The following is a 71557-nucleotide window of genomic DNA, read 5'->3' on the forward strand; positions in this document are numbered from 1 at the left end:
AAGTGACACAGGCAGAAAGGTGCCAGGTTCTGTGTTACCATACGCTTGCCATGATTCATTTTATACGTGAATTAACAGGATTTTAATACCATCATCAAAACTGACGCAAGCTGTTTTTCAGCTCACCTTGAACAATACAGGCAATGGAAACGTTGTGCAATCAGCAGCAAAAGCTCTCCAGAATTTCTCTTAGGTGCTCCAGCAGCTGGGGACACGCACGCTCCCAGTTACCCGGATGGCAGTGGGGAAGGACCGGACTTACTCCAGATTTACAAAAGGTATTCTAGCAAAGCATATGCTCTGAAGTTACCAGGTTAGGATTCATGACTAAAATGTATGAGACATATTCCTAATGTAGGTTTAATCACTTCAAAATCAGACTGAGTTTAAAAAAATAAGTATTTCCCATTTTCTATCCTTTTATTTATTTTTTAACTGACATTTAATAAATTATAAAACTGGTGTATGGTGAAATATATATATATATATCAGCCAGATATGTATGAAATACACATGCATGGGAAAAACTATTTAACTCACTTTTAACTCACACACACAGATCTATAAATACATATATACACACACATATACATATAAACACAAACATTTGTTTTCAAAATTCAAGTCAACTATTTAGTGGCAGAGGGATGCTGTAAAAACACTAAAAACAATTTTGATGCCACATAATCATGTGAACCTTTCAAATAACCATACAACTGATCATACAGCAATACCTAATGCTACTTGGATTAAAGTTTTTTTCTTTTTTTTTTTTCTTTTTTTTCTTTTTTTTTCTTTTTTAAGTAATGCAAGATTTTGAGACAACTTCATAGGCAAAAGGTGGCCCTTGTCAATGCTCAAAGCAACTAGCTGCAGTTTTGGACATTAAAAATTCAGACAACAATCTGCTATTTTTAGTATTCCTTACTCTCTTTCCTGATAAACTTGTTACCTGCACTTTCAACCAGTTAAAAAAATATTTTTCACACCAGAGGAAATATTCTCTCTCTCTGACGTGGACTTTGGGACGCAAGAGAATCACCTCCTTCCCTCCCCCCACTCTTACTTTAAAGAATCTCCTGAAAAACTGCATTCCAGCTATTTACACGTTTCTCTCTGTAACAAGAATGGATCAGCCCAAATGATCCACCAGTTCTTAAAAAAAGATTTTCCTATGTCATGCACAACCTAAAAAAAAAAAAAAAAAAAAACAGAAAAGAAACCAGGAAGTAAGTGTGGCTCAAAAAGTTCAACATAAACATACTGAAAAACTGGGAAATCAGTAATTGCAAGTCCAAAAAGAGAAAACTGAATATGAAACCCGCTACCCTAAGAGACTTCGATAGGCAGAAATTCATTTAAGTGCAGGGTAGGGCATTTGGGATTAGTTTTTGGTTTAGCAGACTCGCATTGGACATGTAATATCAACGTAATTTTGATGAATGTGAAATCAAGAGACAGTGTACCAAAACCATTACCAGCTGCACAAACCATGCAATAGCGCGTTGGTATTTGTAGTTTCTTCCTTTTTGTTGAAAAGTTCGCTTTTAAGCAGGAATTTGATCTACGGCAGCTAAAAGTAGGTTTTCCCAGACAGAAGGAGATAGGCCTCGCTTCAGTAGGCCGCTGATACACGCATGGCTAACTGGAAAGCACAAGCAGTTCCACAAAGTTAAAACTGACACATGCTGAATATTTTGATTAGGATTTTCAGTTATTTTAAAAGGATTTCATAGCAAGTTATTAGAAACAAAAACCTACAGTCAAATATCTCGATGCTTTTATTCGGGGCTAGATTCTATAAAAAAATTCTGTCTTGTCCCACATAAGCACAGCCAAGTAGTTTCTCAGCCTAAGATTTTATTGAGTCTGGCCCTCAAGAATAATTGGTGCACTAATGAGCTTGCAACATGCCTGATTGAAGCACGGAGTTCCAAAAAAATGTCATCTGAACAGAGGGTCACACAGAACCAGAAGTGACAAAACACAGTCCTGAAAGGCTGTCCTGCAAACAGAGGGAATGGTATGGAACAGTCTGGGTAGGGTTTATTCCACTTCAAGCATAATAAAATTCTGCACTAAAAATGAGATGGGGGAATTAGATTCCACCACCACATATAAATGTCTCTAAGAGGCAAAAAAAAAAAAAAAAATACCCTCCTACACGTTTGAACTTCAAAAGTTCAGTTCCTTTCCCATTTATGTAACTGTGAAGAAAAATAATGCCATTTGTGTCCAAACTAAGGGGAAAAAAAAGTAACTCACATGACAAATGCACAGGTGTAAAATCTTCAGCATCCATAAAATTGAACTGAAGTTCCTTCTTTTTTTTTTTTTCTTTTTGTGTTTTTTTTGTTATTTTTACCAGTGAGGCCATTTTAGGTTTATATACAAAAGTAAAACTGAAAATATAGTTTTGTTCTCTGTACATGTAAATTTTTTTCCCTAAAAAAGGAAAAAAACTTGTCTATGTTTCTAACATAAAGTAAAATCAAGCACAAAGACTTCTGCCGACAAGTTCATTTGCTCCAAAAATCAGTCCAATGAAATAATGTCTGGTATGATACCAAAGATAGACGCCGTGTCCGTGCTGCTCCTACTTGCAACTGGATGACCATGACTCTCTCGCAGGCTGTTGGAGGAAACAAGACTGCTGTTACTGCCACTATTGCTACCATTTGTGGCTGGCAGAGAACTGCTTCCTCCTGCATTTAGCTGATCGAGAAACATCTGAGATGAAGTATATGGGAAAAAACGAGAGTGTAAGAGTTCTTGATCATCTGATGCGGAAACTGCCGCAGCTGCAGCAGCAAGAAGGGATGTGTTGTAATGCTGGGGGGGAAAAACAACATTTTTAAGTTACATTTCAGACACCATAGTTTTGATTCAGACCAGCACAAGAGAATATACTTGTAAGCTACAGCTCTGACAGCTTCTGGATTTCACACCAGCTCGTCTACTCAACCTTTCTGTAAGGTAAGTGGACCGATGCAGTGAACTTTTACCTCCGCAGCCAAATAAAAAATTGGAAATACTGGCATTAGCAAGCATAATCACTAGAAATGTAACAGCACTGTAAGACACCCAAACAGAATTTGTAAGAAGCAGCACTCTTTTACCTCTTCATAAAATTCCTGGTTAGAAAAATTCCCCAAAATTCAAAGAATCATTTTGCCATCCCTTTCCTCCACTCAGAGGTCACCAACCAGAGCCGGTAAAACTATGTGCTAATCACTGCTGGTGGAGGAAAGCATACTTCAGTGAAAAATACATTTAGAAATAGCACGTTTAGCTCCATCAGAAGGCAGCAAGGGCTGTCTGAAGTTAAACTCTTTGATAGGCAGCCCCCAAAACGCAAGAACTTCAGCTATCAATAACCAGATTTTAAATGTAATCTACCTGTAAGGTAATTTTACTCTTGGTATTTCTCTCCACTTTGATGAAACATCAAGCAGGCTATTTGGCCTTGTTCCCTGACACTCATGCACTGGTATAGTTATGCCAGATTTCTGTAGTACTCATTTCAGAGTAATTCTCATGTCTGTGTTTTTTATTGAATACCAGGATAGTCGAGACAGCTTTTCTGAATTGAAATTCTACTACACAGGCTCTAGTCAGAATTAGCTTTGTTATGGAAGTATCCCTTCTACATTTAATAGGATTCTCCCGTCTGAGATGGCAGAACAAGCATGAAGGGATAAAATGGAAGGTGAACTACCCCAGACTCCCCTCTCTTCTTGAAGGCACAGGAGAAAAGCAATCAAACGAGAGGGCTTGCCAACCCAGACTCCCTTTGAGAATGAACCGTTTAGTTCCCAAAACTGGAGGAGAGAGCACCAATCTAGCCTGTTTCAGTAAGCACTTACAAAAAAGTGGCAAATGGAGTGAACAGGCAAATGACCTCAAAAAAAGGAGCTGCCCTGACTCTCAGAATTGTGTAGAGGACTGTCAAAGAGTCCCAGTGGTGGGGCCCAGCACTGACAGGCAGCAAAAGGCCAGATACAAGGTCTGAAAAATTCAGGAGGTGGCTGGTGCATTGTAGAATGATCCTCAGCCATGGCTGCAGGTCCAGCTGCAGATGACTAGCTTAAAACCCTTGAGAAGTGAAGTGTTTACCTGTGTTATGCCTTATCCTACACCCACAGGGTGGCAATGCTTATGTCTGCTTACAGTTTCTCTGTATATGAAAAAGCTGCAGCCTGCCTGCACTCACAACTGCATCATAAGTCTGCTCCTTCCTCGCCTATACACTCATGCCAGCAACCCCTTCTCAGAAAAGAAGTCAGAAAAGAAATCTGCTATATGACTTGATTCTCCTTAACTTACCTGATTGTCTCCTGACAGGAAAGGGAAGAAGTCTAAACCTGTAAAGAGCCAAAGAAAAGAAATTCAGCTTCTCAAAACAAGCACCTCCCATTTTTTTTCCACCCTATTTTCAAATGAAATAAATGTAATCAGCATAAAACTGATGACACTTCTTGCAACCTCTGGCAATGAAGAGAGTCTGAAGTCAGGCTTTTAAGACCTTAAGACACAAACCTAAACTTTCTTTTAAAAATACCATTTCATCTTCTGTGGGTGTAAAATAGTATTTTGTAGTACTGGATTGTAAAATGACTGTTTAAATCCTTTTGTAATGCTGTTGCTCAGAGAGCTGTACTTACAGCTATGACCAAACAGAAGCTCACCTTGCAAGTCATAAGGCATAGGTGTCATATGGAATGGGTGCCTGTAGTCTTGGATAAGCGACGTGTTGATGTAACTGGTGTCAACAGCTGGAAGGCTTGGTGTTCTTGACACAGGAGATGCTTGATGTGGTAAGTTTAAAATGCTGGAAGAAACGAGGGTTTGTTGTGAGTGTAAAATATAATATTGGCTTTACGGCTAAAAGTACAGCATTTGAAAGTTTTTATTGCTGTCCCATGCAGGTTATACCTATTCTCAAATTTAACACAAAGTCAACTTTTCAATACACATAATGAACATTTTGAGAGATGTGCAACAACTCCCCTACTAAATCTCAAAGCTTCACTGGAGAGTACCAAGATGCTGCTCCAGCACCTCAGTGAGTCTTGCACTATCTCCAGTGCTCCAGCACCTCAATGAGTCTGCACAATCCCTTAGATTCAGCCTCAATTTTCATCCCTACGTGTTTGTGTAAACAGTGTGCTATTAACAGCTTGGCTACTTAGGTATAATCAGGTTATTCCAGCATTCTTTATCACTATACTACTGGTAGTAATCACTGGCAAAACCCACACTCCCACACCACACCCAAGGTCATTTCTCATTGCTTTCTCCAGATGTGCTGCTTTTCTGTTTCTCCATGGAACAAAAACACTTTCAAACCCACAAAAACATACTTCTAAGCCACCACCTCTTGCATGGTTTTATGCTCATTTTCACAAATGCAATTAAAAAACTCTGTTGTTACACACCTAAAAACTCAGTTACTTTTTCACAACTATAGAAATTTGTATATATTTATCTTTATGTGCTGCACATCCCTTATATATGTAATGTTACAAGTATGATACCTTCTGTTACATACAACATATGCAACATTCTTGTATTGCAATCTTTTCAGGCTTTCCAAGAGGAGACTGAATTCCTTTGCTATTAACTTCTAACTTAGGATGTAATCTGAATACAGAACCTTCTAGATACAATTTCTCTTGAAATTCATCAATGTTTCCATTGTGAATATGTTCTCTCTGCATTGGTCTGCATACTTAATTCTCACCCCTTATTATTCAACGGTGATGCTGGAGATATGGAAGGACAGCTTCTCTTCGCAGATGGTTCTTCCTCCTCTTCATCTGATGAGCTATCAATGGTTAAATCGATCACTTCTACCTTCTTATTTTTATTTGATTGTTGGTGAGAAGACACCTGATGTTCCATGGAAGAGCTTATGCATCCTACACAAAGTCAAGCAACATTATTAGCTGTAGCTTTCAGCAATCCTACAATCATCATAACATCACAATTATGATATGCCTTCATACACAAAGCTTACAACTTAGAATAGAAGACAATATTATATAACATTGCTTATACCTTAGAAGTAACATCAGCCCCAAGCAGGTATTACTCAAGTAATCTTTCCCACAAATGTTTATCAAAAGCTACAAAAAAAAGTGCAAAAATGAGCACCTTGTATCAAAGTTAAAGGAATACCAACAAGTGCACCCTTCAACAGTCTGACAGGTGGTCTGTATGTCCCAAAACATGACTTACCATCAACTCCATTGTAAGATGTAGTTACTTCCTGCACCTCCTTCTTCGATCTCATAGGAGCCCACGATCCATCCTCCTTAAACTGAATTTCATCGCAGTCTGTACAATACTTCAGGATTTCCATGAACAACCTGTCGATCAAAAATTTTTTATCAGTCCTCAAAAAGAACTTAGCTCATTTCTAATTCAGTAAATTCACTATCTTTATTATTAGCATAAGTTTGAATAAGTTTTGAAAAAAACTTGAGAACTTTGTTGTTCTAACCTTTCCTTATCTGGTTCCTTAAGGAAAAAGAATTATGAAAAACAAAAATAAATTTACAATACAAATCTGCACATTCACTTAAATGACAGGTGTAGGATCCTCCAAATCTCAAAACACAGAACCTTCCCTTTCCCAAAACGCAGGAAAAATGAAAAATCTCAGTTACTCCCATTTATATTCGACAATATTTAACTGAGGAAGTAATTAAAGCAATCCCTACAGCTGAATATTTCAAGGCTAGTATTTCCTCTTTTTCCTTTTAAAGTGAAAACTTCCTAACAAAGTCTGAGCATGGGAATCTAAACTCAGACTCTTCTCCCTGCTGTGCCTCCTAAAGCGTCTAGGATGCTGGCACAACATCACTCCCAGAGGGAATTCCAGCTTCTGACCAAGACTATTCATGTGGTTCTCGCCTAGCAAAGAGTGTTGCTTTAATTAGTGAGAAAGTTTGCTTTTTCCCAGATTAACAGATTTTCTAGAAAGAACTTTCTCTCTGGGATTCTGCTGCTACGTCACCTAAATGCCACCATCCACACTGGGCAACACAAGAAGAAATAAGGATAATAAACTGTGTGAATTATTTACTGTTAGCCTCCATTGGTATAGCCTGTAAAGCTCGAAGAAGGAACCCTACAGTTCGTTGATCCAAAGCAGAGGACATGTAAGCTCAGGGCTCCCTGAATCTAAAGCAGCCTGTGGAAGCCTTCAATGTCTCCAAAAAGGCTTGTGGGTGGTTTTCAGTTTTTTTTTTTTTTTTTTTTTTTTTTTTTTATTATTATTCTTTTCCACAAAACATTCATACAAAGTTCTCCAAGATACTCTACCTGTTCTCCTCCTTTATCACACTCCAGAAAGAAGGCTCCTGTCTAAGGAATCAAACTGCAAACCCAGGAATTCTTATCCAGCATTTCCTCATAGAGACTGATACTTGCTTCCTAATGTTCTGCAGGTAGCCAGTAGGAGGGAATCAATCTCTGTCACTTTCTCTATATAGCAACCCCTCAAGTGTGAAATCGTATGTACGTCCTGGGGGCAAGGTGGCAGTATCAATTTGATCTAACATGAATGTCTTATCAATTGGCAGATCTGTGCAGTTGCCCCATTTAAAAAAAAAAGGGAAAAAAAATGGAATGTGCTGTTTTCACCTAGAAATCCAGAAATATGGAATGTTAAAAAGAATAACTGTCCTTTAGGCACAATAGCTCAAAAGGTCTACCTGGGATTGAAAAGAACACCTTTCATTACTATTAATTAAAACGGTCTGACCACCACAATTCTTCCAGAATACTGAATGAAGATCCAACTCGTTAATAGTTCTTAACAGCAGGGAAATTAAAAGACGAGGTAGCTTAAAGCAGCTCATAGCCAGATAACCAGGACTGCAGAGCAACGTATTCTGTACTGCACAAATGCAGTAACACAAGTGTAAATTATACCCTTCATTTTGGTTTAAGCTGTACTCACCCATCAATAATGAGATGTTCGTAGGGAGCCTTCTTGTCGCAGACAGGGCAAACCCAAGTTGGTTTCTTTTCGTTCATTTGGATATACAAAGTGGCATCAAAACATTGCAGGTGCGAACAAGTCAAGGCCCTACACGGTATAGTTAGCCGCATTTTACCAAGCTTTAAGAGAAAAAAACAACAAGATTGCATCACTTTGTCATTCAATTAACAAGCAGGGTTTTTCTGTCTTCTGTCTGAATAGATATAGGGACAGGATGAATTCTACTTGAGAAGGAACTCACAAATTTAAGTTTCAATTAGAACACATGCCATAATACATTACTCTCTCCTTCCTCGTATGTAGGTTTGATTGTCAACACAAATGTTACCAAAAATCAAATTTTTAACTACATTTGATGAAGGAAACCGAGGACTACATCCTCCATACTCCCCTCATCAACATGCAGAGCCCACCAACCATCTGTAGCATACCAGTGTCCTGGACAAACCACAAAAAATAGTTCTCTGTGATTGTTAATGTTGTAAAATCTGGTGAACACGGGTCAGTCCTCTCCTATTCATTCATAGCTGACAATTGACAAAGTGTGTATTCAAACTGCTGTCCACCTTGCATCCATCAGGGCACTGCTATAATTACTTACTCGACTTTGCACTCAGAAGCAAGCACACAGAAATGCATTTGCAGTGTTACAGCTCATTTCCTGGTACTTTTCTCTGTTATTTTCACTGTCTTCTCCAAGGAGCTGTCAGAAAGTGACTACTCACAAAATAAGTCACACCTGTTAACTCTTCAGAAGCTATTTTATACGTCTTCCCCTGTGCTAAACACCATTGCTATGCATACACTTGAATTACCCTGAAAGTTTGCTGCCCTTTTTCTGATGTAAAATACAAACAGCTGACTGTCCCCTATCACACATTACATCTTTTCAACTCTATAAAGTGTCTGCAAATGTTAGTGGAAGATGACACAGGAGAAAACAAGTTCTAAATAAGCCTTCGGATGGGGAGCACCCTTCCTTCGTGTTTGGAGAAGAGCAGGAGGGCAGCAGGGGTCTGCAGGCCAGCAGAGCTTCCCCAGGCTTACCACAGAAAGCACAGCTGGGTGCTTACACAGAGCAGACAGACACAGGAGTGGTACCCACAGGAGGTGTCCAGACTGAATTTAGGAACAGGAATATCTTGACTTGGATTAGATTGATCAATGATAACCCAAAGCAAACACTGACATATGATTACAACGAATGCAAAATTGATTAGGCAGTGGAAGTCCTCTCTCATTAATCAGATTTTTTTTTTTTTTTTTTTTTTTCTCCCCAAAAAACGGGCAGCTGTTTGCTGGTGAAGTGCTTATGCTGCAGTTTAGGAAGGGCTTTAACTGACCTCACTAAAACTAAGAAGTAGGAACATCTAAACAGGACTTTCCCCTCCGTGGGGAAAAAACAAAAACACAAAAAAGAGATTTATTAAGAACTATTTATACCAAGGATTTTGAAGTTATATGTAATTGATCAAAATACACGATTACTTGATTTGAAAACCTTCAGCCAACTGCAGCAGCAGCTAGGAGGAGGAACTGCTTTTGGTTTGGCCTAAGCAAGCAATGTGGCCATGCATACTGATTATGAGCAATACAAGACGGGTGCCACAGGATGGCACTCAATCTCAGAATATCAAAAAACTAAAAACAATATCAAGAACAAAGGCTCTCCTCACAGCCCACTACTTCCTCCATGATGCACTTTTTTTTTCTTTTTTTCTTTTTGCATCTCCTGTAAGCAGAAACCCCTCCACCCTGCTCTCAGCAAACTCCGCTCAGCTACAAGATCTCGCTTGTTTTTCTTCCCCCCTGGCTTTCAGTCACTGTCACAAAACTTGCCACCAGATGGGAGGGGAGCAGAGAACTCCCTGGGGAGGCTGCAGTAATGGTGCTGGAGAGCTCGGGCAGCAGGAGGTGCTGGATGCGCCATGTGGTTGGCACCCCCTCCCCCAAAATCCATGACCAAGCACATTATTTCTATCACATAATCAACCCCCAACAAAGCAAGGCCCCCTGATCCATGTCTGTTATGGATTCTTATCTCCCAGATGGCAGGTCAATGGCTCATTTGTCTTTTGGGCACAAAACGAGTCTCCTAGCTCAGCAAGGAGCAAGAGTGAGGGTAGGGGAGATGAAACCTGGATGCTTCTGGGCGATGCAAAAGAAAAGCAAACAGGTCGAAGACACGTGCTGCAGGGAGAACAAACACTCCCAAGTGATTTAAACCAGAAAAAAAAAAATCACAATTTTTTGGTACAAGAACCGTGCCTGTAACTTCCATGCAGCAGTTGGCTTGGACAGCAGCAGCACACACAGCGTTAACGAGCCACGTCTCCTCTCCCCACTTTTGGCACTGACCATCCCGGATCAGCTCTGCCACACTGGCCAAGCTGTGTCAGAACTGACAAAAAGAAAAGGTCACAAAAGAAAGGATGCATCCCAAGTTCTGAAAAACTCTTTCCCAATAGTGTTATTGTTTGATCCCTGCCTCCCATCAGCTGAAGAAACACTGCATTATTATTTTTTATTTTTTTTTTACTAGCTTACAAAACATTGCTATCTCTTCACGTTAAAAAATGCACCCAAAACAGGAGCTAAGAATTTGTAAACAACGCTGCAAAACCTACAGTAAAACGCTAGATTTGGAATTTTTGTTCAGCTAAATATTTGGTCCTGCTGCAGAGCCCGAGGATTTATTTATTTTTATTCCGGGGGGGAAAAAGGAGGGGGGAACATGAATCCAAGTGCCTTCCTGAAACGCAATTCAGCCCAGCCTCCTTGCCTGCTGATTCTTAGATTCAGCCAGCAGTTAAGGGCAGCTTTTTCTCTGCGCTACACGGTCTCTGAGGGAGAGCAGGCCTCTGTGCTAAAAAAAGCTCAGCAGCAATCCAAAACACATTCGGAGGAAGCTGTCTCGCCCTGCGCTTTTTCTTAGGGCAAAATAAAGGTTATAAAATCGAAACCTGCCACTCTTCTTTATCCAGCTATCCAATTCCACTTATTTTGCTGGTACACACATGTACATAACATGACAGAATCACACCCATAATGAATAAGATACGAGGAACAGCATCTTCACATCAACAGACCTGAAGATGCATCATATTTTAAGCTTTGGTTCTGCCGTTGGAGACTAAAGCATATTCAAGGCATACTTTCGAGGCATACACTTTCCACTCAAGCATTAGAAAGTGAGCACAAAGTACAGACAAAAAAAAAAAATCTGCCTAAGCCAAAGGATTACAAACCAGCAGGTGAAAATATGGAGCTTATAATAAAATCTCATTCAGACCTGAGGACAGTCTGAATCCTGCTAGCCATCCTTCCCTTCACAGGACAGTTTGAAAGGGCCAGGCTCTGTCCCAAAGAGCTTTGTGGTGATGGATTATTCCAAGAGCTACAGTGAGATCAAACAGCACAGAATTCGGGAACGTGCTGGAACAAACTCAAGCATACACGATTTGTAAGCAGTATTAAAATGACAGAGACAAATATGTCGCCACAGACTGTTTGTGTGCCTATCAGATAAGAACTACGTTTTAAAGAGGAAATACTGAAGAAAGTAGCACTTCTGATAAGCTGCAGCCTAATGGTTGATTAGTTTTTCATTTTAATCCCTGACAAAACTGATAAAGACAAGTAGAACTTGACGCGTTTGTTTTTAGGATTGCAAGTTTACAAATACCTAATCTTGTATCTTCCTGCTTTAATAACTGATCTGAATCACAGTCAGCAAGGAGGAAGATGCATCTAGAAATCAAATGTGCACAATTAGGGCAAACTGAAGTATGTCAGAAAACTTAAGACAGGACAGAGACCTGACTGCCTGAAGTGGCAGTTTTGACAAACTAAGTATGGCTGAAGTAAAAAAAAAATAATTACAAAAAAAAAGTAATTCCAGAAGATGCATGAAGATTAGGATAATGAATTAATACATAGGTACTTCTAACCTCTTAGAGTCATTTAATTCCTACTAACTGATCATTACTTTTGTCTGTATTCGAAACTAATAAAGTGGGAAAAGCATCATGCCTGAAGAATGACGTAAAAAGCAGTGGGGTTATTGCTGTGATACTTTCTAGAATAACAAAGTATTGACTGCACAACAAAAATTAACTAAAGCAACTCAGCAAAACGAACTGCCAGGTGTGGACCTGAAACACTTTGGTGGTCCACATCTGCAGAAGTTTCGATGTGATTCATAGGGTTGTATGTTTCTAAGATTTCATGTTATGAGGTTTTAAGTTTGCAGATCAGGATTTTATCTTAAAGACAATTCCTAAATCTTACAGAAAGACAGAACATGTTTGTAAGTAAATATATTACTTGCAGTTCTCCATATTAACATTGATGGTAAGTCTTAAGACTGAAGACTGTGCAAATACCACACAGATGTACAATAATCTACTTTTTTTTAAATAAAAAGTAACCACTGTGTTAAATGTGCAGTTAGATATAAACTTTTTACGAAGCAAATCTTTTATCTTTACATTGTTAGAGTGTAAGCAGGTATTTAGTAACTGGAAAAATCATTTTCTAAGAATAAATGAAGTCAACTTTCTTTAGATTTCAGAACTGAGAATTTCGTGTCAAGCTTGAGTGGATTGAGCCAAACCAGGAAACAGATGCATCCTTAATCTTGACGAGAGGTTAAAAAGTTATACGGCAATAAAGACAATGTGTCAATCAACACAGAACAATTCAGTATTCTGAAGGTGCATGATATTTAAAACAAGAATAGCACCGTGTCCCAAAGCTTAAAAGAAAGCACACATAATATTGATATTGTGCAGTTCAGACAATGGTAACAAATCCAGGTACAACCTGCTGCTTATCCCTGCATGTATTTGGTTAAACAATTAACAGGCCAAGAAACATTAAGCCTGCCTCTTCCACACTCACTGGAATCGGACTCTCCCACTTCAAAGCTGGGACAAATTTTGTTTGAACATCCTCTAGGACACTGTTTCATTTTTCATGTAAGGTGATAAAATATTCGAAGTGTACACATGTATAATCAACTTCAAAAGTTAAAAGATGCTCAACTCTTGGCTGCAGATGCTGCCTGAAGAGCTGTTTTTACTAGACAGACTCACCTACCTTACTGCTGAGAGAGGTTTTTATCACAACCAAGCACCAAGGACCCAAGCTGCACATTCACATGATCTAGTGATAGATTTAAATGGATGCTTACATGTAATTTTGAAAAGCATTTTCAAGTAAAGGAAATAACTCATCTGCTCAGGGCCAAAGCACATGCTTAAGCTCAGTACAGAATCCCATCCCCACAAAGGTAGTGCACAAGCTAACCTCTACAAACACTTGTCTGTGAACAGCGAGTTTTTTTCCTTTTGATCAGAATCAGTTGTGAGGGTATCAAGAACACTTACTGGACAAAGAAGAGAAACTCTTAAGCTTGTTGTTGCTATTTCGCTGTCGGGATCTGCGGTCAGTTTCTCTTTAACTGTTATTTGAAAGAAAAAAATGTTAACTTTATAGTGAATTTAAAAAAAAAAAAATGATGACAAAACAGATTTAGAACTCTGTGCTAAACAATTTACCATATCTACTGGAAGCAAACAGCAGTAACTAGTGTTTCAAACCTGCACAATGAATATGTAACATAAGTAGTCTTTATTGTCTAGAAAGATCATAAATAATAATTTAAGCTAAAAACAGGAAAAGTTCATCTTAAACCAAGATCCCTAGAAAAAATATTTACACAGAGATGTGTCTTTCCATATATATACACAAATATATAGCTGGAAGTTTCTTAAAATCCATCAATAAAATGAGCAGCATTAACACTACCGCTAACTTCAAGAAAAAAAAAACTTTGGTAATTCTAACGTGGACAAGTCTATGTAAATCTCTTCAATACTCATCAAGCAATCCTGTGATTCAAGACTGAAGAGCAAACCGAGAAATAGAAAACTACAGAAGTACCCTGACAAAATTCGTGTTTTAAATAACTGCAGTGAAATAACAGTGAAACTACAGCAGTCTTTCATCTCTGCCCAACCTCTATTTTTATCTATAAGGACTGTTTTATAAGCAGCTTTTGTTTAAATGAACAAGTCACAGCTCCACATTCTTCCTGCTCTATGAACCGTACCTACACCCATTGTCCCCTTGCAGACAAAAAGCAGGAGCCACCTGGAAAAACTCTGGATTTTTGTGCATTGTGAAGCATACTGGATTAGCACAAGCTAATGCCCGGTGCTATGTACCACTGGCTTTGTAGCACTGCAGTTACTGGTGGGGTAATTTCTTCCCTCCTGTGGAAGGTCCCGTGCTGTGCACAACGCACCTCATCTGAGCATCCCCCAACAGGGCATGAACGAGTCTGACCAACAGCTGCTGGCAGGTGTTGGTATTTCCATCCTTTCCCTTGCAAAGAAAGGTGTGTAGCAGATTCTGTTCGCATTTTTATTATACCGCTGCGTACTTGTCAGAGAAAACAACAAAGCAGCAAACCTCACGCTAAATTTGGAAGGAGGGGAGTGGAGGGAGTATTGTGCCAGACTCTTTATCTCCAGGAGCCCTCTCCACAACCACGGTACCGTGCCAAAGGAACAGAAATCGTGTTGACGACGACCTTCCCCCAGCACTTCAGCATCAAGGTTCAGTATTTGCCATTTAGTTCAGCTTGCTCGAGGTACTGAATTACCAGTTAACTATGTAAATACAGTTGTTGTATTCTGAAGAAACAAAGCCAGCATGACTGAACTGAAAGAGATTCTCTTGCATTTTTCCCTGCACAGTGTCAACAGGGTTCCTGGACTGGCTCCTAGTACAAACAAAAGCCTCTGAGTCTTTGAATTGGAACTGAATACAAAGAACACCACTATCAGATTCTCGAAACTCAGAGAATTGTAGGAAGTCCAAACCTCGGTTAGTATTTCTATTTCTATTTCAAATCTTCGCTTACAAAAGCTATTTTTCCTTTTTAAATGAGAAGTGCATCAGACATACTCAGTGCTCGGGAATGGTCGGGGTTCCGTATGCCTTTTGCTCGCAACCTCTGCAGTAACACCGTGGAGGACAGCTGCTTTACCAGATAGACTGCCATGGAATAGTTCTGGAAAAGGACAAAAACATCAAAATAAAAAACGTTTTAATCAGGAGATAGCAATGTTTATGCACTTTGTTACACGATGACAGGGCCCTGCAATTCTGAAGCAGTTAGGGATGGTCAGAAGGCAGTTTTCAAACCAAACAAAACCCACGGTGCTGCAGGAAGCTCACAGGGCTGCAGTTTTAGAGATGCAACAAGAGCGACTTCGGGCTTCACTGAGATTAGATTTAGCTGCAAAAGAAGCTATTCCTTCAGCTATCAAAGGAGCACTTAGGGCTCCTCTACAAGTCTTACATCTAAATCAGGGCATGTAGCCTACAGCCCATTTTAAAAGGGTAAATTTCACATAAATTATGTTAGGTGCTACAGCTGTGCAACACATCCAAGGTAAGCTGTCAGACCAAATATGATCTTTTTTTTTTTTCTTTTTAAAAATAAAAGCTTCTTTCTTTTTTCAAAAGAGGAAAAAAACAACAGTTGTGTCTCTCTGAAAGTAATAACTAAGATGCATCATCTGGAGGGTCCCCTACTCCGTCTGGAAGCACTGTTCAGCCTTCCTTTCTTATCTTCCTGCATTTACCTGTCTGTGAAATGTCTGTGGCTACTCCACTGCCGAAGCTCAGCAGCAGTAAGGCAGTGAGAGCTCAGCAGTGCCAAGGGGCCAAGGAATACACTCAGGATCCAGCAAGGGGGGCAGGAAATCGCCACTCCCCACCGCCTGTCCTTCCCCTTTGGCAGACCAGACCAGGCGAATGTTCCTTATTTGTGTCAGCAAAGAGCCGGAGATCTTTGCTTCTGCCACTCCAGAAGGTGATTTGGCATGCAGGCAGGGCAAACACCTCCCCGGCAGCTCCCCCTTTGCTCCAGGGACAGGGCAGGCAGGAGTGCAGCTCCTGCTGGCATCCCTAAGGGCTCTCAGACCACCACCTACGGCTCCTGAAGCTTTCATTTCTCTTGCAAGCTACTACCAGCAGGTAAAACCGTCTTTCTAAAAATGAGATGTTGTACTATGCATTCACCAGCATCATCACCACCACCCCCACACCCTAGAAACAAAAAGGGAAGCACAGAATTTGCATGCTCAGACTTACTTTTGGATATAAAGCGTGTTCTCCAAACCTGTAGCTGCATTCATATACTTAAAATTGAGAAATGAAAGAGCTGCCCCCCCCTTAGCCCCCAGCAACTGTCATGTAGGTTTCCACTAAGAAAACAAATCCGAAAAATCCATCCAATTGTGACATCTACCACTAGTTAGGATGTCATCAGAATCCAAAGACAGGATTTCAGTCGTACATCTTAGTATAGAATTACACAAATGGGAATAGCATCAGAAACACATTTTAAATATTTTATTCTTGCAACAAACGTCTCTCACATCGTTAAAAACCACTACTGCTTTAACTTGTTTGTTTAATGCCTCAATTAGTATAGAAGTTAGAAAAAAAGCTAATTAACATTGTGAAATTATTTACAGACAGCTTGAATCTACAAAGCTAGGAACTTGCCCAAGGCATCTTGTACAGAAGGCTCTTGAAACAGATTGTGTAAAAATCACCATTCTGACTTCAGGAAAGGTAGAGTGCACGAGTTGAGGCATGCAACTGACTCTTAAGGGGAGGGGAGGAGGGGAATTCAAATTTTGTTCCACGCAGGCACATCTAAAAATAAAATTCCCTACATTTAACTGTCAAGGCCTCCAATATTAGGAAGCATTAGATTTTAGGAGTGGGGAAGTTCTGACCGGCACATAATTCTCATCAAGGACACCAAGAATTTGCCCCTATCTTTGATTTCATACTGAAAATTAGAAGTTAGCCATTATATTCCTTTACAGCTGAAATACCTATGAAGGCTGAGAAAAGAGCTAGCTCACAAGGGAACAGCTTGGAGTCCATGCAGACTTGACATTTCTTTTCCCTAAATTCATGTTAAGGAAAAGCACAGCTCCTTACTGAAAGCAGTAACCAGATTCCTCAATTTGAGTGCAGATACTTCTGCAACAAACCAAAATAGGTATATTTTACATCATTATTTCTGATACCTGTGGTTCTCATTAGATAAAAGACAACTCATTCTGCCATTATTTATTCTGTGATGTAACTGGCGGCTGTTTTACACCCCAAAGAAATCCATCATGACACAGAGGGAGTGAAATACCACCGGGATGTTTTACGGCTGCCTGCTGTGCGTGGTTGAGCTGTGAGCATTTTTCCACAAGGGTTCAGGAGTCCTGGGCTTTGCACACAGACCAGTTCTTGGACAAAGTTCCATCTCAGGACAATTTTCAGGAATACAAAAAAAGCATGGTTGCCGTGGCAAAGCCAGAATTTTTCAAGCCCATACAGATGCCATAGTGCACATCCAGTGTTTTGTCATCAGCAGAAGCAATGCCCTGATTCAAGGACTGACTTATTAAAGTTGGTTTTTGTCAAGTCCCCAAGTCAGGAACTGCTTAATGCCTGAAGTTAGGACAAATAAATGAGTTTTATTTCTCAAACTTGTTATCTGTGCCTTCACCAAGTCAAAGACGGGTGGGCAGTGGGTGAAGGAGAGCTCACTGCCAAAAAATTGGAGGACTAGTGATCTAAGGGAGCGTGTCCTATCTGCCTAGCATAAAGTAACAGAAACAACCAAAAGAAGGAACATCCTACTGTTAAACCATGAAGCATTTTCTGCACAATTAAACTTGCTTATCTTTCAAATCCTTCAAGCAGATGCCAAAGCAGAAATCAGTAAGCTTTAGACAGCGCTGTGCACCAAGCAAAGTCACTTACTCTTCCGATTTCTGCAGTCCACGAAACAACGATTGTGTTTGGTACCGTCGTCGATAATCTGACGAGTGAGGTAATGTTGATTGGTCTGCTAGGTCGCTTTGGTTCAACACCATTTTTGGTTGGTGGAAGATAGCCCTGCGAATCAAAGTACTTTTTCTCTCAGCAAAATAAGAAAAGTGCTTTTGCCTTCTCCCTCCCCGCTCCCCCCAACCCCACGGCAGTATCTGCTGTGTCCCACCTGAGTTTTCAGTTTAAAAACACACTTATCGGACAGCAAACACGAGATATTTCACAAGTCCTTCTTCTTTACACTAAGCCTGCCTGCTAGAATATTAAAAGGCAGCTTTGCTGTCTCTCAGTGCTCTTATTCAACCTGCCAAGCTAACATTGCTCAACCCAACCCCGTGCTTTGCCCCAGGACTACTCCTGTTGGTCACTGATGCTCTGTTCCCAGCACACGCAACCTCCAAAATAGTCCAATTTTAGCCAAGCTCGGTGGATGCTTGTCAAATGAAAATTTACTGTCATGCTTTCAGAGTATTAATCTTCCTGATCTACTGGCTGGTCTCCTGAGAAACAATTTACTTAATTACCTTTTTCATTCATCTATCCATCTTCATTCAAATGCTCCAAAACGTGAAAACAAAGGTTAGGATACATTCTCAGGCAAACTCCTGACAGACAGCTCTTACCACTGCTATCCAATTATGTATGTCAAAATAACATCTTACTTACTGGAAGGCTGCATGGTTTCCCATTTACTTTCACACACAGATTGGGTGGGAAGTGATCTTCTTGTGGACAACTGGTTTCTGATAAACAAAACCTAAAAGCAAAGAGCTTCCATCACCACTCATTTCTGATGTAATTTAAAGACCACCACTTGCTAGAATGAACATTTTTTCCTCCCACTGAGTTGTGAAAACATGCCAAATCTTGCTAAACAAAGTTCCCAGATTAGCTGTGCGGATCATTAAGCAGGAAAGCACCCCCAAAATTACAGGTTTGGATCTAGGCAGTCAGAGGTTTCTCATCAAGATGTCTTGAATTCCTCAGGCTGGGTCTGCCTAACAAAGGACTCATTCAGATGTGCAGGTTCCTGTTACAAGAGAGAGATCATCCACGTTTCCTTCCCACCACTTTTCAATGTAAGACCTTCGCAGAGGACAGCACATAACAGCCTCTTCAACTCCAACGCCAGCAAACAGCATCAAATGCTCTCTTGGTGCCTCCCTCAAGCTTCCCAGTTAAGCTCGGAAAGGCTTTGATATTTCAAAGGCTTATTTGCTGGTGGAGCAACAAGAAAAAAATACAGCTTTGCTTGTCCTATAAAACGTGTACAGGCCAAGAGAGCAGATATTTAGAGGACAGACCAAGAGGAGCCTCTTAACTCTGCTGGGCTTCTTATAGGGGCCTGCCCCAGCCACCCAAAGCACCCCCTGTGGGGGTACAGCTACTCAACACTGACCCTAACAGCCTGCTGCTTGCAAGCAAGGGCTGCTGCCTTCTGCTCCCATCTTCTGCCATTTCCTCCTCGTCCTGTTGTCCGCCTGACCCCACACCAAGCCAGGCCGACCTGCTGATCAGCAGCAGATGGGGGCGTCCCGGTGAATGAGCCCCAAAAGCAGCTGTTTTCTGCTCACTGTGGGGTCATGCAAGCAGCAGACCCAGTGCAAGAGAACTGAGACAGCCTCCAGGACCAGGAGGATGAAAGGCAAGACAGCCAGTGTGGAGGAGAGTAAGCTGTGAAGTCACCTGTACTGACTTACACAGAATTACATGGATGCGTAGGATTTAATCAACTTATGATAAGATTGTCAAAGCCTCTAAAATAACTGATGGGTTATAAGACCAGAACTGGTCACTCCCGAAGTCTTCCCTTCCATTCCCTAAAGAAAAGGAGACCGTGGTTTGCCACAACCAGCAGATATTGTGTTTGACCTCTCTGCTGAAAAAATAACCCTCCCTGCATGTAAATTGTGAAGGCCCAGGCACCTCAAACCTGATGGTTGCAGCCTAAAAGAGAGGAAAAAAAAAAAAAAAGGAAGAAATTAGCTGGTTACAGCTAAGTCCATGCAGAATTTTTGACGTGCCAGATGTTGGGCCACCAGGAGCTTCAGGAAAGCTGTGTGGAACAGAGACAAGTAGTTAAGTCTTCCCTTTTTTTCCAAGGGGGGCAACAGCAAGCTTTACAGCAGGATGAGACTCTTCTCCATACAGGAAAGCCTGACGTGTTGGGGAGTAAATATTTGGCTTTATTTTTTTTATTTTTTATTTTTTAAATCAACAACACCGAGAACAGATCACAGGAATACATACCTTAGCTGGACCTGTACTGTGAAGTCACATTTGGTCCCAGAAATATCCCTAGCAAAGAGAGAAGACAAGTTACAACATGCTGTTTGTGTAACAGGTTCTGCCATGTTTTGTCAGGGTTTGCTGTAAGAGGTACGTAAACCCCTTTACATACCGCACTTGCCTTCTGGTCAGTCAAAACACCACTCAAGATACAGTGCACTTTTTATTTTTCCAAGGTGAATAAACCGGTTACGTTCTCATCTGCCTACTTTTTTTTTTTTTTTTGTATACTATAAAGAAAATTCTGTTGGTCACTTTTAGGAACATCTTTACACCAAACCTACATAGAGCTAAAGGATCTGCCTGAGGGTGAGACAGGGCTGCAGGCAGGGCAGTTATGAATTTACACAGCACTTAGTGCAAAGGAAACCAGCAGACAGTGGTGGTGTTATTTAGTTCCTCGCCCTTTTCTTCTCCATCATGCAAAGGAGAAAAACATTCCCCACATGAGTATTCTGAGACACTTTGCATACATTTGTGTTGCTGAAGGTCGCATTTTAAAATGAAAGATGTGGAGTGAGCTAGGTTTATGTGGGGTGAGCTAGGTTTGGTATTTGAGCTTTTAAATTTAAAGGGGGGAAAAAAAAATGCTGTATTTTTGGTCAAACTCACTTACATTGAGCTGCTGATTTGTTGCACTTGCTGTGGCGTCAGTGCAAACGCAAAGCAGGTTTCTCGAAATCGCTGACTGTTATCTGATGCTAGAAGAGAACAAGAGATCGTCACTTTAAAAACAGCAAATAGAGAATAATTAATAGAACAACCTCCTTTCATTAAACCTTCACATATACATAACACACGTTTTTATGGCAAGCCCACTAGTTCGGCTTATATCTGTTTCTGTAAGCCATTTTACAGCCAACAAGAAGTTTGCCATTTAATCCCTCTTGCAAATAAAAACACAATAAACAGATGTTATATTCATATATAAAATATACATTAAAAAAGCAATACAGGCAGCAGCAAAACTGAGATAAATCAGCTTAAGACCATCAGTCACGGTAACTCAACATTAAGCATTCTTTGATATTAAATAAAAACAACCCTCTTAGGAAGTCTCAATCACTTCATTTCCTTTAACACGTGAGATCATGGATTACCCTGTAAAGGCTTGCAGAAAGACAAGTACAAGGTGTGCAACTTCTCACGTTTCCAGAAGCTATTTTATAGAGTTAGGTACACCAAATGTATAATATGCAAACAACTCCAATAGAGTGCTTATATCAAAGACACCCCTTCTGGGGGGCTGCAGGCACCACCACCCAGCAGAACCATCCCCAATGGCTATGAAAATGAAAAAAAAAAAAAAAAAACCACACACTAAAAGCATCATCATCTTCCCAGGGAAGTGTCTGACAGGTGACAACTTTCATTTCAATACCCGTATTGATGAGCAAGTTCACCGTTCGATTTAGTTATTAGCATTTGAATGTTCAGTACAGCACCATTGTTCACAGCCTAATAAAAATTTATCCTTTTTTTGTTTTACTACAATACGTTTCCTGACTCATTCTTAAGTGACAGCTGAGTGAATACTTCAGGGTGATGCTTCAGATCCTTGGTTAAAAACAGCATGTGGTAGGCTGGAACCAACAAAAGGAGAGACGCTGACTTCGTATAAATATTAACAGCAGCAATCGCACAAAATTACATTTATACCTCTCTCGTATGACAGCAGTACAAGACCTTGGCATTTTATTACATTCTATGCAGCATCCACGTGCAGTTCATTTATCAGCTGCTCTAAAGCCAGATGGGCAAGAATAGGCAAAGTATCCTGAACCTCTATTTTTGTGAAAATATTACCTATAGCCAGTGTTTTCTAAAAGCATTAAGTTATATGACAAAATACTTGTTTTTAAATACATGTATTTATTTTTTTTACTGGTCGTTTCCTACACAAATATCATAATGGGCATACCGTGAGTGCTCCCTGGAGTGCAGAAATAGGAAATAAAGCACGGGTATTAATAACAGGTTGTGCTGTCAGGTCCAAAAGCTCTCCCGGGCTGGGGTGCAGCACAGCCTCAAGTGAATGTTTCCTTACGCTCCTGCCTGCAGTGTCATCCAACACCATTTTTATTTTAATATATTCTCCGTTCCATTTCTTCAAGTGAAAACACGCAGGACTCAAGATGACAGCCAGCCATAATATCACAGCGTAAGGATTTGCAGGAAATGCAAACACAGCTTACGCAATGTGTTATAAAAGATGTTATATGCGAGCCACAAACAATAAAAGTTATAGCTATTTTTAGTTATAAAAGGCAGGACCAGAGTAATCAACGCGAGATAAGTCAGTTATGTTAAATAATGCATTGCGGGCCGGAGAGTGGAATGAATATAAATTATTTCGTATTTTTTACATTTTTAAGGTAGCCTGAATTTATTAATTTATTTTTCTTCCTATGTATTATTTGCTTTATCCTAGAATTTGCCAGCTCTGGTTTTCTTAGAGAAGTTCTGGAAGGTCTCTGGAAGCTTTTGTTGCTAACTCCAATGCCTTTAATACAAGGACAAGGCATCAAGCTAAGGCTACCTTCACTAAAAACTAAGAAAGTTAAACAGCAGTTACCAAAAATCACAAAAGGAAAGTCTAAAACCAGATTTCCCAAGTAATCTTGTTTCCCTTTCAGCTGCGCAACTTTTGGCCTGCTCCAGTTTTGCAGCATTCCCAATTTTAGGGCAGAATTAACCCAGATTTCTGCAAAGGCTTTCTGGTGTAGTGAGGAACACAAAGCAGACCAGCAGAAGTGGTCCCCAAATTCATTCCCTTCCCTCTGTTTGTTACTGGCTTTAGCAAAAATAATGCTTATTTTTGCAACAGAAACCCAAAAGCTTTAAAACATCACAGAGGTGAGCAATACCTAGAACTGTGCTGCACATATTGGAGTTAAACCGACCCTTAACTAGAGCCCACCTCGAGCAAAAAAGGGATGGAGGAAGGCTTTGGGGCTGGGCTGGTTTCTTCCTAACATCGCCAGATGGGGCTCCAAGAGCAAGCCAGCCCCCAGCACTACTTCTTACACTGGCTGTTACCTTCGGATGCACTCATCCCAACATCTGTAAGCACAAATCCACGGCCCCAGTGATCAGCGATGAGCTCCACCACGCGCCGCTCAGCCTTCCCTAGGAGCAGCATTAATCCCCCTCGCAGCGTTTCCAACCTGCTGCTTTGTGTACAAGCAAGCCTGGCGATTACCGTGGGAGCAAGGCCAAAATGCAAAGGAGGAAGAAGCAACTTGTTAATTGGAGCAAGATGATCCAAACGCTGATCTTAAAAGACTGCAAAACCCTTGATGGACGGAGCACTGGAGCCAGAGGACGACGACGCGCGGCCACGCCACCCAGCACCTCTACATTATGCTCTTGGCATACTGAGAACCAGCAAAAGCAACCAAACAGCCAGGAGCAACAGTGGAAACCTGAGGCTGCCCCACTTGGAAGCAGAGCTGAGCTTCACGAGCTTTGACATCCACTCTGCCCCCACGGCACGACAGGGAGAGGTGGGATACGGCCAGGAAGAGCCAACAGCTGCAGCCAGACGGTGCTCCGTGCGTGAAAACCAGCTGGTTGCTCAGTTTTGCTACCTCACATGCCACTGGAAGCAGAGCTGTAGGGTTTGGGGTTTGGTTTTTCAGGTCGTTTTCTTCCCCCTCCTGTTTTTAGGGGGTGCGGGGTGACAGCTCACACATCCTCACGGTGTGCTGCAAACAAAGCGCGAGGCTCTCCCGGGAGGGGAAGGAGGATTTTATTTTATTTTTTTCATTTGTGGTTTTCTCCATACATTTCCTCACTATCTTTTTATATCCTTATCTATTATTTCTGTATCTATTTACCCTACAAACGATGCATGAAAGTTTCAACAAAACAAATTAAACGGAGCTAATTTAGCAGCTCCACCGTTCAATGCGAGGCTTCCAAGCTCATCTCTGACTGTACGAGCTCCCATTTCTAAGGATTTCAAGATTTCCCACAGAAGAGATACTGGAAGCCTGGACTTCAAGAGTGTAGAAAAGATAACAGATTTCTATTAATTCATCTGGTGTTATCTGCTGGATTTAGGAACACCAAACAGATCCTGACGAGACAAACAACGGTTTATTTTCACAGTTCTGGAGTACGATTAAAACCAGAGAGAAGAAAATACAGTTTCATACGAGAAAATCATTTTTTTTTTATGGCTAAAAACCTCCAACCATGCCCTGCAAACAGCTATTATTATTTAACAAAAGAAACGCAGAAATAGATCCCCAACTGCAAACTGAACGGATTAAAATAGAATTTGTAATCTAATAAAGCTGGAATCTAGCCAAGGCAACAGTTCATACGAACACCCTGACAAAAGTTGCCAGAAGCTTTTTTTCCCCATAATTATAAATTATTCAATTTTATAACCTTTTCTCCAGCACTCTGTGAACGCTAGAGCTTGCAGGAGGGGTTTGTAGGCCACTTCTCTGCAATCTCAGGGAGGAGGCACAGCACACGAACGTCTAGCGGGTGGGTTTTTGTTCTGCATTTACATATTAAAAACAAAGAATTTCAAAAAAAAAAAAAAGCCATGAATCGCAAGTATCGCTTTACCTTGCTGCTAAAAAGTTTCCTGAATAATTCAGGAATTTGGAAGGGTAGATGTTTGAAAGTGCATAAGAGAAAAGCTTTCCGAGCAAACTTGTATAATTAAATGAGCATCAGCGGGAACGGTCTCAGACAAGCCATACAAATACCCACTTCCCAGCTCACAGGGGGTGCTGCAGGGAACGATTCGCTACTACTTCATTCAGCCAGCTTCGAGCTGGGAAGAGCAACGAAGAAAATCCACGTTTCCTTGTGGACACATACATACATTCATCAGGAATCAGCACATGCTCAGATCTGTTGCCTCTGCAGGTCCCCAGCATCAGTGCAAGACGTGCTAACATGCCAAAACGTTACACAAACGTTGCAGAGCAGAGTTTTTCCTCCAAAATAATTCTTTTTTACCATTTCACTATCACCACAGTCTCCCGAATTATTTCGTGCTTTCCTCCTTCAAGTAATGATCCAAACAACATATGGGATTGGTATGCATTAAGGGAGAGTGACTCAATTACGCCTTGCTGCTTGCATATTTTATTGAACATTTCACACGAGTGATGAGTTTGAGCTCAAAATTTGAGCAAAAAACTAGTTTAATACATTGGAATACCATTCATAGGGCTAGAACACTTTATTAAAAATCTATATGAATATTTTATATATGAAGATAATGAATATAAGTAATAACGATAAATCTACCAATTCTACTCTATTTTGAAACAAAATAAAATCTACAGCATCAGAGTGAAAAAAAGAAGTGGCTCGAATGCAGCTCAAGTGGCTGCATTTTCCCCAGCTCTAAAAATATTCTGTTCCACCTCACCAGTACCCACAGCTAAAAATAGCCACACAATCTCTCTGCAGTGAAATACCTCTCGCTGTCTTGAGGAAAAAGCCAGCCTTTAAAGTCCCATTCAAAACCCAGATACCTGCACGCCTCCACCAAAGCTGCAGGCACCGATGCTTCCTAACGCGACAGCAGCTGACCATCAGATGGGCAATAAACTGAGGCTGATCTTCATCCATCTGCACGGAGCGTAGCTTATTAAATAGCAAAGGGAACTCATTAATTTCTTATGCAGAAACACACCGGCTAGAATTAAGCTTGCATTTCATCCCATAACAATTACCTTCGCTTTTCTGTTGGCCTGAGCTCTCCGATTTGGCCTTTTCCCAGCGATTCGGAATAATCGCATGTTTATTTCTGGGAGCAGCAACAGTTATGTTAAGCAAGAGGAGCAGCACTACAGCAAATTTTTGCTCGATGCTGTAAGCTAAACAAGAGCTGTCTAATTGGTTATTCACTGAGCTAATCGAGTACGTAATTTTGATCAGTTAATTTTGTCAAAATATTGACCAGAAAAGCCTAAGCGCTGCAGAAGCTGTCAACCCAACATAAATACTCGTGTGCATCTCCCCCCCCGCACGTAAGGTGCCTCATTTTGTTGCACCAGACATTTTGTTTCTTCGTCCTTTCCAGCTCGTGCAGAAGGCGTTGTACCCATTCACGTTCGAGCCCCTTTCAAGTAGCTGAAAATTTAACGCGCCGGCTCCACGCTAGGAAGAAAATTGCCGTGTTCAGATGGAGGCACAGCAAACATTCACCTTTTAAAAAGGCAAAATTCAGGCAGGCTTTGGATTGTGCTCAGCAGCCAGAGAACCAGGAAATTCGTAACATAATGTACATAAATACTGGTAATGCAGCTTGCCCAAGTCCTCTCGCATCGATCCAGGAAGGGGCTCAGTTGCAAGCCTGATTTTTGGAGGATTTTTGGGAGGTGAGACCGAATGCCTGCTACAGCACCTGGTAATAGCCATAGGGGGAAAAAGCAAGCTGCTGAACGGCGCAGAACCAAGGAGACACCGATACACCTTCACTGGGGACCCGCAGCACCTCCGGATGCCCCGCTAGCACTTTGAAAACCACCACAATTTATGAAGCTCGTGGGTAATGCAAGTGTTTATCCGCCAGCGCTTCCTTCCCATTAACCGCAGCCTTTCAGCGCCGAGCAGCACCGCCGCCACACCAAGCGGGCCCAGAGCTGCTGGGGGTGACAAGGACCCTGACCCAAGGCCCTGGTATGGGCCCAGGCCACCCACAGCCCCCTTTTGGGCACCTCCAGCCATGGGGTACTCACCGCCACCTCTCCAGGTAACCCGTTCTGGGTCTCACCATGGAGAACTCCCTCCTCGTACCCAACTCCTGAGGGCCACCAGAGCTGTGTCAGCCCAGTTTGAAGCAGGATCGGGTGCCAGGCAGGGCAGAGCAGGGCCGTGGGGCTGCACAGGGCTCTTCCTACCTGAGCTGTGGGCACCGGGACCACCGCCGAGCCCAGCTCCTGGCACCCTGCGTGTCCCCAGCCACCGCTTCTGCGTCACCCCCCTGCTTGCTGCCTTCACTCAGTTCCTTTACCTCACCCCAACCACTTACCCCAGCAGACACTGCACAACCTTGACACCTCAAGGCACTTCGAGACCCCTCAGAGGGAAGTGTTTTAAGGAAATTTAAACCCATTCTGCCCCTGTGTGCAGGGCCCAGCTCCCAGCCCGCTTCCACGGCCTACAGCTGCCCTCGCAACCACACGGCATCGCTGTCAAGTGACAGCATCACATCCTGGGGCTTAAAACTGACCAGAACCCGAGCTCAATTTTTATCAGTCTGCTGCACTCATCTCTGAGGACCATTTGCAGATTCTACTTGACTTTAGTCACCGCCGCTAACAGTTAATACTCAGAAGCAATAGGCATAGCTACAGTGGGGGTGGGAAAGGCAGGGAGTAAAGAGAGCTTATTTGAAACAGTGCCTAAATATACACGTACAGAAATAGCCTGGAAATACTCCAAGGGCTACAATTAATTCATAAGTATTATGCATTTTATAACTTCTCATGATATGTTGTATAAAAAGACTAGATCAGCTGGAAGCTCCGTGCAATTGGACAGACATTTATGGGGTTTTGGGTTTGTTTTCTTTATGGCGGTCACATACTCCTGCGTTTCTGAGCAACACGGATTTCTGGCGACCAACAGGGCCAGCTCCACGCCGACTGGGAGTGCCAGGGCTCTCCCCCTGCCATCCCACCCCATGCACTAAGTGGCCCCAAACCCCATGAGCCCACAGCTCCCCACTGCAGACCTTCTCCACCACGCTGCTGCAGGGAAGGAGCCCACCGGAGCCTCCAGACCCTGCTAAAGCCACTCGATTTACCCAGACACCTCAATGCATGTCCCAAAAACTCCACTGCTGCCACTCAGGCTGGGTAGTCTTGGCTTCTGTCCCTGTGAGCACAGGCAGTGGGTAAGGACCCCAAGGGAGCCGTGCTACGAAGCTGGCACTGCCACATCACTGCGAGGCCCACCCCCATTCTAGCGTGCTTTTGGTCTTAACAAGCTAGCAACGAGTTTTATAATCCTAATAGGAAGGCAAAACAATAAATATGAAGTTTATGATTAGATAACAGAGTCCCTGCTGAGCTCGGTACTACGAGCAGCACAACCCACACCACCTTTTCCTGAAAGCCACCCTAACGGGAGGTTAAACCATCTGTAAGGGTCCAAGCTGAAGACTGGAAGCCCCAGCAGCACTTCTAGCATCTGTGAAGCGATACCAGTGTCTCAGCTGCGAGTGGAAGTCTTAAAAATACACCTTGTAATAGCACAGCTTCCTCCCTCACGCTGTGTGAGCAACGCTCCCGAGCCTCAGCACACTCGGATCCTGCTCCGAGCTTATTCACCGAGTGCTCGTGGATTCCTTGTGTATTTTGAGTAAATTGTGTGGTCTGCCATAATCCCTCCTACTAAAATTATCCAAAAGATACCCTAATCTGATCCTGGGAAGCGAGGGAGCTTCCTAGCTCCATTTACATCAGAGCTGCAGTGTCTGGAAGTGGCCGTATCCTGCAGGGTCCTGGAACCTGGGCATCTGAGCGTGGGGAGACAGAAATCTGCTGGGGTGAAGGGGAAGAAATAATTCTCCTTTTCTTGTAGCACAGGAGCTACACAGCTGGGTAAAACTACCTCATACTCGAGAGAAACAGGCTGCAGCCTATGGAAAGATTCTCTATATGTGACCTTGAAGCATACCACATGCAAATAAAAGCCGAAGCCAAAAAGAGAAAGCCCAGCGCGCTGTAGTTCGAGCTCTGCTCCAGCACGACGCAGGAGCGAAGATTTCAGCTCATTCTTGCACAATTAAACGCTGCCGAGCAGGAAGTCAGATGGCTCAGGCCCGAGCTGAGAATGGAGTATTTTGTTGAACTTCCTCCCGCAAAGCACATTTAAAAAAAATAACAAACAGAGAAGACAGTAAAAGCGTGACTTTCATCTAAACCATGATACCGATTAGACACAGCAACAGATCAGCCTGCTGATAGACGAAAGGGTGAAACACTCGCCAAACAAAACTTTTATACCTTCCAACCTAGATTTGTACCTGATTTAAATTGTTTAATAGCTGTAGCTAGAACTACAGCCACCCTGAAGATTTTGGTCAGATCAGTTTCGGGCTCTGCCTTCAGGAAGGCATCGTGTCCGTGATCCATCGCGTGTAAAAAGAAAATTTCGAGGTAAATGCAAGAGAGAAGCAGGCGTGCTGTAAGCACATAACTTCACTGCTCTCTTCAGGCCAGGCACCAGGAGGGAAATGGACAGGGCTTCTCCAGTGAACTGAGAGCCCACAGATTAAGAAGCTAAACTAGGACCGAGGCAAAGCAAAATTAGCCTCAGCAGAGGCAGGGAAGCTCCTTCCACCTGATGGAGGCAGCACCTGGCAGACAGGACTCGGCGGTTTGTGGGAGCGATGCTCGGACTCCTCATAACAGCTCATTTTTGTCCCTTTCTTTGAGGAGGCTGAGAAACGTAGGCAAAAAGCCCCATTTCCACGGCTCTGATTTAGGGCCCAGATTTAAGACCCACCGTTGTGTTCCGCATCACTCAGCACAGAAGCACAAATTCCAAATTCTACGTGTTTCAGACAGCTTTATAGGAGTGTGTACGTATATCCCACAGCATAGCCCGTAACCTCTTTAATCCCTGAAATTGCAAAGAAAAGGTTAATCTCCCGTTACAGACAGGTAAACAAGGACCTGTAACCCAGTCACAGTGCTTTTTGGAACAACCACAGAGCTAAAGCAATTAGCAATGACATACGCTATAACGAGAAGGATTTTTAAGATGTTGTTTAACGATCTGATGTCCCTTCCCTAAGAATCTGGCAGAATTTGGGTACTCATTACTCAGCTCATAGTAAACACATTTCACCACACACGAGATATTATCTGCGATAGAAGTTTCTTTTAGAAAATTGGCCCCATGCTTAAAAACCAACCAATTAGCCGTGCCTATGCACTCACTGATGGCTGAAAATAAGGAAAAAAAAAATAAGTGAAAGCTGCAGCTTCCCTTGAGAAACTAACAACCAAACTTCTCCTATTTAAAGGAGTTCCTAAGCGGAAAACCAAGGGGAGAGGCAGTTTTCATACATTCACCGAGGCCAAACGGGATCTCTTTTCCTCCAAAAATGAATGACATGGAATCGTTCACCACAGAGCAGTGTGCCCAGGCTCTCCTTAGTGCTGCGAGAGCTCAGGGTACAGATTCATCCAAAAACAGATGCATCCTTTATTGACTTGTGCACAAAAATACCAAAACTGGTGCTTCCTCGATTTTGCAGTGAGGATGACTTATCAAATATGGATCAAACTCCACTGCATTTGGAGAGCTGCTCCTCCTCCGAGCTAAGCAAGGTCCCTGACAGTCTTCTTGGGACAAGGAGAACGCCGTCACCCCCCGAGCCCAGCCAGCAGAACTGTGACTGCCAGCATTAGCAGTACGGCTCCGAGAGCACCACGCAGGGGTTTTGTGCTTGAAACACTCACAAGGAAAAGCAAGAGACTGTGCTAACCGAGCAGGGCAGCAGCAGGAGAGGAGTCCCACTGTCAGCAGGACCGAGGTGCTATTTGGGGCTCTTCAAAGACGAGCAGGTTGAAGTAGCAGAGGCTGAGTTTACAAGTTCAATTAGTTAGGCAGCTCTGCAAGCATCCCACTCGCTGCTTCCAGTTTTATGGGCTGCTGGAGCCAGAGAAAGTAAAAAAAAAAAAAAAAAAAAAAAATTAAAAAGTTGATCAGGAGCCTTCTGCCCTTGACTTTTCACACGTGTTTGAGGCAGAGGCGTTGCAGAAAGGCTCCTCAGCTGCTGGTGAGCAGGGCACGGGAGATAAAGCACCGAGTTCCCTCCTCCATGTGAGTCCTGCCCAGCCAGCTGCCAGCGCGGGGATCTTATCGCAGGTCAGAGCTACATTTTGAGGAAGCGAGTGTAAGAAGGTAACATCCATTTCCTCCTTTTGTTCTTCACATCGAAAATAATAGTTAGCAGCCTTGATTTCCTTATCTGTTATTCACATTAGCTTGCGCACTGCCTACCTGCGTACAGTAGCTGGGCACAGAACGCATGCTCCAGTGCCCTGCTCTGCAACTCCCTTCCCCACGGCTTTGTCAAATTATTGTTTGTCAAATTCACAATTACTTCTGGAGGGGACAGAGGACTACCAAGGGCAATCTTCAAACAGCCCCACCTTGAATAGAGAAAGACCAAGGGAGAATCACATCCGAAGATGTGCTTCACTCAATTTCTACATAACTATTATTTCAGATGAATCCAAATACTGCCAAACCAGTGGGGTTTTCCTCATTCTCTCTCACACATCTCTGCTATTCCAGCAGGTTCCACTTCAGCAGGGAGACGATCATCCAAAATCCCTCATCAGCTCCTAAGTTTGTTCTGGCGGTGCAGGGAAACGAAGTAAAACTCGAAGTTTCTTGTGCCACCTCATGACGAATCTGCCGGGGAAGAGCAAGCAGGAGAGCCTGCAACGCTGGCCAGGAGCCAAGGAGAAGTTCTGAGTTTGCAGCATGCATCTGCCATTCGGAAACAGAGCCAGAGAACCTCGAAATTTGGTACTTGAGGAAACTCACACTACTTGCAGCACCGAGGAAGCTCTAACCATTTGGGGCAAATATTCACAAAATCATTTTTTATTTTTTTTTTAATTGGAGAGCCAGTAACTGTAGAAATTGATACAATTAATTGCTTTTTTTTTCTGTAGTTAGAAATCCAAGTCCACTCTGCACTCCCATCTAAAGCCCCTGAGCTGCACAGCCCATTGCTCCAAGTTGTTCTGCCCTGGGCAGCCCCCACAGGTGGCCCTGCCTGGACCACCTGGAGCCAGAGGGCTCAGCCGTTCTGGGATACTGTGAAAGTGCATAAAAACGCATGATGCTGGTTATTAATCCAATAGTTTTTGTCATCAACATATACATTAATTACTTTAAAACACCCTTGTGACATTTACAGTTCGCAATTTTACAATCCGTAGCCACGTTACTTTCCATTACAAAAGGAAACAAACGTCTCTCACGTGCATGGACACTGAAGCTCTCTTCCCCACAAAGCACAGGGTAAATCAGCTTTTTAATAGGACTGCTTCAGACAGACAGAAAGACAAAGAATGCATGTGCAAAACAAAAACCCCAAACATTAACCGAAAAAAAAACAAAATAGATTACTTAAAAGGTGCTTGGTTGGAGTTTCATCCACTTCCATTTTCTTACCCTAGCACTCAGAGTCCACAAAGTGGGGAAAAAAAATCTCCTATTGTATGTGAACTCCTCAAGCAATAAGAAATGACAGAGCGTGAATTATGGTCTCTTAATTCGGGGCTGGTTTGGCAGGCACGGTGCTGACAGCCAAGCGTTCTTACCGCATCTAGGAATAAATGCATGCCATAATTCCTGTATTGGAATGTCTTGTTGAAATTACAGCGTTATTTTTAAGTATTTATAATGTAAAAGTGATGAAACACATTCCAAGTACCTAATTATCCCGTACCACCAGCACTGCCTGGAATGCTCACCCATCAATCAGATTTTAGACTAGAGCTAAATAGATCCAGCATACCTCTGAGAAGAATACCTGGACCTGAATGTGTGACTCTCTATTTTTCCTCACGATGTCCCAGATGCAGCAGTTAAAACGCATGTGACAACTGTGCAACAGGCTTCAGAAGCCTGCAGACAACCAGCACTGCTCACTATCGGGCCTCCTTCAGCAGCTCAGACTATTGGGGTAATTATCAGTGTGAATTACCTGCTCATTTTGGCTTACGAGGGATCCTTTCTGCAAAGGGCAACCTTTTCAGTCACCACCTTCCTATTTCTCTCTGAAATCTCTTCCTCCTCCTGGCTATTCTCAGAGATTTTTGTGCAGGGTTTCAAGACAGCAGAAGGCCCCAACATCCAAGCAGCCCCTCCGGGAATCAACAGGACCATTGTATTTCAGCGGTATTTACGAGTATTAAAAGTTAGCCACGCTCTGAAGTGCTCCATGGAGTCAACACCAGAAAAATCACCCACTGTTATATAATGCTCTGTAAGCATCAGATGATTCTCAGCAGCTACACAAGTGATTTATACCTTAATCCAAAAAAAAAAACGTTTCAAGAAAAGTCGCCGCAACAGCAAAAGAATCATAAGTCATCCTGAACTCGGATGTCCAGGCCCTAAGGAATCACAGCAAATATCTAGCTTGGCATTCTTTCCCAGCACAGACGAGAAGATTTTTGTGGGCCTGATGGACTCAAGGTTTGTTTTTTTTATAATTAAGCCCCATGTTTTTTAAAAACCACTCAAAGCAGACAGATGTGAGTTGTTGTTTTTATTTTAAGTTCCTTTTTCTAAGGTTCAGTTGTTTCCTCTCAAACTCACCCCTTAAATATAACAGAACTTTGAGCCACATTTAGTGGCTCAGCTAAAGCAACTAATGAGCGTTACGTAAGATGCCTCTCCATGTAGAACAATCTGTTCCAAAAGTTACCAAAAATAGCAATTCTCTAAACACCGATGTGATGCAATATTTAACCAGTTACTGCACGAGCGGATTAATTCCTCCATTACCAGTTTAAAAAGCCTTCAAATGTTGTTTGCAACCTTACCTAGGCTGGTAGGCTTGATCAGCTCATCCAACAAGTCATAAAAAGGTAACTTCTGGAGTTTTATGTCGGGGTGGACAGGGTGGAGCGCAGATGTGAGGTGGGGGAGTTCCAGTTCGTGTTTAGGTCCCAGGAGCGAAACGGGAAGCAACGGTGACGTGGCGGGGTGGCCATCGTAACTGAGCTGTGGAATGGTAGACGGAGACAAAGCGGCTGGCATGGAGCTCGAGTGCACGCTGGGGATAGATAAGTCTGCAGGCGTCATGATTTTCTGCGGGAACCTTCGCCTATAGAGTTCTTTGATTTTCATTTGGACAGCGGGACTGCAGCCAGCCTTTAACAAATGCAGTGCTTTTGTGAGAAGTTCGTGTTTTCGGCCGTGCTTGTTCCTCCCCGCGTAGCCCAGAAGTACTTGCAGTTCAGAAACTCTAAGGCTCATAACCATTTGCTTAAAAGAAACAAAACAAAAAATTAGTATTCGAGTTACATCATCGTAAACACTAACATTAGGATGCGGCTTAAGCCCGTTAAGCATAACATTTTTCAAGGCACACCACCACTGCTCTTCTCCCACTGATTTTCTGACATGCAATGAAACCAGGACTTGCTCACAGAGAGGTGCATCCACTTCCAAAGTCTGTAACGAGCAATTTTCAAAGGATTTCCATTTGCCATAAGGAATTCAGGACAGCAATACCAGTGAAAAACTGAGACAGGGACAACTTGCCAGTACAAAAAATTAAACTTGTAAACAGAACTATTTCCTAATCAGTTTTCTGCTAACGTCTGTAACATTAATGATTTTATTCGTCTAGCTGCAAGTCAAAAAAAAAAAATCACAGATTGACAATACCCAAGTTTCCAGTGCTTGCACTTAAAAGCAGCGCCAGCCCTTAACTCCAGGACCCTACTTCACTTTCAAGTCCCTCTCTCACTTTTTGCCATGCAGCAGAACTATTCCACACAGGTTCAAAGGAAAGGAGGGAAATGATTGATGCTAAAAAGAAGAAATTATAACTTGAGTCATGTGTAACCCCGTATGACCATTACTGAGTTACAGGGAACTTCTTCAGTTTCGAGCTGCTAACTCCCCTTCTCCCATCAGAGCCACGTGTTTTGTTTTGGATAGGGGAGCTTGGCTTTGCCCTCTGGTAATTAGCATCTTCATTTGCAGCCTTTTACTGTCTCCCAGTATGGGCTAATGAATCAAACTGGTAGGACTTGTAAACTGCTTCACTTCTTCAGGAACTGAGAAAAGCACTATGCAAAGCAGCGAAACCAGCAATCGCCTGCGCGCACTGAGTACTTCCCCGCCGGTCAAGCAGGAGCCAGAAAGTCAGCTTACCAGCCCGGTTTCTATTTTAAAGCCTGTTTCAGCGCTTGATAGTGGCTTACTCACCATAACAAGGCCCACGACATGAGCTGAAATGATATTCCTGCGGAATTTTGGACTCGCAAAACATCCCGTGAGAGTAAGACGCCTACAACCCGTTGCCACAAGCGGCTACCTGGATCTTCTGCGTGAAGCCATTCAATACCCTGAATACTTTGTCATCAATTCCTAAATACTCAGACATGTGTTACTCAAGGTCTTTTGCCATCAGTTCTTACAGCTGAAGTGCCCCTAGTAGGGAGCACACTATCCCTGCTTTAGTGAAAACAGCCTGAAACTCCTACCAGCTCCTCAAACCTCCAGATTTTCACCAAACGGGTGTCCAAAGGAACTATTTCCCTATACTGAAATAGGTCGTGTTATTTAATGGCCCTAGATTAGATGATTCATGTACTTAATGAGGAATGCACCCGGAGAGATTTACCTAACTTTGCCACAACACTTGTGCTCTGACGAACCGCACCAAGAGAACCGAACCGAACCACCGTGCTGCAAGTCCGGGAGCAGCCTCGCTGCAGGCTGGCACGAAGACTTCAGCTCCTCCAGGAGGCTGCTGCCATCCCTTCCCCACAGGAGGCTGCTGACATCCCTTCCCCAAGCCCCAAAAACCTACTTCACACCTCCAACTACGGGCCTGTCACGGAGCCACGAACGGGAACAGCCGAGGCACTCCGTAAGAGCCGCAACGCCTTACTCTTTCAAGACACCTCTGCTACGGGCTGAAGTGTTGACAGCTGAAAGGAAAGTGAAACAAACAGCTCTGAAACACGGAGAGGCACACCACAATGCTTAGCAAATATTGCTTCAGCACAACGAGGAGCTGCAGTGAAGGGCTCCGCCTGTGACCGTCACCATCAAACATCCCTTCCTCGGCAGCCGGCTCCTGGAGCTGCTCCGTGGGCTTGTTTTGCTATAAACTTACAGGTCCCGCTGGCAAAAAAAAAATGCTGAGGAATAAGAAATAATTGAGCTAAGTGAGAAACTGCTGCTACGCCCTGGAAATTCTCCGTTTCTGAAGTTCCAGAAGAGTAAGGAGTCAGCACACCGACAGCAGGGCCCGTGGCGCAGCCAGGCTCTCGAACCAAAGCAAACAAAATTCCTCAGATTTTCCCCACCCTGAAACAGTCCTTGCAAAGAACACAAAAAATGTTGCTTGCAACGGTAGGGGCACCGACAGATGGGTCAATTAGCAACAGTCAATCACAACCAGCAACAGAGCTTTGTGGTTTCGCTCCGGTTTGCATTTTCCTGGCCAACCTCCCCGCCAGGGCAGCAGCCCCCCGCAGGCAGAGCAAAGGCTCAGGAAGCACCAGTCCATACGCTTTTTTTTTTTTCTGCCGCACCTCGTGGCAATTTGAGCCCTTTGCTGGCTGAACTACATCAAATCCACGAGGCGTTTTGCTTCGGGAAGCCTTGCTGGTCCTGGGCGGCCACGGCTCGCTTGGGGCAGTGCAGCTGCTTCCTCCCGATGCCAGGATAACCAGGACGAGCCCCGGCCCTACCTCTGGCTGTTTATCAGCACAGGCAAGAGGTTTGTTTGCTCCTTCCTAATGCTAAAGGAAGTAACAGGCAAAAAAATAATCAAGGTTGGTTCAAGTTAAATCCAGATATCAAAGAGGGAAAGATTTGCAAACTGCAGTTACAGGTAAGGAGGCGTCGTGTCCTGAGTACATCCCTGCTCCTCCAGACATCGCACCAGTGCAGGAGAAATTGGGGCCGTTTGGCCAAGAAAAGGTTCAGCTGCTTGCGTAACTGCAGCGGGAGAACCGGTATCAAAGAAAGGGGGTGTGCTGAGGGAATCGTGCATTTTGGTACCCGGCATCCAAAATTTGGAGGGAGGGTGAGGAAAAGAGGAAAAACTTTCAAGGAGTAGAAGAGCCGAAACCAGCTCTACAGAAACTCACCGCAGTTTAGCGGAGCGCTTTTTTGACTCACTGCACAGACCTTCAGAGGGTTTAGAAGGTAACCCTGATGTGCACACACACACATCTGACATTTCCTGCTCGACAGCACAACACAGCCACGTGCTCCCCACAGACGTTGCGTTAGTCACCAGGATCGCATGGCTGCTTGCAAACACCCCCCCAACCCACAGCCCCTCGCCCAGGGCTCCCGAAGCCAGCAGAGCCCTTGGCTGCCCCGAGACAAGCCACCACGTTTTATTTATCAGGGAGGAGGGCCACAGAAGCATCCCGAGGCCGCTTTATTTCCCCCCGTTCCCAAATCAGGGCCGTGGCTCTCCCTGCCAGGAGCCCAAGCACTTGATCCAGTTGCTGCCCGCTGAGGAAACCGAGCTCATCTGGAGCCAAGGGGGCATCCATCCTGCTCCACGCCTGCTTCAGGTAACCGGCAAGGGCTGAAAGAAAACAGCTTAAGGATGCAAAAGCAACCCACGGGCGGCATCCTTCGTCAGCCACCCACTTCTCCCCCGGGGCTGGCGATAGGAAAGGGCGTTCTGCCCCCAGCTCCTTCCCGCACTGCTACTCCTTCAGTGGCTATACCAAAAGCTCAGGCATGAAAAAGTCCCCCAAATAAAAAGTCTAGAGGTGAGGTTTTTACAAGCCTGGCACACATGGCAGTGTCACTGCGCATTTTGCAGCCCCTGACCCACTCGGAGCAGCAGCATTTAGAGCCCCAGCCACCAGCCGAAAGCTTTCTGGAAGGGGTTATTTCTCCATCGCCAGGGATCAGCCCCAGGACCTACCCGGAGAACTGCAGTGATTTCCGGATGCTTATGATAACCAGAAGCTGTGAACAGGCTCCAAAACGCATTCGAAATATCTGCCAGGACAACCAGCACCATTTGGCTGGGTACCACACCACAGCGTGTGCCTGGAGCTATGCACCAGGTCCCGCACGGCTCCCTAACCATTACCACCACTGCTGGAGGAGGAAGAAAAGTTAGGAACACACCTCGCACCAGTCGGAAGATAGAAAAAGAAGAAAGAACCAGCATTGTTCTTTTTTCTTCCCCCTAACAAAAGGGACTAGGAAGCATTAGATTACTATGGAAATGGTCTTGAATTAATCTCAGCGTGTTCCCAACATCCAGCTGTAAAAATACAGGAGAGTTCCTGCACGCCGTGAACAGGCTCTTTAACCCGTGACATAAATCTTCTGGAGAAGAAAGCTGCGCATGAGCCACCTCCGCTCTCACAGACTGAACTCCTGGGCTCCTCGACACGTCAGATTTGGGAACAGGAGAGACCACGAAGGTAAAAATGTTCCCGTCTTTTATAAAGGCACATCCCCTCACTTCTATCTGCAAGACTTGTGCAAGGAAACTATAAAAAAAAGAAATCAGTCCGCAGAAAAGCTGCAGGAGGGAGTGAAAGAAGCGATTCATGGAAGCTCAAGCGCCTCTGTGACAGGTTGTAACTCCCTGCGTTTGTCTAATGCAACCAAAACACTAAAAGGTTGAAGTCCCAGTAATTCAGGAGGGAAGGGAGGCAAAAGCCCAGAAGAACGGCCGTAAATATGCAACGCGCTGCAGCCTGGAAGGAGCCTCTTGGTTTAATAATGAAAAACTCAGCTGCCGGCCGGCGTGGTGCGCACCACGGCTTGGCAAGGAGGCAGCACTGAATGAATAGGTGCAAACCAATGGCAGGCACAAATTTTATTTGCCTTTTATGACACGCACAGGGAGATAGGGTTTCTTTGGTTAAGCAGCACTCGGTGTTTACCCACTCTATCTGTGCTCATAAAGAACCTTTCACAATTGCGTGACCAGATCTCCACGTTCACCCAGTTGGCAACACAAATCATTTTAATCCGCTCGGAGCGCATCAGTGCGATGATCATACACTGCAAATGCCACCAGCAGGCAATCCGGGCTGTTTTCATCTCCTTTTGTGGGCTTCCTAAGGTCAGGCACTGTATTCAGGACTTTCCCCTGTTCACATATTTCTTCCCATGCCAGTGAAGTGAGTGAGATGCAAAGCTCAAGCTGCTGGGTGTTACTTACCTGAGTGTGCTCCCTCGCTACTGATACACCTGCAGATCTTCCAGCACAAACGCTGTGCCCCTAGAACCAGCTTTCAACACCAGGAACCCCTCTCTGGCAGCGAGCAGGTCACCTGAAAACACCCTGCAGTGCTTCATTTCCAAAGCCAAACATATTTGAAGCCAAAGGGTTTCCAGACAGCCTTTATTTGTCTCCCCCAGCCATTGCTTGGTTTTCATTTTTAGGTGCTGGGGTATTTTTTATATATTTTTTTTGACGTGGTAGAGTATTTGTTATGGTCTCAGAAACCTGACAAACCCTCTAAAAGCCTTGACACACACCCCCTGGCAAATGACTGAAGATCTCCTCTCCATCCCATTTCCCAATGTTTCTGCAAGAGCACAGCACAACAGACAGCGTGCCCGAAATGCCACTTCAATGCTTGTCCACTCAAACCCCAAATTCTTTTAACATGGTACATGTAAAACCCGCACAGCAGCACCCCAACACGCGGGCTGTGCTGCAGGAAGCCTGCCCGATGCTTCCATCAAGTTTCAGTCGGGTTTGATTTAAAGCAAGGCACATTTTTATCTTAATCCGTAACAAAAGTTTTACGGTTCTCAAGAGATTTTATCCACTAGGTGAGCTATATTAGTACGTTTGCTATTAAATAAGATTGCTGACAGTAGTAATCTTCATTCCAGGTCTTGGAGACTCAAAAGGTTTTTTCAGCCGCGCTCAGACTTAATTGTCCCTCGTGTATTTATCCCTGCAGATGGGAATTATTTTTACAGAGCTATGCGCTAGCATAATTTTCATGACAAGTAATTGCAGAAATGCCAGTTTAGACAATCTCTGGATACAAAACAACATGCCTCTCAAGACAAACAGCTTACACCTAAGGCTAATTATGAAGACAATTATTTGCAGCTATTTGGGAGAGGGTCATTGCCAGACAAATTTACTTTTTATTAACCGTGTTCTTATCCTTAACTAAGCCTTCCAAGCGGCTGACAGAAGAGCTAATTCCAACGCAATAAACTTCAGCTGAGCCCAAGCCAGCCGCAAACACAGCTGGCCAAAGACCTGCCTAAACCCAAAGTGTCCTATTCTAACCTAAGGGATAACACAAAAAGCCTACACTGGTAGAAAAAAAAAATCAGAATATAACTTCCACAGCATTCAACAATAGTCCAAAATATTATCTATTCACTTAACCAAAAAAAAAAAAAAAACACAAACCCACACACAATTAGGACCAAGAAGTTTCAGCTTCTGGAAGCCATATGGGACATCAACACGCATTTATTCCTAAACCCAGTGATTTAAGTTAAAAAGGAAAATACACTTTTTTTAAACATCCAATTAAAACAAACAATGGTTACATAAACAATTGGACTGATTGGGGATTTCCAGATTTGAATTACCAAGCGAGGGTCTGCTCGGCTATTGTTTGTCAGCAGAACCCTAGGGAATTAAGCTCTGGTGAGTTCCTAAATATCTCAAATATCTGCCTGGAGCACGTGTAGCTGCTGGAAGTCGAGTCCGAAGGAGAGCTGGGGAAGAATGCACCTGGAATTCAATGAATGCGCTCGCATTGCAGCGAGGATAAAGAGGCGGCTCCCACCAGCAGCTCACAGACCCTCCTCGCAGCAGGCCACGCAGCAGCTTCAGGACTTCCACTCCTGCTCTCGGTTTTATTTGCTTGCAGCAGCTATTTAAGTCTGCGCTGCATCGACAGGCATTATTCCTTCATGCATGCCAGCTAACTTCAGCATCACCTAAGTAACACTGATTTTTGCAATCACAGATGCAGGTTTTCATGCAAGTTTTTTTTTTTTTTTTTTATTACTATTTCCATACATTACAGAACTGCACAGAGCTCTATTCTGCACATGCCATAAGTTACCAGCAAGTGCTGCAGAGTTGGTTGTCCACTGCAAGTTTCATTATTCAGTTAGCTTCATCTGAGATAACACTTCAGGGTATGAAATTATACACATAGATGCCTAGAACAGACTTCTGTGAGCTCCCGTTGTTGTTTGGGGGTTTTCCTCCCTCATTTGCCCAATTTTCCTATGGTATAACACAAGATAGAGGCTGCATCATGACTGACTTTCATACTGACATCTGAAAAAAAGTTTTCATTAGCAACCATATTAAATTTGGATAACGATTTGCAAAATATTGAACAGCAGACTGAAGCCAGCATGTAATTGATTCTCCTTTCCCTTGAAAGTAACCAATCGTGCCCCCAGAGAAGGAAAATTAAAAAACTGGAATAATCCGTTCACAATTCTCATTAAACTAAAAAATAAAAGAAAGCCAAAATGCCATGTGATAAAATTAGCATCTTCTATTAGATTTTAAAGCAACCCTCCTCAGAAAGCTCCACTGTGAGAAATGTGCTCCCAGGGAGGCAGAAAGCACCAGGCAGGATCCGGGCACAGAGCTGAGGACAGCAGCAGCTGCAGCAGCCCTGGCATCGTGCACCATAAGGCAGCACCACCTTGCTCTCACCGAAGGCATCAAAGTGTTTGGTGCTTTCATCTGCAGCCACGTGAGCATACGAGGGACGGCAGCAACAGCAAGTCCATCAAGAGAAAATTGGGAAAAGGAAGCTCTGGAGGAAGCGAAGACCGGGGAAGTCAGAGATCAGATAAAACATCGTGCATGGGGAATGCTCGGTGATTTATCTTTAAAAGATTTCCCTTTCCAAAGGGAGAAACGGAACCTAAAGGAAATAAATCTCCTGACACCAAATACTTACGAAACACACTGCCCAAATACCCTACTCCCTTCTAATACCGGTCCACTGAGGATAATAATTTATTACCACTAACAATTAGTCTTAATTGTTATGGCAGAAATAAGCAGTGGAGCCAAAAGTTCCCACTGTGTCAATAAACTGAAAAACAAATATTCCATCAAGCAATCATACTGGCATCAATATAGTCTTTTTTTCTTAATTAAAAAAAAAAAAAAAGCTAGTGATTCTGCACACGATTCCTTTATTTTTAAAAGTCTCCCATTATGGCCTTCAGAGGCGTACACGGAAAGATGTAAGGAAGCCAAAGCACACGCTCCTCTTTAGGCATATAGCAGTGAGTCGTCAGGACGAATTAAAAGCTTGAACAGTGAGAAATTCTCCTTGTACTGCTCCTTGGAGTATCAGGTAAGGTGCACCACGCAGTGAAACATCAGCTCCCCCGCTCTGCAGGGGCTGCCTAACGCTGCTGGAAGCCGAGGAAGCCTGGAGCTTGTGTAACGGTGCTCCCAAAGCACAGCTCATTGGGAAGTTCCCCTCTGCTTCCATCAGGGATGGATTTCAGGCTTATTCTAGCAAAGGAGGAGAGGGCATCAATCGGGGAATGGTCCAGCACTGGAACAGGATTCGTGACACTTACTGGAGCAATGCACAGGGCTGCACATCCGACCAGCCCCGCGAGTTAACCAGTGAAGTCACTCTCACCCACCTGATGTCCCGTCTCAACAAGGCATCTGGAGAGAAGCAACAGGGTGCCAGCAGGAAAGCTGTGTCTGAGCCACACGTGGCCACCCAGTAACTCCAGAGAAAAGTTTTCCAGAACCGCTGTCAGTCACAGCACAACACGAAACACAAATCACAGGTCTGACGGGTTACAGAGCTGTTGAATGTACACTAAAAGCTAATTTATTCCTAACTGGAGGGACGCATTAACAAAATGAATTATTTATTGCATGCAACAACATGACACAGAATTCACGTTTACATCAGATGGAGGCAGATCAATTCTGAAGTGCCAAAATGCATTTATTACTGTAGAAGCAGAATGAGTCCCTGGCTAAAAAAAAAAAAACCTTATGTCACTCATCCAGACGCAGGTGGAGATGCTGAACTCTGCAGCTCACCTCCTGCTTCCACAACCTCACCAGTCCCTACCGAGCCAGGTTCAGGATCCTGGGTGAGTCCAGTTATCGAGATGTGGATGATTTTTGCAGTGGATGCTCCACCCCACGGTGCTACCACCCCACGACTGGCAGGAATCACGGCGATCCCAGCATGGTGGGCAGCAGCCCACCAGAGCCTGGGAAAGGCATCCCTCTAAAAGAGGCAGGGGACAAAGGCAGAGAAAGCAGGAAGCTCCGTTTTTCATAGCCCCCGCGACGACTGGTTTCTTCCCACTATGAAAAATGCAGAGAGATGATGGAATAATAGGAGAGGAAGCAGACCTTCCTGCCTTTCTTCTGCGTTCAGACGAGGATAAAGAAAAGCTTCAAGTGACACCACCAGACAGCCACAGGCTGCCAAGAGGCATCCAGACTCCTCAGAGAGCTGATCCTAACCCCCAAGCCAACCTCGCCCTGCAGGGTTTGAGGTGCTGTCCTCCTGCTTTCTGGGGATGTCTACAACAGAAAAATGAACTTTTTTGTGTGTTAACTGCATCGTGTCACCTCCAGGCTCGGAGACAAGCATGCATCGCTTAAGAACCCATTAGTTAGCCGTGATTAATCCCAGGACAAAACATTCAGCAGTGAGTTAGAAAGCAAGCTAAGAATACATTCCCTATGCAATATTTTCCTGGCACACACAGCGCAGACGGGGCCTATAGGAGCACTCCCTCCAAAACCATGCCGGTGTGCGTTACGGGGACGCGCCAGGGATCCGTGCTCAGCAGGACGAGGGACACCCCATTTCCCCACACCATCAGTTCAGCACACCGACACCTGCCCCGCTGCTTCCTCCCTCAAGCACTGCATTTTTCTCAGGATCAAAATAAGACCGAACAAAATTGATCCGTTCACACAATAACCCCTGCCCTGCCTGGAACCAAGCCGCATGATGGAATGAAGGGTTTTATAAGCCAAGTTCCAGCCACGCCTATGATCTAAAATACATTAAAACCATCGCGAGTAAACTCCAGAAACGATCCGGCGTTTAACTTGGCTTTCCCCGCGAGAACAGCCAGACTTGAAAGAGCTGCCTAAGAAAACTTTGATAGCGAGCTGAAACTTCCACGGAAATCCTGAGCAAGTGGAAGTGGAGGGCGTGGGGCGGCCCCATAGCACTGCCCCAAAGGCAGAGCTCCTTTGCCCTCCCAGCCCCCAAGCAGGGGGCAGGAGGGGGGGACACTGCTCCAGCCACCAAACCACTGCCCCACCTCATCAGCTGCACCCATCCAAATCCCTCTCTGAGCAGGAATTTGCATATATACGAGCCTTTTGTAGCTCATTAATGTCATCCAAATAATGACTTCCCTATGTCCATGCATTTGGACTCTGCCTGCCCCTTCTCACACACGTGGGTCAGGGGCAGTAAGGAAAAAAAAAAAAGTTCGGATCTCATGGCAAAAGAAGCATCTCCTGGGTTTCAGCCCAGCGTTTTAGTAGTATCTTCACCCTTCTGCCTCCTGATGCACTTGGCTCGGTAACACACAGCTTCTATTTCCAGGTAAAGAAGTTGTAAGCATCACATTATTTCATAACCTTGCTCAGCCTCTGTATCAAAAGAGAAGAGCAGCCTTGTATCAGGAAAAAAAAACAACAAAGGCCTCAAGGAATGAAGCAGTGCTTCAACTAACATTTAGCTCAAGTCCTTCACTGAGCTATGTGAATGTATGCTGGGAAACATGAAGTACGTTTCAAGAAAACTTATCTAATTAAGTGAACACAGGGAACAAGTTCCAACACATCTCTGCTTCCCCTTAAAACAGCTTGGCAACACCTCCGAGTTGTACATATGTTTAAAAACAACAGAATAGTGCAGGTTGAAGGAAACTAGGAAAACCTAGTACTCACACAAACCAGGTATTCTTAGAGCATTATTAAAAAAAAAAAAAAAACGGGCCAGAGATCCTTAGCTTGCCATTCAAAGTTCTTCTATCATGAATTTGTCCAGGTTGTCCAAACCAGAGAGGAAGGTCAGGTGTGGAGTTCAGCAGGGGCTATGCTGGAGCACAGAGCTTAACCCATTTGTTAACGACCTAGAAAACGAAGTAATCAATGTGTTGACAAAGCTGCTGACATTATGATGTGGTTGTAAGGCTGAAGAACCACTGAAAGACCTCAGACCGAAAGCAATCCAACATGTGTAAAGGGAGAGCGATGCCCATGGAGACGGACGGCCCTGCTCTCCATGTGAAATGATGGGCTCTGCCGTGACCTTTCCCACTCCAGAGCAAGCTTCCGGGCCCAAGATAAACAGACAGACGGAAACATCAGCTCAGCAGCAGCCCAGCACACAAATCATTGCCAGAAATTATTAGAAAAAGAAACAGGACAAGCGATAAATCACTATACGCTATGCAAATCCCTGGGTCACCCTGATCGCAAAGTGCAGGTGGCTTTGGTGGGCTCACCTTAAAAAAAAAAATTAAGAAGTTTTGAAGTGACAAGGTTCACAGAAGGATGACAGAAGTCATCTGGCAAAAGCTAAGACTACTCAACCTTGAAAATAGGGAGCGTAGGGATGTACAGGACAGCGATTTATAAAGCCACGGAGCACAAGGAGAGTGGACAGGGATCAGCTGTTCAGCCCCGTTGTTCCACCAAACGGCACAAAGCTCAAACGAGAAGACTTGAAACGAGAAGGGTCTTCACACAGCCAGCAGCAGAACAACAGAAATGCCTGTCAAAATGCTGGGAACAAAAAAACAGCTTATAAAGGTTGGGGAGGAACCTGTACGAGCACTGGGGAAAGCTCTGCCACGGCTTGCCCAGCTCGCAGCCCCCAGCAGGTTCAGAGGACAGAGCCTGGGATGATTGCAGGGAGGGGGGAAATTATTTCTCATGCTCGTCCCCCTTTCACCCTTCCCTAGCCATTCACTTCTGCAAGCTGTAAGGAGACAGCATGGGGCTAGCTGTACACTCGGCCTTATATTCTTAAACTTCTGTTTATAACCCATGCCTATTTTTAGCCATTTCCAAATGACACTGTCAAGAGCTCTCAAAAATGCTACTTCTCAGCTGAAAGAGTCGAGCTTTAGCAACAAAGAGGTAAAAGCGAAAATTAAGAACTGCACGAAAACCTGGGTGTACACCCCTTAGAAAAATATTATCCCAAGTACTCGCAATTCAACCCGACAATAGCTCTGGTACTTGATTAAAAAAATTTGAAGTCCTGCCATCAAGTGGCCTCAGCAGATTCACTGCGGAGATACTGCTAAATCAACATGGAAGCTAAGAAAAAGAACAGCTTTGTTTCTGTTCCACTGCTCAAGTTCCTGCATTTTTCATTTTGGTGCAATATATTTATAGGTGTACCAACAACTCCATAGATAGCCTGAGCAGAGCTGTCTCTAACAGATTTTTCAATAAGCTGAGAAAATCTACACAAATACTTGGACTCTTTCAAAGCCTCTTATTTTGCACCAGGGAAACCAGATACAACATCTGCACAAGAGTGAGATCATTTTGTCAGGGGAGTCTCAAGAAACTCTGTTCTGATCTATTCATTCCTCATACTTTCTCATCCACACAACTTTTTACGGCACACTTCTGCAGCTCAGATTACGAGTTTTTACCTGAACCAAACACATTGTCCCTCTTGGATTTAACCTCTGCTTGCGTGTTTCTTCTGGTTTTCTTAAAAAGTGAGCTGCACCCATGCTAAACTTCCAAGCAAAACCAGGCTCACTGCTATTTCCATCCCACCTTGCATTTTGCCTGCTAGCAAGTGCTGTTTTCAGTCGAAGAGCCTGATTAAGTTCAGGCCCCACTGTACAGAGGGAGCGGAGGAACATCTTGCAGAAGACTATAAATGAGGTTAAGCAAGAGGTTTCGGCTCTGAATGATTCCCAGCTGACCGTCCCACCCTAGGTGATGCTGAATTTCTTTGTGTGGCAAGAGAGTGGAGGCAAGCCCTCTGCTCACGTGGCAAACCAGCCAAGAAGCTGTTCTGAAGAAGCAAAATACGTTTGCCATGCTAAACAAACCTCACCATATCCACAGTTTTTGCTCTGCTGCACAGCCTCACGTGTCATCCGCATCAAGTGATGGATTTAAGATGCTCCTTTTCCTCCTCCCTTAATTATCGTTCTAATTCCTGTATAAATCTCTCATATATCATCTCCCATAGACATAAAGGTCAAGCTTCGGCTGACCTTTGGGCTAGTTCTGTACCAGCTTTGCATTTCTTTGTTTCACTTATGCTGGATGAGCCCCGTAATACTCACCTGCTGCTGCTGCCTGCCTTACTCACGAGTAGACTGAGGCATCTCCTTAGTCTCAGGACGTGATGCTTGTTTGCAGAGGCTCTGCTATCCCTGCAGTACACGCTCAGGGAGGGAAGATAACAGCAGGGACGTGCCATCCCTAATCCCAGCAGGAGAATAAGATTAAGCAACCGGCTGAGAAATTCTTGGATCGATAAAACTGTAGCAGACACAGAAGTATCAGCAAAGGAGCAAGAACAGAAATGACAACAGGAAGGTCCACATCACAGCACTCGGTGAGCAACAGTATAATGTTACCTGGTTTAATTTGGTCCTGGCTGCTACCAAACATTTTGGAAGATTTGAACAAGTGTGGACGAGCCAGCATCTCCCATCCTGTGCATCCTCAACTCTGTACAGTCTCAGTTTCAAAGGTTTAAATATCCTCCACTTTTTGTTTTAGCCCCAAAGCTTCTAAATTATTCTGAAATAGCCACAGGTTTGGCAATGACTGTAGTTGCTCGAAATAGCTTTGATAGCATCGAGTTAAGCTACAATAAAATAAAAACCCTTTTGTAAACTACCAGAAGTCCTTTCTTCTCCTCACCCCCTCCTATCATTTTTACTTGCAAAAGAATCTACTTTTAAGAAGGGCATTTATTTTTGTGAAGGTACTATATGCAATTTTTGCATTGTGAAATCCAGTTTTGTTTCAAAAAGCCCAAATGCACACTTACTGCTCTACACAGAGCTGCAGCAGTGACAGAGCAACCAGACAATCAATACCTGAGCTTGACGGAGGACTCCAAAGCTGCTCGAGCACGTCCCAGCAGCCACCCAAACAACACTATTTCCCTTTTGTCTCCTGTTAAGACCTGGGCAAACATTTCTGATTCTTGCAGGCACGTTTGGGTGTTACCCGAAGGTGAAGTTCCTACTTACTGACAGCACGAGCTGAGGCAGCTGGACTGCAAAGCACACACAGTAAATATCAACAACTCTTCCACATCAAACCACATCCACATTCTTCACAAACTCACGGCTTTCCTGAGACTTTTATTTCTTTTTATGGAGGCCAATAAAGCAGAGCCTTCCTCCAGAAGGGCACCTGGAACGTCTTACATCAAAGCAGAAGTTTCCAAAGTGGAAGCACGGCAGCAAACAAACATTTCCGAGATGCCTGCAGGTAGCACGCCCCCCCCCCGCGGAGCCGAAGGGCCAAACACCAGGATCACCGTGTAAGAAGAGCTGCAAGAGAACCCAATCCATTTCCCAGCCATGAATCCCCTGAACAACGGGCGACCCCAAAGCCCCACAAAAAACCCTTCTAAAGCACTGAGTCATAGCAAGACAGGTACAAGTGCCCCAAATGCAGTGGCCGCGGGGCTCAGGACCAGGGAAGCGCAGCAGGGGCTGGGTTATCTCAGCACAATTACACAGCACTCAAGTCTCAAGCGTTCAGAATTTCCCTTTTATTTCTCACCATAATGGCACTAAAGAGAAAAATGATCAGATGTTGACTTCTGCGAGAAGAGAGGATGGGAAATAAAACCCCGCCACGCCGAGCACATCAGCGACAGCTCTGCAGAAATGCGGGGCAGAGGCTGAACCACACGGATCAGCTGCTGCCCTACAAACACCCCCGTACCTGCAGACATCTGTGTCTACCTGCTGCTTCAAGGGATGCTTTTAAATACTGCTCTTCTGTGGCTGATCCATAGCCATCCTCACCAGACAAGCTGTCCTCAGCCTCTCTGATACCTAGGGTGGCTCTTTTCCCTTTTTTAATGGCATAAAGCTAAACGAGGAGCCTTTTTACCTGTATAAAGTTAAATGAGGTACCTTTTTACCTGCTCATTTCTTACCATTTAAGCTTTTTAACCACGATCACTAAATACCTTTGCAACCCAAACCAACCAGAAGCCCACTGCTACGAAGGACTGGCTGTTACACCTCTCCTCCTCCTCCTCACAAGTGGCAATAAATCAGAACTTTATTTGCACAGCCTACAAACACTTCCAGGATGGCCTGGGAGGGGTTTGCACGAGAAATGTGCTGACGCCGTATTTACGTGTATACAAGAAGCAAATCTGTTTTTATCGGCCATAAAGAAGCGTTATGGATTGGGAATCTGACAGCTAAACAGTGATGCACAGCTGCCAATTTCAGTCATCTGATATCTGCAACTCCAGCGCTGAGGACCAAAAGCTCGGAAAAAAAAGATACCGAGACCAAAATACGGGTAAAAATACAATTACAGTGACAACACGCCAAATTATGGGAATGAAAGTAACGTAATCCGTGGACTCGCATAACAATGAAAAGTGGATTATATTGCCTTTAATCACAGAAACACGCAACCCCAGCAACTTATAAAAGGATTAAGCAAAAATAGCTCATAATACAGAAGAGTAAAATTCTAATTGAACGCCGAAATAGGTAGCTTATGCTTATTAGCATTGACAATGTAATTTAGCACGGACAAATTTCCATACCGGAGCTCTGCCTGGCACTAACACCACCGCCACCTGAGAGCTCTCCCCTCACCGAACTGCCCCCCTGCATTTAGGGGAGGGGGGGTGCCCGACCGCGTGTTTTTAAATGCCTTGTTTTCCATCACCATTGTGTGCAAATGCTATTATGAATTTTCATTCAAACTCTTGGCTCACTTTTTTTTTTTTTTAAAGTATAAATTGTGTCTAACAAGAAACACACCAGGGATCTCTCCAATCCCCAAAGGCACTTTCTTAAAAGGAGAGAGAACAAAGGAGAAAACCTCCCAGCGTGTGCTTTCCAAAGCAGCTTCTTAGGACAGTATCAAGAACGACAATACTAGAACATAAGCTTTTCTTTTTCATTCTTTGATCCACGTATAATTGAATTGATTATTGCAAACTGTGTAATGATTTCCAAAAGACTGGAGTAGAAGGCAAAGATCACAACAATCTAATAACCAATTTAAGGAGATGTAAGAAATATTGAAGGAAAGATTTAATCACTCAAGTATACTCCTTCCAATTAGAAAGAGCTTTAAATAGCTTACCTGGAGATAAATTAGAGTCTGTACGCAATTATACACGAATAGTAATTAAGATCAGGAAAATTCACATATGCCTCTGCCTATAGCTAGGAAGGTAAGCCAGCGAAGAACAGACTTTGCAGTTACCTTGTTTCGTCAACAATAATGACAACACATTGGTTCGATTAATCCAAAACTTCGAGAGCACCAAGGAATTCAGTAACCTCACAAGCCTGGGATCTGCTAAGTACGTTTGATCTTATCTCATTTTCTTCTTTTTCCAGCAGGACAAACATTCTCGAACGGGGCAAAAGACTGAAACACTCTTGATCACGGTAAGAATACATTACAGGAAACATTATTTTGTGATTTAAAATTGTTGCAAGCAAGAATGACTGCTATGTTTCTTCACAGAAGCAAGACCTTTTATTTTACCTTGTGCATTTGACACACAACACGTGTTGTATGTCATGCTCCTATTTACACACGTACGCTACACCCACGCGTTACCCCACGGCTCTTCACACAGGAAGACAAGTTTTAGAGACAAAAATGTGACCAAGTTTCTCTGACAAACTTCACCTTGCGCAGCCAAGTGAGTTACTGTGCAACTCGTCCATTTGATTTCAGTTTGAAAGGTCACTAGATCTAAAATCAATGCCATTCACTAATTGATCAGAGGAGAAACGCGGAAGGATTCTACCCAAGAAAATTAAAATAATGAAAGGAATTCACCGTTCATTCTTCAAATAGCAAAGCCTTTATCACAAACCCTCTCCTAGCCACGTCTCCTTTCAACATTCAAAACCCAAGGAATGTAGAAGTGTGCTTTCTGGGGATGTACTCCTGCCTGCAAATACCTCGGAGCCGGGTGCAGCAGGTAACAGCTCTCCATCAGCCTCGTTTTTCCAAGGAGCACCAACCTCACCCAGTGCCCAATAACCCAGTGTGTGACAGCCACAACTCTGCACAGAAACATCATGCCCCCATCCTTCCCTCTCCCCAAAAGAGCACATCCACACACCTCTTTTAATTTGTACAGACTAGAGAAAAAATGCATTCAGGCCCCTCCACGCTGAAGTCCTCAAAGTATGGATTTATGAACTAACTTTTTTCCCCCTCATGTAAACTGCCAAGCCCTCCCAGCTACCAAAAAACATCTTTTCACAGAATGCAGAGCTACCCTCCCACAGTCCCAGCTTGCAAGCACCACTAAATATCCTGAGCAGCGAAGTGAGATTGAAAATAAACTAGTCAGCTTGACATTTACCCTTCGGATCCCTGAGGTAGCAACAGTACTTTAAAGAAAAAAAAAAAATCATAACTTCCCTCTGCTGGCTCTCGAGAAGCAGGTTTCAGCAAGAGATCAATAAAGAAGTCAGGGATGACAAGCAGACTCCAACACACTTCCAGGAGAGCTCTGAGAGCAGGACGGGCTGGCAGAGAGCTCTGCAACACGTAGATGGACACAGAGCCCGGCAGCCCTGCGAGGGACGAGAGGCTTCAGATTTCAAAGCTCCCGAGATCAATAAGTTGTTGATTTTCATAGGAAAGCCATGCCTTTTAGCGCTGTCTGTGGACCACCATCCCGCCACCTTACCACATATTAACAGAAAAACTTTATCCCCTAGCTCCTGCCTCTTCTCACCGCACTCAGGCCAGGCTCGCGTGTACCCAAACCAGCTATTGTGCACCGAAAGCTCTGGAGCCAGCTACCAAAACACACCGCTCCACTCGGCTTGCCAAGATTAACAAAAGTTTAATGCTGGAATCAAATCTCAACCCTTTATCCCATTATGTGGGAAGCGTAATTCGAAAGAAAAAAAATTCTTGGGGGGCAACATACCCTGAAAAACACAGAACAGAGGGGAATTGTAAGTGTTTGTCCTGACCTGGCAGACACAGACCCCAAAAAGTTGGAACACGCACAAAATATTTCTCCTCCTTTCCGTCCTGCCAGCTCTGTAAGCACCTCAAAACGAAAGCACAAGGACCTCTGGTGCACGGAGAGCTGAGAGCTTCTAGGGAAAGACAAAAGGTCCCCCGGTCATACTTTTAGTTTCTGAAGTCTGTGTTATGTTTGGTACACTTCTGATCCGTGCATCCTCTGTCGTATTAACGTTAACGCTCCCAAAACGAAGCCCTCCTGCCGAACGACGACCCTGTGACAGCCGCAGGGAGATTCTCAAACTTTCCAACACATCCGTGCACCGCAGAGCCCGCACCCCCGCCTCGCCAACGCAAAGCGGCTGGAAACTTTTGCTTTTTTAAAAAAAATTTCTTCTTTTTCCCCCCTCGCTCAGCCTGTGTCCCCCGCCACCCACCCCGCAGCCCCTGACGAGCCGCATCCCCCCCTCCATCCCCCGCCGGCTCCCACCGACTTTCTTGGCGGCCCCCGCCGAGTTTCACGCATTTAGGGCAGAAATCACTTCTCCACGGGGCTTTTAGGGCACAAACAACTTTCTTTGGGAACCTTTCGGCCACAAATAACCCCTCTCCGACACCCCACCGCGGGCTGCCCACCTCCCCCCCCCCCGTACTCAGGCCGCCTGTCAGCCCCCACACCCCCAACCCCGGGGCTTTCCCCGTGCCCGGTGCCGCTCCCGGAGCCCCTCAGGAAACTTCTCGGGGCTCCCGGACCCGGACCCGGTGCCCCCCCAGCACCTCAGCACCCCCTGAGCGCCCACCCCCGGGGGGGCTCCCGGCCGCCGCCCTCTCCCCGCTTGTCCCCCCCACCTCTCTCCACACCATCCCCGGGGCCACCCAGCCGCTGTCCCCCCCTCCCCACCACCAACAGCGACAGCGACAACAGCGTCTCCCCACAACCGAGGAGCACTGCCCGGCAGGGAAGCGGAGGACAGCTCCCTTCCTTCCCCGCCCCGCTCTCGTCCACCTCAACCCCCGCTCAGCCAGCTAGGGCCCTTCCACAACCCCTTCATCTTCCCCCCCGGTAAAGCAGCGGAGCCGAGCAGCGCCTCGCTGCTGTCCTCCTCCCCCCCCTGCCCACCCCGGGGCACGGAGCGGGGACGAAGCGGCCGCGGGGGGCTCGGCGGGGGGACTGGCGCTGCGCTCTACCTTTAGTTCCGCACTGTCCGCCATCTTGCGAGGCCGGGCGCAGGCGCAGTGAACCCCGCCGGGACACCGCCCCCCCCCTCCCTTCTACCTCCTCCTCCTCCTCCTCCTCCTTCTTCTTCCTCCTCCTCCTCCTCCTCCTCCTTCTTCTTCCATCCCCGCCTCGCCCCCCCCCCGGCACGCAGCGTTTGAATCGCGGCGCCATTTTGTGCCTCCCCTCCCGGGGGGCTATGGTGGATCGCCCCCCCTCACTCACACACCGTCCCCTCGTGGAGCTGGGGGTCGATGAGCCCCCCCCCAGCTCCTCAGTGTGGAAAGTTTCCCCCCCTCCAGCACATACACACACCGACAGTGCAGCCCCCCCTCCCCTCCATCCATCCCGGTGCTGGGAGGGGGCCCTGGGTTCCCCTCAGAGCCGCCCCCCCATCAGGGTGCCGGGGCTCCCGAAGCGGAGCACCGGGGGGGGGAGAGGTGGATGCGCATTCCTGCAGTTAAAAGTTGATTAAAAATTGGAATTTGCAACTCTGCTTCCTGCTGCTGAAGCGGCAGCTTGAAACGCCTGAGGAGTGAAACAACCCGGGGCGAGCTGGGGGCTGAGGGAGCAGGGTGCCCTCCGTCCCCCAGTACCTGAATCCAAAAACTGGATCCAAAAATAGTTTTATTTTCCTGAACCACTGCACAGAATTCTTAGGGAATCCATGCAAGCTTCCCTGGGTTTTGCTCTCAATCACAAAAAGCAGCGAGTATCCACCGTTTGCATCTTTTTAGGGAGGCCTAAAGCACCAGAGCAGAGCTTTAAGATCTGTAATTGCCTGTGTCATCTCGTTTTGGGGTGGAAGCTGTACAACAGCACACCTGATAATATAGAGGGGAAAATGCTGTCTGACAAGATGACTGCAGCAGTTGTGAAGTCAATCGGCTTCAACGCTAGCATCTGTCATGCCCCTTGCCTCGATTTGGCTGCCTTCTACTTGTGGCTTGCTCTGTAATTACTGAGCACCATGGCACTTTCTCCACTTGGCCTTCACCTTAGAGTATAGGATGAAAAAGTTTTCTGGAACGCAAGGTCAATATTGTACATCCTTTTAAGTGTGCGATAGAGACCAAATTTGCTAGTTTTCCGTAGCTTCTATAAAATTCATCATCATGCATTCAGAAAGCACTCACATTATCTGCATTGCCAGATATAAAAGCATTAATGTCTCCACTCTACAGATTGAAGGAAGCATGCTTGAGGCCACACAGGGAATCAGTGGTGAAGAGATTACCACTCATGATTATTACTGAATTATAATTTATATCTCCCATATGACCTGAATAGTTAGCCACAATTTAAAATTAGGCAGTTTCCATTGAGGGAAAAATGCAATAGCAGTATCAAATATCTTTCTACTAAGTAGCTTTTCGATACCATCCTGTGATTAGTAAGAATGCAGGCAAAGTCCTGTTTCTCTGAACAAGGGAAAACAATCTCCATCGCTTCAAAAACATTTAATTTCTCAGCATTTCATCCAGAAACATTCCCCAGCTTGGTCTCAAGACCAGATTGACAGAAAGTCACGGGTGCATTTTTTGACTTCTCTGGTACCCCACTTTCTTCTCCAGGTCATGTGTACATCCCATTTCTGCTGCAGATACGCCAAGTACCCACCATTCTCATTGATTTCTTTTACCGTTTTTGGTGTTCTGCATTGGCATATCGAATAAAACATTCAGAAAATGAGGAGCAATTAGCAAAGGCTGATAAGTGAAACTCAGATACTCTGGCTTAATACTGCATGTAATGAAGAGTTATCATGGTGTCTAAAAGGCTGGTGTGGGGAGGGGGGAGGGCGCTAGGCAAGATATCTAAAAAAAATAAGTCAGATGACTACCCAGTACACCCACATGTACCATAATTAGCTGATCTATTTCAGTGGTCTGAACCAGCCCAGTTTAGAATATTTCATTTCAATTGATTGAATATGTTTAATAAACACGATCTTAATATGTTAGTTTGTGTCTAATTTAAAGAATTTGGCGAAAAGATCTATGATCATATAAAGATTAATCCTCTTTTCATTTATTTTTTTTTTTCCTGAAAGAAGCTTGCTGCACAGCAAACAGTTTTTTTCTCTGCTTCTTCACTTCCTACCAAACTCAGTGGGATGTGGACATGTGCTTAAGTGCTTTGCTAAATCATGGCATAACACTATCAAACCTGACACATGGCCATAAACCACAGTGTCCTCTTTCAAAAATCGCTTTAAATAAAACAGGCTGAGAATGTCTTCAGATACATTAAAATAAGGAAGCCAACTAAATGAGAGGGTAAAGAATATTCAGTTCAAAATAGTCCTCCCGAAGTACTGTATTTTTACAGACAAAGCTAGCACAGGCCCTTTGTTCTTGAGTTTAGACTTTTGATAGTCCCTTCTTTTTTAATGCAGTATAGACTTTGGTTTGAAGAAGGAACTTAATGTGAAAAACAATCTGTGCTTCTATTTTTACACAATTATTTACAAGTAATGAAACTTTGTTCCTCTCTACTCCTGAGACTTAAATGATGGTTTCTTTGCCAAGAAAAGACTTTGTCAACAGACAGTAATTTCCAGAGATGCTCTCAGTTCTTCCAGCTCTACTGCAGTTCTGTCAGTGACAGCAACATTCAGATTTGTCACAATTCTGTCTTCATTTCAAGAGGACATGGCCCTCAAGCAGTGCAACAAGGCTGCTACCAGAGCAGGTTAAGAACAACTACAAAACAGACTTCCACTTGTTAGTCACCTCTGTTTTTCTGAGCAAAACCTGCAATATTTCCTTCTTTTAACCTCACACACACACAAACATCCGCCAAGGGAGGAGAAGAGAGATGAAAATAAAGATCAAGGGTTTTCCTCAAAGTTTCAGAGTTTGGGTATTCATAGTTTGGGTATTTAAAATTCTCAGTTTTCAGAAGTTCATTTCCTGCTTTGTGCCAGATTGCAGTAAAGTAAATGACTGGCCAAAATCTACCTTCCACCCTTGTATCTTCCATTTTCCTATTCTGTAACCTCCCCAAAAATGCTCCATGTCACATAAGTCAGTTTCTGAGAACCATGTTCGGGTACAATAACATTTTTATACAGATATGCAGTTTTTCTACTGACATGTTGTTTTCATTAGTCTGAGTCTCCAAGACTTTCCCCTTTTTCCAATAGTCCAAACTTGCTTTCTGCTCAAAAGCAAGGGAGGGGAAGTATTTTTGATCCTGAATATAAATGTTAAAAGTCACTTAAAGAGAGATTCTCAACGACTGTCTTTTTTGGTAGAAAAAACACAATCAAGCCAATAAAAACAATTAAAATCATCTTTTATTTCTGAGACTGTCGGAAGCATAAAAAATTATTAGATGTGTCCCTGGTGAAAAAAATAAAAATAAAAAGGTTGCAGAGGTAGATTTTAGTAGAAATTACTTCAATATATGTGAAGAAATAGAATGATGGAGTAGCTAGTACAACAAGTGATAAAATAAGTCCATTTAATTCTTTATATGAAATATACATGGAATTGCTCAATGTGCTACACAGTAAGTTCAACAATGTGAAGTAACTCAGATTCAGCTGGTACACACATCTCCCTCTAAATACACATCCAAGTGCAATATTATATTAATTATATTATATTATATTATTATTATATATTATCACCATCTCTCAAATTAGGCCCAAAACAAGGGCTGCTGCTTATTTAGAAAAAGAGCGTTCACTACATCGTTGCTGGCAGTGTTATTAAAATTTACAGAGAGGGAGTTAATCACCTAAAATCCTAAATTAGAAAAAGATACTGAAGCACTTTGTTAACATTACCTATTTTATATCCTCAGACTTGCCAGTATAACAATGTTATTGCAGTATGGAAAGCATATGTAAATGAGTTACTATAATCTTTAATTACATATGCAGCGTTACAGCGTGACACATACAGGCTTCATCTGCGTATTTCCTGTTTTTTCAGTTCCTAAATATCAACTCGCCTTATTACTGTACACATACGAGCGCAGTTTACAACGCCAAGTACCCGTAGCCTGCCTTGGCCGTGATACAAAACCCTTTTCGCGTTGCGATTTTTCGTTAATCTTTCAAAATTTTAATTGTGCTCGCTGCTATTTGAATGCCCTGTAGATTGTGTTCCCTGCCTGGGATTACGGATGCCAAGTCCAGCCCGGCTCCCTGTGTGCTCTGCTGCCATACAAAGTGTTGCAGCTGCAGGACAATAGTAATAGGCACAACAATTAGCCCATTCTCTACAACTATTTGCTTAGCCCTTTCCGCCCTAATATCAGCGGGTGATATGTGCTTGCTCATAGCCCTGCTGATGTCCTTAAGGCCTGTCCTAAATAATTAACCTATTCTATATTTGGGCTGTGTCAAAGGAAGCATTGGTGATGTCAAGTGGAGACCATGGTTTTTGGCAAGGACGAAGAGAAAGAGGTCTCCCCATGGGGCTCCCTGGGGACCAGCCCCGCTGCACCACAAAGCCCACGGATCCCAGTGGTGCTTTGCTGCTGTCCGGGGCATTTGGGGCTTTACACCCTCATAAAGCATGGTGCAGGGGGGAAAAAAGGCTTCAGGAGCCGAGGGTTCCCAAGAAAAGGCATTCATGCAGCCTCGTTGGATTTTATGCAGGATTACAGTAGTCACACCAGCTAAAGTTGTTTGTGCGAGGTGATTTTATGCCATAGGAGAACTGTGGGCTGCACTGAGGTGAGGCACACGAGTTATGGACAGTCCTAGCTAAGGTGACAGCATCCCACTGGCCTTCCCACATCTACTTTAATTACCAACAGTTAACTTCTGTAGCTTTTATCCGAGGAAAACTGCCCCTGTGGAGTGGATCCATTTCTATACGTACATTTGCTCACTTTTCTCTGGCCTTTTATTAGAATTTGCATCTCTTTCTTTCTTTCTTTCCTTTATTTTTCTTTCCATGAAAGCTAGAAGAAATGGTCATTCCTGAGATATTCATCTACACTTCGAAAAGCATTTCCTTTGGCTGAGCTGAATTCAGATTTTGTCAACAAAATTCCACTTCACTGAGTCACAATTGTGATTTTTTCCCCATTAGCACCCATTTTCATAACACGTAGGCACAGTACAAGAAGAAAGAGTAAAGCAACTGCAGCGGGCCGTAACCGATTCAGAGTGAGCCGTGAAGTGTGCAGTGCTGTACCAAAGCCAAGCACCACCTCGAGTGTCAGATCGTTCAGGAGCTCGAAATTGGCCAAGAACAATTCCAAACACAATGACAGAAAACTACAGAAAGTTACATCTACTTCCAGGATATCTTCAGAGAGGTGAGGCAGGTTTATAATTAAGCCACACGGACTTACGACACGGACAAAAAAAAAAAAAACAAGTTTTAACTGTGACAAACTCTTTCATTCCAATTAAAAGTGTTTTTACATGAGACTGCAAGGCCCCACTGCTCAAGAATTTATTTTTTTACTGGTACTGAGCAATTCCTAACTAGCAAAGCTCTGTGGCAAAGAAAAAAAAAAAATAATAAAAAAATAAATCAAGGTGCTACATTTTCCATAACTTTGAGAGTAAATGCCTGTTATGATGCTACACGTTACTCCCCCTCATACAGACAGCCTAGGAGTAGATTTTGCTTCTGCTCCTCAGCTCCTCAGCTCTCGTGTTGCCCAACGTGGCTCGGAGTAGGGCGGATGAAATGCAGAGCGAGACGTCAGCAGGTAGCCTCCACCCACTGCATGGAGATGGTATCGCACACGAAGCGCTCGCATCTTTTTTTTTTTTTTTTTTACCTAATCTCTATTTTTAAAGAATCACTTTAGTCCTGGGAACGCTGTAAATAAAGCCGGGTCCCAGCAGCAAGTAGAGTTCATTTCAGATGGCTCTTAGGAAAACAACAGAGCTAATTATACTATAGTAATTACCTGAAAATTATATGTATGCTGTTTTTCCACCAGTCGATACTGCTATTTTTGAACTTTGCATTGTTCTCATGGATTGCTGGAGTCATGCTGTCTCTAAACGGTCTTCTCATCATTAGCTTAGCCTCTGGTTTGGGGAGAGTGCTTTAGAAGCGCAGCTGCACCGTGTGCTATTTAGCCCAGATCTTTTACGCTTAGCTGCGCTCTTCACCTCTATACACCCTCACCTGTGCTGTGTTTGAGAAAATATTCCCATTTTAACTGTCTTTTGGGTATGGATTATAAGATTCCAGCACTACAACAGGGCTCTAAAACAGCCTCCAATTTAGATTTAGTCCTGCAAGCTAGGAGACATGGACACGTGTCCCCAGTCTGTCCCTCCAAGCAGCCCCTTTGTCCCCACGCTTACGAGGGTGGACACCAGGACTCCCAGCAAACCTCACCCTGGCCCACTGTGTGCGATGAACAACTGCGATCATTCTGACTTTGCAGAGTCTCATTTCCTCTCCCATCCTGGGTGGGGCATGTTATTGTTGTCTATTTTTTTTTGTTTTAAGAGCAACCACTGCAAGCACCTGACAAAGGAAGGCGAGCGCCGCGGGTGAGTGTCGCACCACACTCCCCAGAAGGGAATGTGGTCTAGCAGCAAGGGCAGGAGAATGGGAATCAGGGATCGTTGGCTCCTTCCCAAATAGATTCCTGCCGTACGACCCGATTTTGACCGAGTAAAATGCGCTCAGAAGGACTCCTTTATGAAATGGGGATGATGATAATAAATATCTCCCGGGACTGTTGGGAGAAAATTTATTAGCACTTGGAAAGTACTTTGAGATTCTTGGATGAAAGATGATGGAGCTGGAATGCTGGCAACATTAAAATAAATTGGAATAATCTTAATGTTTATTGCATACAGTGCTTTCATCTTCAAAGTTCTTTACTAGCATGAGTGAATTAACAAAGAAAAATATTAATAAAGATCATATTTACTCATAAAATTATTCTCCTGGTGCATATATAAATAGATCTGCCTCCAGTTAAAAAATATTATTAGGAGAAAACCCAAGCACCAACTCCAGCATTGTGCACTAAATCCCTAGTGGTGCTGTCCATAGCAAGCCTACTTAGAAGTATGAATTATTAGTTTGTACTTTTAAGGAGGATAATTGGACCCTGAGTCTAATCCAGCAGCAACAAAGTCACTGGGAGTTTATCACCAACTTCCAGGGAAAAAATCAGGACTGAGGAAGAAGGAAGAGCCCTGGTTAGAAGACACCTCTGCTGTGCCAGGGAGGTTTGTGTGAGGCTGTAGTGAGCAGGCAAAGGCATTTCTCGCTGCCTGACACTGCAGGAGGCTGAAACGGGGTTTGTTGTGTCTTTGGGAGAAGCCACAGATAAATCAGAAGCACGTTGTGCCACCGGGAGCGACAGGCAGCAGCCCCAGATATTTACTGTCAATGTCCAGAATTAGGGCATCCCAGACTAAACTGGCCAAACGTTGCTTGCAAGGGATTGCAGACTTTTTTTTTTTTTTTCAAGTATATTCTTACTGGCATAGACGTCACTATCACGTTATCACTGGGAAACACAGCCCAGCAATTTACTGAAAACCAGTAAATGAGACAGTCCTTCCAAGTGCATTATCTGCATTGATTTCAAACCAGTGCAGAAAGAACAGCAAGGGACGTTTCCCTCCGTGTTTCATTTTCCAGCCACCTTCCCCATCTCAGTTTCTTCAGCTGTAAATATAAATAAAACCAGAGAAAAGGCATTCTGTTGTTATTTTCCCCCATTTATTTTGAATTAAACACGTTTCCATAGGTCTCCTTTACTCCAGGAAATACAGAGTCGCTGCATTCTCCAGCATGATGTGCTCGGACACAATCCAGAACGTAATGGACTATAATAGATTTTTTAAAAATCTATGGTGCACTTCATAGACTCTGGAGGTCATTTTAGGCAGCCCATCAATGCCCGATATAAATGGTTTTGTTCAGAGTGTTTTCTGCACACCCATCAGAACTACGCACTTGCCAGATGTGTGTCCCACAAAACCAAAGCAATTCTCTATTTTCTCCAGACTTACTGTGGAAAAAAAACACATTACCTGTGAAGTACTTTGTAGCCCAGTCTCAAGACTGTATTGCTGTTTCCTCAGAGCTGGCTGAAGGCTTTACAAAGTTATTCACAGATTAAATTGTCCCAGTTAATCTGCGATGCAACGACTTCCAGGCAAAGCTTCAAATATGTCTGGGTTTGGATAGAAATCAAATGTCACCTTTGGGAAATATCCTTGTTATTAGCATTAGACATAGCTCTTGGTTCAGCCTCCAATAACTTTGCTGAATTATAAGGGGTTTGTTAGGGTTTGTTATTGGTGTTTTGTGTGCGTGTCCGTGTGTCCTGTGCTGATGTAGCACGCTTGGACAGACACTATTTTTTTTTTTTTTAAGCACTTACTGTTTCTGGTACTACCAGTGCTTTCAGAGGAATTTGCAAGCATTAACTATTTTATGCAACACCTAGCACATGGCAAGGATCCAGTTAGGAGCATATCTCCTCTCTGATGTGGTCCCACGAGGCTGGCACGCTCAGACACAGGTAGCATTTTGCAGGACAGACAAAACACACGGGCAGGAGACGGTCTTTCTATTAGCAAATAGCTGCAGAAAGCAGTTTAATGACAGACAAGACTGACATCCAGACAAACAGCCAAGGTCTTTTTCTCACCATGTGATCTTTTCATAATCCTCCATTTCTCCCCCAGATCAACAGGTTCCTCTTTGTCACTGTCAGCCCTTCGCACAAAGAGCCTTTTGTCTGCGGCTCTGACCCAAACACATGAGATTTTTGTGGCCGTGCTTGGCCATATGCTTTTAAACGGACTAATGGGCTCTCGAGCTATGAAACAGGACCTTGACCCCAGGAGGGGAGGTGGTTGTGTGACAACATCGCTCTGTTTTGACATCATAACTCATCCCTGCACGACACAGCAAAAGCGCTTGAACCTGATCCTCTACGGACACCAGCGCAGGTACTGCAGTGACAGCAGCCTCCAAAGCCACAGCTCGGGGCAGGGAAGACCCCAGGCAGTCCGTAGCTGCTGCTTTATGCTCTGTCTCTCGTGCCTCCTTGGGACACAGCACATGCTGCAGAAGAAACCACGCTGGCCACAGAGCTCTGCGCCCTGCTGCAGTTTGTGCGCGCTGCTCCTTCAGGTCCTGGTGCAGTGAAACGCCACGTTCTGGGGAAAGAACAGCACTTTTCCAGTCACCCTAAAAATGCACTGCTGAGGAAGAAGCCGAGAGGCAGTAAGAAGCAAGTTTTTGCAGTTTTAAGGAGCGCAGCACCACGTTGTGCTCAGCCTGCCTGGGGAAGGAGGGCGCAGGGGGCTGCTGCTGGCTCCTGTGAACCTCGCCGCTGAGTTTCTGCAGCTGAACACAGCACGAGAGGAGCTCATGCCCTTTAACTGGCACTTGTTCCCGACTGTCACAGAAACCCCTTTGTTTTCCAGTGGAAACAGCTCCAGAGCCAAATTCCTACCTGTGCCTCTCGGGGTGTGTCTTTGCCCCTCTGCCACATAAACAACCGGGGGCTTGGCTCAAGGTAAAACCTTCCTGGAGCTTCAAGGCATCTTCTTGAGGGACGTGGTGTTGTGCGGGGGAAAAGAGGAACCTGTTCCCTGCTATTGCCCTTTAATCCTTTTCCCCTTTCAGTTCTTTCACCAAAGCTTCGTGTTTAACAAATCCGTCCTCCTCAGACAGGGCTGTGCATGACCCCTTGCACTCGGGAGCCACTTTCCCTTGTATTTCACAGAACTCGCGGGGTTTTGAGAGCTGACCCTCACCATTTGCCGGTGCTGCAGATGAAGGAGAAGGCAACGAGCCTCTTATCTCCCCTCAGCCTTATCAGGGCCTGGCAGCTGGGTCACGCTGGGGCAGTGCAAGGGGGAGGCCGGGCAGCAAGCCCAAAGCTCAACGTGCCAGTCAGAGAAAGGGAAACCCTGCACCAGCAGCACCTCTCACGTTATGAACCTCTCCAGCCTCGGGGTTAGGGGCAGGCACACGGTGAGCCAGTCCCCAAGCTGCCACCACCTGCACAGAGCACCCCCCACACGTCTTGTGTGGCCTTCCTAACCCTGGAAGAGCTCTCAATTAAAAATCTGCCTTTCCCGTAGCATTCCGCAGTGATTTTCCCATGCAAAGCACAGGAATAAGTGGGCGAATTTAGTATTAGGCCTAAAAAGCAGAGTTGCACAAGATCCTCTCAGTCTGATGTCTCCACCCAGCAAACTCTTTCAAAACAGTAAGTTCTCTCTTTTGGTCGAAATTTCCTCTTTTAAAGTTGGAAACCTTTCACCGAAAGGTCTTTCTTTTCGCTACTAATAAAAATCAGCTATTAATGCCATTTTTCCCTCTTTCGTTGAAGATGTCCTGCCGTTTTCTTCCATCTAGGAACAAAAACCTCTTAAAACGATACCAAGAAATAATTGGCACCTCTTAGGCAGATTGCTCAGAAATGGTCCTGCGCCCACATCTGGGCTGCCAGGCGATGCTCAGGGTGTTCCTGGAGCAGACCAGGGGCCAAATTCTGTTTTGGGAAGCACAGTTATTGCAGAGATATCATGTCAGGGACGGTCCCACATGGGGCCAGGTCTCGAGCTGATGTAAAAATCAGCTGTAGGCAAGGCTAACAGCCAGAAAGCAAAGAGAGGATTAAAGAATAAAACATAGAGCAAGCAAATATCAGCAATATCCCATGCCTTCCCTCATGCACAGCAGCAGCACAGCCTTGCCTCATGGTTTAAAGCCCTGGGTCTGGTTTTAGGCTCCCTGAGCTGTGGGCTGCCCACGTTCAGCACACCATGTCCCCCAGCGAACAGGAGTAAATTGTCAGTGTTTATCTGGGGCCTGTTCCTCGTTATCAGCTCCGTGGAGTCGCAGAGCGTTCGCTCGCGTGCAGATGCTGCCCTGATTACAGCCCCTTATCACCGCACAGCTCCACAGCAGCACAGGGAGAGCTGAGCCCCAGACCTGTCCCCCTTAGCACTGCCAGCCCTCCTTTGGTGTCCCCTGGCAGCCTCTGGGGACAGCGAGGGGCTGGAGGCCAGAGCCCCACATTCTCAGCAGCGGATTTGCTCTGTGGTGGCACCAGGCTTTCCTTCTGCTGCTTTAGGGCCTGACACAACGGGCAGCTCAGCCCTAAAAATAGGAAGATGGAGAGCCCGTATTTCACACCCCTGTCTCCTCCCAAGGAGCAGGATCAGGCCCCTGTACGCTCAGGGCCCTGCGCAATCCAGCAGCCAGCCCACAGCTCCACCACGCTGAGACTTTGGTTGTTTAACCCACGGAAATCCACCGGGCCTCAGCCACCAACACCAACCCCACGGCCTTCAGAGCAGGCCCCACAGCTCACCTCTGGCACCCCGCTAGGTTTGGGTGAAGCAAGGACCCTACAAAGGCTATTGCACACTGGTGTTGCTCAGGATGCTCATGCTGGTTTACCATCGGGGACACAACTCACCTGGCTCATGAGGACGGCCGTGCTGAAGGGAGCAGGAGCCACACGAGCAGGGCTGGAGCCTCTGCTCCCTCCCGCAGCCCTGGAGTTAACAGGCACACACAGATCTCTTTACAAGAAACCCTGCTTGCACTTTTAGCCTTTTCGCTTTTCTTTCAAATATTTCTTTGCCCGTGGACATTTTGGGTAAAGGGAAAAAAATCCGTTTAAATCAACCCCATTGTTTTCACAAAACCAAACTACAGAACGATTTCGGAACGTGGTTGTGATTTGCCACATCTGTTATTTTTATGCATTATTTTATTGCCAAGAATTTCATAAAAGGTGTTATATAACTGCGCATTGTATCACATAATTCAGCATGTTTCCACAATTAGGAGTCCACGTGAGCATTTAAGCAATGATCTTGCCCAGGGTTTTTTCTGCGAACCTTTCAGCCCAGCCAGCCCGAGATACAAAGATGAGCTGTGGCTGCGGTTTCCTCTGTTCTGCTGCAGACTACACTGCCATTTACTGACGGCCAAGTTCAGCTGTGGCCCGCGCAGCACAGATCTCCTCTGCATCTGCATTTAAAAACAAAATAAACTTATTTGTTTGAACCCTGTGCGCTGCTCACCAGAACAAGCAGAGATTTTCCCTAATCTTATATGCAGCTGGATTATCTGTCTTCAAGATGTTAACAGGTCCGTTGCTTGCAAATTATTGCAAGACAAGTGTTTACCAGGTTAAAAGCAAAATAGATTTGCACTGAAAGCTACTGATGGACAGTTGGATCTAAGGCTGGAAAGACAAAGGTAGAAAATTCTGGGAGTGAAATAAAAAGCTGTATTTGCTGTTCACTTTATGAGCAGCTCTTAAAACACTTGGTGCTTCCCAGCTCCAGGTGAGTGCTCTCAGGGGAGAGGTCACTTCTGGCAGAGGATGCCCCCGCAGAGACTATCCCATGGGTGAGCAGGAGCTTGGGTCTGCCGAGCTTTGCCGTGGAAGGGACTGGGTTATTCGGGCACAATCCGTGCTCTTGCAGTAGGTGAACTGCTGAGAACTTTGGAAATTTCCAGCCTGGCACCGCTTTAAATGAAAATCTCCATCTTGTTCTCCTGGGTCAGATATTCTGCATGCAGTTTCTAATTTGGACCACGGCTCTGGAAAACTTGATTAGAGCTGTGAAAATGGAATTTTTATTAGGGAGAACTGAGATTTTTGCCAAGGTTTATTTTTCAAGGGAGTAGGACCTAATCCTAGAAGTAGTTCCAGGGCTGTGCTATGCTGGATGCCCTTGCGATGGTTTATGGCAATTATGCAGCCAAACCTGGCCTGACTGGTAATGTTTGCTTTGGACAAGTTGCTACAGATGGCAGGCAACTGCAAATGTACTTCCCAGCCTGGTGCAGGCATCACTGAAAACGCATTTCATCTAAGCTGTTTTCCTCTTCATTTTACACATTATTAACGCGTTGCCAAACCCATACTACCTAAAAACAACTAAGAATTTGGAGGCATGGAGAGAATGCGGAGTAATATATCTGTGTTCAGACAGAAGCCTGTGAGGTGTAAGCACTGGATAGACATGTCCCCGATGGCTTTCTAAGATCAAGTTTCTGCAAAATCAAACGTGGACCCCCTCTCTAGGTGGCTGCCCTTCAGGGAATAGGGCATGAGTTTCCTCCAGGGAACCCATGGGGCTTGCAGCACGGAGCAACCCTCTGGAGGGGCTTTACATCTCCGCAGCAAGCAGTAACCAGACTAAACTAAGCCATAAATCCAGGAATGCATGGGAAAAGAGCAAATTAAAACGTGCTATACTTGGCAGGTTCCTTTGCAAGCGTAGCACTCGTGAAAGGTGACATTAACGGCCCAAGCAGCTGAAGGCTGCTCTTTCTTCCAGAGCTGGGATAGCACAGGCAGGAGCAGCAAAGCCCTCCCCAAAAGCGCTCCCTTCCTCTCCCAGGAGGGTTTTGCCTTGGGTGCAAGAGCTGCTGTGGCACTGTGAGCCCGTGTCCTCCCCACTGGCAACTCAGGAACTACCACAAGTCATCCCCAGATAGGCCAGGGGTGGGGGCAAACCTCAAGTCTCCCCACAGGGGGCTTTGGCCATGAGCAAAATAGGAGCAACATCCCCACAGCTCTCCATGCAAGCCCCATGCAATGCACAGTGCCCGCTGCTCGTTTCCTAGGCTGGCAATTAGCTCTAATTTAGCTGCAATGGGAGAGAAGCCACCGTCAGAGTCGCCCTGCTGCTGCCCCCAACTCGTGATGGGCTGGAGAGCTGGAGAGCATCCCTTCCCCAGCCCTCCCCTCCTCGGGAATCCACCCGCACCAGGGCGATATCGGCTTAATTCCCACACAGAAAAATAGTGAGAATTAATTTGTTAGTGTCAAATTATGCCTTTGGAGGCGCGTGCTCACCTCGTACGGACTTCAATGAAAGCCTGGCCTTCACGTGTGCAGCCGTGGGCCCTCGGTGTCTGTGGCATGCTTTGAAGCCGGGCGGCGTTAGGAGGTGTGAGATGCCCGGAGCAGCGAGCTCAGCGCCACGGCGCGCAGACAGCAAAGCGAAGCGCACACAACGGGCACAACGCGGGATGTCAGAGCCTGCAACTTCATTACAAGGCAGAAAGGAGATCAAAGGAAGGAGTTCTCAGCTTAAAAACGGGAAAATATGTTTTAAGTTTCCAGGAAACCGCAGAGTTCGCTGCTACACGAGCGTAAATGTGAGATTTTGGAAGCAGCGCGGAGCTGCCATGCGCCAGCCTCTCATCCATACAACATGGAAAGCCTCGTTTGCACCCAAACCTCCACCAAGTTAATTAAAGCCATTCCTCCCTGCATGTGGATGCTCCAGCCTGTTTACATACAGCTCATGGCCATCCTGTTCACACTTGTCCCTGACATACTTGAATTAAACCCAGAGCCCAGCCACGCACCCCCTACGCAAACGAACCCAGTTGGTTGGCCAGAGAAGAGAAGGGGACGGGAAGGGCTTGCTGCTGTCTGTTCATCCCAAATGAGAGGGTGCAGATGAGATGGAGCCTGACTCTTCTCCCAGGAGCATGGTGAGAGGCAACTCATCAGCCCAGAGCCTGGGACAGCACTTCCTACAGCAGTAAAACTGCACGGAAAGGGCACACTCCGAGTCAGGCGAATCTTACAAGCACCTCTCCCATGAAGCATGCCATGCTAGCTGAAGATTAGACCGACCCATTTTCAAAACAAAAATGAACAGGTGATTATTTTTCCTCCCTGTCACCAACAGCAAACAGGAGCTGGAAATCAAAGAGCCATATATAAAAATTTAACACTTCTAAGATGCTTGCCGGCAAGTTCTTTGTACTTAATGATTAGACTTTCCAAGCGAACACGTCTTTTGATGATACAGTTGGTAGAACCTAAATAATCCAAGGAAGCAAATTAAGGATCATTTTCTTCACTTTTAACTCGAGTTAAAGTACAGCACTGTCTCTCTGACACTGCTCCACAAATCTGCTAAGAGCCTGATACCTTTACCAAAGAACAATCAGTCCTCATTTTGGGACAGAGCCTCTTAGCTATCCATAGCAATATTGCTGATCCATGCCCAGCAGCAGGTCTGGGACCTCAGTCCAGCCCAGGTTTTGCCTGACACCAGGAATTTCACAGGAAAGCTGCTTTTCCTTCTCCCCAGGGTGATGGGAGCTTGGGAGGGGCACAGGAACCCCTTGGGACTGCTCCCCAGCACCGCACAGACAGGGGCTTACACCCACCCACTGCTCTTTTTCCTCCCATTATTCAGCATATTTCACAATGTCACTGATGGACACCACCCCACATCATAGCAGCAACACCCACCACCCAAAAAAAAACCCACACAGCAAGTTCCTGAGCCCCCATTCCCTTCCCTGCCCCTGGAGCTGCTTCAGGAGGGACTGGACACCTCCCTCACTGCTCACCCGGGGGGCGATGGCCCAACACTGCCCAGCCGAGCTGCTCTGCCTGTGCCCCCCCAGGCCCAGGCTGCTTGTCCAAGGGGTAATTTTAGTATTTTCCACAGAGCTTTTAGTATTTTCCCCTTGGCTGAGAGCCCTGGCAGGAGCGAGCAGCAGCGCGGCGCTGGGAACGCCATCTCCTGGCGTCCTCTGCCTCCAGCCCGCGAGGCAGCCACGGCTGAGCTGACCCCACTGTGCATGGGTCAGTGGCTGAATTTGGGGACCCAAACCACATGGGGACACTTGGCTGGGCCCAGCACATGCTCACGCCACAGCACGAACATCCTGCATCCTCTGCGGGAGCCTGAAGCGGGGAGGGGATCTATGGGGTGCTTTGCATCGCTGCTGCAGCCCTGAGCGAGAGCCTCCAGCAGCCCCCAGGTGCTCCCACCTGCGATGGCACCCCGAGGGCTTTGAACACCTCTCAGAACACGAAACCAGGCTCCAACCAGCAGCCAGGAGTTTAATGTTGGGGTCTCTGGCACTTTCACCCCCCTCCGAGAGCAGCTCTGCAAAGGGGGCTCTCAGCTCAGAGGCGACGCGGCAGCAAAACCCAGCGCAGGCGCAGCTCCGTCGCTGGGAGCCACCACGTCTGCTTGCCTCCAAACAAACAGCACAAGAGGGAAATGGCATATGGGGAGAAGCCTTGGCGAGGCTGGAGGTCTGGTGATCAGCTCCTCGGAGCTGCTCCGCCACTGGCCTGAAAGAACAACTCCATCAGCTGCAGCAAGCAGACCTTCTGCTTCCCACAATTCAGAATTCATCACAGGCTCAAATACAGACACTCCAGGCTTTTTCCTGCTTTAATTATTTAAAAATCCTAACTCTGACTGTTTATTTTCATGGACTGCTACTGCATTCAATTATTTTAAGACCCAAAAAAAAAAAAATATTTGAAGCCTCTCCCTCATTCTGCTGCTGAAGTTTAATTCACTCTAATTATTTCATATTACTTAGACTATAATAGTTTCATAATTTCTAGTATATTAAGCACTTAATACGTTGTGTCATTTGAAGTCGCATATTAAATTCAGCAAAGTACATTTTAATGAGAGCTAAGTAGTGTGAAAATATTAATACAAGGCAAGAGTTGATTTTTGCACCCACGCTGGTAGGCGCCGGTGCCACACGCAGCGTGCGGGGCAGGTGAGTGCCGGGGAGCAGCAGGGACACGGCCCCGGGTGCCTGGAGCTGGGAAAAGGGGAGCGGGGACAGGATGGGGCCCTTCCATCACCCCGCTCTGGGACCCCATAGAGGAGCCCATGGGGGTGCTGCAGCACACTTCACCCCGCAGCAAGGGATGGGATCCGGGGTGAGATCCTGCGTGGTTCCCCCAGGGTCACCCTGTGCCACTTCCAGCCCCCAGGGGAGCAGCAAACCCCAGGGAGCAGCAGGAGAAGCGCTCAAGGAAAGTCTCAGCTGCCCCCCCCTCAAGCTCCCGAGGCCCAAGCACCCCATCCCTACGAGGCACCACCCTCTTGACGTGCAAAGCTCGGCTCTAACTTTCTATTTACTTCTTTGCCGGAGCCTCCCCAGCTGAGCACCCCAACAGGAGCCCCCTTCCCGCAACCCCCCCACGAGAAATCCCACCGGGGTCACGCACCGCAGGCACCTGCTCGGCTCTATCCCAGCAGAAATCCTCGGAGATCTCCTCAAAACCTCACTGGCACCCCAAAAGGAGCCCAGAGGAAGCAGCCACCCCCTCGACCCCCGGCTTTTATCCACGACCACCGCCCCCACCCAGGTGATGCCGGGCAGGTGCAGGGGCACCGCAACCCCCCCTCCCTATCCCAGCCCAGCTCGGCCCGGTTCGGCTCGGTTCAGCCCCGGACCCGGCTCCTTTTGCCCCATCCCCTCCCGGTCCCTTTAGCGGGGAGAGCCCCGGGCCCCCCTCGAAGCCCCCTGCCCGCCGGGGGGGGGGCTGCACCGCCGGCTCTGCCCACGCGGTGGCGACGCAGCCCCGCGGAACCCGGGATGCTTTAATGAGCGCCAGCCGCTAATTGCGGCAGCTCCGCAAGGCGCAGCTCACCCCCCCCCGAGCACCCCCTGACCCCCCCATACACACACCCCAAGCCCCATCGGTTCCCCCACCCCCGGCCCCGACCCCCGGGGGTGCTCCCGGTACCGCAGCCCGGGGGCGCCGCAGGACCCCGGCTCGCAGCCCCTCTCCCCGACCCCCTGCCGCCCGGGGGGGGGCGCCGTGCTAGGTTAATCCTGGGCTGGAACCAGGTATTTCGGGCTAATAGGTGTGCGAGCCCCCCCCCCCCCCAGCCCGTTCCCGGAGCTCATTAACGTAATACTTTCATGTGTGAAACGAGCATATAAATGGGCATTAATGAGCTCCCGGCTGCGGCGCGGAGGAGGAGGGGGAGCGGAGAACCTGGCGGGGGAGCGGGCGGCCCCCCCCCGCGGCTGCTGGACCCCCCCAGGGCCCGGGAGGGCACCACCGAAACCCCCGGGGTGCGCGCCCCGACGGGGCGGCCCCGGCCGCATCCTGCGCAGCGGGGCCACCACGAGCGCCCCCCCCTCGCCCCCGTGCCCGCGGGGACCCCACGGCCACGACCCCCCCGGGGCCAGCCCCACGGACCAGGCGGCTTCTTAAAGTCGGCTTTTATTAAAGAACCAAAATCGCGTACAGAGGTGCCTCTCCCTCGAGCGGGCGAGCGCGGTGGTGTCTCTGTCTGCGGAGTCGCGAACCGCCCGTTAAAGTGCTGTTACATCCATAAATGTACGGGGGGGGGGGGTGAGGGGGAGGAAGGAAGGAAGGGGGGGGCTCGGGGGGAAATAAATATACATCATAAATAAATAAAAATTCC

General features: G+C 45.4%; 1 protein-coding gene and 1 long non-coding RNA gene across 6 annotated transcripts; both read right to left on the reverse strand.

The window, feature by feature from the left end:
- Nucleotides 1-399: 399 nt before the first annotated feature.
- Nucleotides 400-53449, reverse strand: PIAS1 (protein inhibitor of activated STAT 1). 4 transcript variants are annotated; one of them, XM_068695249.1, is made up of 14 exons: nt 53349-53449; nt 33790-34234; nt 20841-20925; nt 20186-20233; nt 18602-18692; nt 17867-18001; nt 14987-15092; nt 13402-13475; nt 7970-8130; nt 6241-6371; nt 5744-5921; nt 4689-4831; nt 4327-4364; nt 400-2632 (listed from the first exon to the last, which is right to left on the reverse strand). In XM_068695249.1, the coding sequence occupies exons 1-14, from the start codon at nt 53370-53372 to the stop codon at nt 2597-2599; spliced, it is 1695 nt and encodes a 564-aa protein (XP_068551350.1). In that variant the 5' UTR covers nt 53373-53449; the 3' UTR covers nt 400-2596. The 4 variants fall into 4 exon arrangements, with proteins under 4 accessions (XP_068551350.1, XP_068551348.1, XP_068551349.1 ...); XM_068695247.1 differs by having other exon boundaries at nt 400-2832; XM_068695248.1 differs by lacking the exon at nt 53349-53449 and adding an exon at nt 35800-35912 and having other exon boundaries at nt 400-2832.
- Nucleotides 53450-64599: 11150 nt separating this feature from the next.
- LOC137863141 (uncharacterized) lies at nt 64600-70486 on the reverse strand. Of its 2 annotated transcripts, none has more exons than XR_011100715.1 (3): nt 70345-70486; nt 67186-67377; nt 64600-65342 (listed from the first exon to the last, which is right to left on the reverse strand). It is a non-coding gene; the product is annotated as an uncharacterized lncRNA (long non-coding RNA). The 2 variants fall into 2 exon arrangements; XR_011100714.1 differs by having other exon boundaries at nt 64601-65342; nt 70354-70423.
- Nucleotides 70487-71557: the final 1071 nt, after the last annotated feature.

Source organism: Anas acuta, chromosome 12 (assembly GCF_963932015.1).
Source record: "Anas acuta chromosome 12, bAnaAcu1.1, whole genome shotgun sequence".
In the NCBI taxonomy this organism is placed as follows: Eukaryota; Metazoa; Chordata; class Aves; order Anseriformes; family Anatidae; genus Anas; species Anas acuta.

Excerpts from the sequence above, each read along its gene's own strand:
- PIAS1 (XM_068695247.1), bottom strand. The coding sequence starts at position 53,372 with ATGGCGGACAGTGCGGAACTAAAG. Across the intron at positions 20,234-20,840 it reads CAACAAATCAGCAGCTCAAT|GGATATTTCTGGGACCAAAT; the intron begins GTAAGTGAGTTT and ends TCTCTTTGCTAG. Across the intron at positions 6,372-7,969 it reads GAACATCTCATTATTGATGG|GTTGTTCATGGAAATCCTGA; the intron begins GTGAGTACAGCT and ends TTTGATCGACAG.